A 72089-nucleotide genomic window follows, 5' to 3' on the forward strand; every position below is an offset into this window, starting at 1 on the left:
TAACTACTCAAATATATACGACCTCATCTTTACTTGGAACAGTTTTCATCATAAACTACTGTGCATATCTAATTTTCCACTCATTATGGTAACAGTTAAGTCTCAATACTTAAGCTTACTGATCCCTAACAGCAAATTTCAAATTTACCTAAAAAATGGCAGTCTTGATTCCATACTTCTCTATTAGGCATCTGAATGTTATAACCTTCACCAGCACCACAGAATGAAGACAAACTGCAGTTGTCCACCTAGTTCAGACTTATTTTATTTGCATGATTATGAAAAAATAAGTATCAAAAGAACAAAGAATGCTTACACCTGCATAGATAGTAAAAAACCCCCAACATTTCACAGATCAATGACGTTTTGGGGGCACATTAGCCTATACAACCCATCGTTTTATGAGGTGAAAGGTGTTCACTGTGATTCAGTTAAGTGCTCTACAGGGGTTTTGAGTTAAGAAAGATAATTTATACAGAGCTTTGATGGGCCTGTCATGTAATATTTAAGCTGAGATGCATTTTTTGAGACTATTAACTTACAACTCAAATGTAAAAAAGGTTGCCCAAATTATGCACATCTCACATTTAAAATAATGGTGTGATAATAATAAATATCTTTCCCATCAAGATGCAGAAGTTACATACTGCAACAGAAAATATGTACACGTAGTCTGATGATGGATGATGTGAGTTATAGCAGGTTTGGAGAATTGTACATGCTTGAGTAGAATTTTCTGCTAGATCTGAATGCTGAGGCTTCTTTTCAACTCTGAGAGAATACGTAAGAATGACCTTCCTAACTGGATGCCCATGTCCACTGTAAATGGAAAAAAAACCTGTATCAGTTCAAGCATAACATGTTAACTTACAGGGAAAAAAGCAATCTGAAAAAATATCTTAACATTAAATGAGCAAAATACGGACATTACTTCTGTCCTGAGTGAATACTGATTAAGTGCACCTTGTTTGACAGGTAACAAGCAAGTGTTGGTCATGCACACGAAGATCTAGGATGTGATGGAACGAGAGGGAATGAAAACCAGGGAACCCTCATACATACAATAGGCAGGGAATTATACACACTTATTACATCTATCTAAACATTCTTAATAGAAAAAATATTCCATACACAAAGTCAGCAAAAATTATTTAAGTTTACTATCTGAGGGCAAGGCATATTTCAATGTAAAAATGGAATTTACTTGTTTCTCTCATGTAAGGGAACATCCATTACAGCAGTAGCAGTATGGAAATTTGTAGGATTATTTGAATCCCTCAGTCCAACTAACAAAAGACAGAATTATTTCTCAGATACAGCCTAGCAGAAACCCTCACCCTTATGTTGCCAATTAGCTCCAGCTCAGTTGTTACCATCTACAACCATTGTGCTGCAGGTATTGGCTAATTCTGCCCCCCAACAGCGTAATACTCATTCCTGGCCTCTTACCAGGTACATTTGTGTATACCTCATTTCTCAGGGCTTTTACTCAGAAATCCTGTTCCACCAGTATTCAGACTTTGGCTAAAACTCAAAACTTTATGCTTCTCAGCTGCATTTCGCAAAACTCTCACTGCTTAAACTGCTCCAGATTAAATTATCATTATAAATGTCACCGAGTTGCCTAAGTTGTTTTTATTGCAACAACCACTCCAGACATTCATGTTTTCATATGCAGTAGCCTGAAATCCATAAACACTACACCTTGCCTGATCATTTGTGAATATAAACTTAAGTGTTCCACAAGTGTGACTACCACCCGTTTTCTGATGAGAGATCTCTGGTGTTTCTCATTCCTTTCCTCAGTGGAAAACTGATTAGCCAAGCTGCTGCAAGTCCTGACACCTGTGTACTTTTAATTCTTAAAAAAAACAGGAGCAGTGTGCTTTCCCCATTCTCTGACTCCCCAAATCTCACCGCATTTCTCCAGCCCCCCCCGAAACCAAACATGGGACCTTAGCAAGGTCACTGGAGACCAGGGCTCAGAATGACCCCATTACTTTTAGTCACTTCGGGCCTCCCCGGCCTGCACCGAGGCCCTCGGCTGTCCCGACCTCCACTTGCTCCTGCCTGTTCCCTGCCAGAGCACTTCTTCCTTTCACAAGTTCCTCTCAGCTTGCCCTGCGATCTCTCTTCCCCGTAGTTTTTCGAACTATCTTATCTTCCAGAGCATCAAAGCCCGGAGCCCCTTCTCTCGGAGGCAGCTGCGCCACCTTCTGACTCCCCCTGTGCGAGGCCCTACAGAAAGGGGGGATGTGACGAGACGCCGGCCTGCCCCTTGCCGCTTCTCCTCGGAAAAGGCGAACGCGCCATAAGCTGAGGAGGCCCGGTGAGAGCGGAGCCGTTTCGGCTGGGCGCCGGGTACCTGGCGCACTACTTAAAAACCAGGCCTGAGAAGCAGCGTGTCCTCCTTCACCCTCCGGCCACGCTGCCGCTCCCCGCCCGCGGCCGGCCCGGCCCCCCACCGCGGGGACTCGTTTTCCCTCCTCCGCGGCCCCGGGGAGCCCCGGGCCGGCCCCAGGAAGGGGTTCCCGGCCTGGTGAGGGGAGAGCGCCCGGCCTAGCCCTACAGCGCGCACAGCCATCCCCCCCGGTCCCCAGGCGGCTGGTGACAAGCGCCATGAACGCCGCCCTCCCATTGGCTCTCGGGCTGGCAAAGCACGGCCAATCACGGCTGGGAGCGGAGCGGCTCGCCTCCCCCCGCTCCTCCTGCCAGGCCGCCCCGCGGCGCGGAGGGGGCTGGGCCGCCAGCGGAGGCAGCGTCACGTGACCTTCTGTTTACATCCTCTCAGCTGTTGGGGCCCCTCCCCCCCGCCCTCTCCTACACCAACACAAACGGTGGCGGCGACCCGCGGGCCCCTCGGACGTGGGGGCCGGGGCGGGTAACGCCGAGGACACGCTGCTCTCCGCTTGCGCCGGCTCCCCCTCCCTCGGCGACTGCCCCCGCTGTGCTCCGCCCCAGCGACCGGAGCGCTCTCCCGCTGCCGGCGTACCCCCCAGCCCAGGCAAGTCTCGCCGCCGCTGCCCCGCGCGGGGTCCCGGGCCCGCTGCGGAACGGGTGAGTGTCCCGCGGGGGCCGGGGAGCGGGCAGAGCCGCGCTTCCCGGTTGCGCTGTGCGGCATAAAGGCGCCACCGGCCGGCCGGGGCGGTGGGCCAGCCGGGCGGGGGGGGAGCGCGGCCCGCCGGCCCCTGCCCTTCCCGCGCCGCCCTGGCCGCTGGGGTTCCCATTGTCCGCTGGCCCCGCACGCAGGCGCGCGCCCTTCGGGGGCGCGGGGGGGGGGCTGTTTTCGCGCAGTCGGGACAGGGCGAGGGCTCGCCGCCGCTCCCGTCTGCGGGGGTGGGGGACGGGACCGGGACGAGGAGGGTGTGCGTACACCCTCGGCAGCCAATTCCTCCTGCTACTCCTCCCGCCGCTCCCCAACCTCCCCCCCCCCACCTCCCGCGTCTTTTCGCTGCCTGCGTAATAAATACTCCCTGGCCCGGAGGGGGCTGGGGAAGAGGTGTTCGGTGTGCTGCCGCGGCCGGGGCAGGCGTGAGGGGACGTGGAGGGGAGGGGAGGGGGCTTCAGCCTTGAGATCCGGGCGAGGGGGGTAGAAGCGAGGTGAGGGCAGCGCTCGGCCCCCGCTGCGGCTCTGCGCCCTGCCTCCTCCCCGTGACGGCTGGCGTTTCTGCCTTTGAGGAAATGCAGTGAGAGCAGGAGCTTACTACTTTTTTTTTCTTTTCTTTTCCCTCCCCCCTCCTCTCCCGAATCCCTATAACCTCAGGCTCTTGCCGGGGCTGTGTCTTCCAGGCCAAGGCGTTTTGGGGAGGCAAAAGGGGGGTGCGAGACAACGTTTTGTTTCAGGAGAAACCTACGGGCTAAGGAGGGGTATTTCCCCTTTTGGAGGGGAGGTGTTGCGGCAGCAGGGAGGGGAAAACACTTTGTTTGCATAAATAAAGAACGCAAAGCGCACGGTAAGTTCCTTTCCGCCCCGCAGGCCGCGGTGGGCAGGCGGCGGGCGGGAGGAGGCGGCTGCCTCTGCCCCCCGCTTTGCCATAAACGCACATTTTGCGTCTGTTTACGTTGTGCTCTGTTTTGGCTGGGAGCAGCGTAAGGGGAGGAGCAGGAACTCGCTCCGGGGCAGCCACCTCCTCCCCTCTCCGCTTTCTTTGTTGTTATCCGTTTGGGGGAGGCGTCCTGGGGTCTCGTCTGTCAGTAGCTGAGCTTGCGGTTAATGTCATTCTTCGGGCCGAGACCTCGGGCCGCCGCCTTCGGTCCGTGTGCAGGTCTGGTGTCCCCTCCGTCGTCGCCCTCCAGACCCTGCCGCGGCAGTTGTCAGCGGCTCACGGCGAAGTTGGAGGAAGGGGAAGGGAGGGCAGAGGGGGAAGGAATCTTGGCATTTATTTGATACGCAGTCAGCAAGCAGCCTGGGCCTGCTTTGTACAACTGTGTCGTCTTTGACAGCAAAAGGGGAAAAAGAAAAACCTCCTGCGGTTGAAGAGCAGGGGTGTTCATTTTTCTCGGTGGAAGATGAGGGAAAACATCTTTAGGGTCTGTGTGAGAGAAGAGATGGAAGTACCGAACTACTGCAGTGTGTGAAGAATGCTTGTGTCCTTGCAGTACTTACTAGTGCCCGTGTAGCTACTGTTCTTCCAGTGGGTATTTTTTCACTCCTGTCAAGTAAAGGTCAGGCACAGTTGAACTGCAGACTTTAGGAAGGAGGTAAGGTTTCTTCTGATCATTTAATCTTCCAATCTAATAATGATCAGTAAGGTTTGATACATGCACAATACAACACAAGTAAAGCTAGTCAGCACATGAATGAATTCATGAGGATACCCAATCCCTCTTCACAGTATGCCCTCTGTATTACAGGGTATGTGTTTAATATGCAATACACAAAAAATTGAATGCTTAAAGTTAGTAAATGATGAGATGCATTGTGAGAATGCCTTTGTAACCATAGTTCATTATTCTTACAAATGAATCATAATATGCGTGATACATTCCCCCCCCCTGTTGTCTTACTCTGGGCAGACTGTCCCTGGAAAGAATCAGGCTTGGATAAATGGAGCTGTCTTCTGCAGAACTTGCCTGATTTGTCGGGATTTTTTAAAAAATATTTTGGATGTGTAGGTGGACAAATGTGTGAAAGACCTATTGGTATTTTAACTGCCTTTGGGTGAATAAATATAATGATAGGAATGTAAAAAGTATGCAAGTGAGAGCAGAGGGCCACAGTGAGGGCTTTGGAGATGGACACTTAGCCAGATGTTCTTTACAACAGTCAGTGTTCCTCAGAATGCAAGGAAAAACAATTGGATGTTGTTGAGAGGTCTGCAATGAGGAGAATGTCATGAAATCACAGAAACAGAAAAAAGTATGTAATACTAGACAGGTCTGGACAGCCAAATGTTATCACTAGGTCTGTGTAGGATTAGGTTCCCGCCCTGAATAATCTCTCATCATAGCTTTGGTATTGTTGTAAAAGTCTGCCTCTCCTAATTGGCTTTTTCTCTGGGTTTTCTTAGTCTAATCTCAGACTTTGTGTTGTGACTTGCTTTAGATATTTGACCAGTCAGTTTCGATTTTGAAGTACTCTATTTGTAAATTTAGGAGTCTTGCTGGTTTTTGTCCTGATCTTGGCTGATTGGTGACTGCTATTGCTCAATCTTCTGTTTGTCTGTCAGTGACTGCCCTGAACTGCAGCAGCTTGTTTTGAAGAGGCTTCTGCCTAATAAGAGATTAAGAATAGGACATGACTGTCACACATGTATGTAGTTTCTCATGCCTGTGCTGGACCATACCAGAACTGTCACTTGGCTCTATTTCTGTAAACTTGAAGTGTGGTTGCTTTGAGATAGGTGTATATTCTGAAGCTAAAGGTAGGCTTAGTTGTGATATCAGTGCAGGTGGAAGTCTCTAAAGAGCTTGTTGCCTGTGACATTTTAGTTTTTTTAAACAAACTTGGAAGAAGAAACAATAACAAAGATGAAGTTCCTACTGCAACATGTGGCTAGTAATATGGTCTTCCCCCCCAAAAAAAAAAAGATGCTCCCAAAACAATACAGTAAAGGTAATTTTCCCATGCAGTGTTCCAGGAAGATTTATTTTAAAGAGTTCCCCAAAACATTAAAAGCAATTCTGAAATAGGCAATATTGGAATGCTCATCCCAGTCTTTAGTGCATAGTGAGAAATAACTGAATACAGTAATTGTTTCTGGATGACAAGTGTCTTTACACATACCTGTTCATTTCCTGCGTTGTTCCCATTTTCAGCAGGAATGTTGCGGAGTTCTGCTATTTCACCCTGCTGAAATGAAAGTGATGCACTGTAGCTGATTATTAATTAGCTCTCCATGTAAGAAAAGTGCCTTGAAGTCTACAGCACTTGGCACTCTTGAATGCAAGCATCACTGAATATTATCTCATTTATTTTACCTACTTAAAATGTAAATTCCTCAAAGCAAAAGTGGAAGGAATATATGTGCCGTCTTTTTTTGCAAATGTATAATCAGGTCTGTGACTGGCTTAAGGCATGCCAGGAATCTTCTGGAACAATGAGAAGTTGATATGTATGCTTCATCTTTTCCAACCAACTAATGTGGATTTTTTAGATAGAGGATTCTTTGAGGAAGTGTGATCACACTGTTCCACTTCTTTCTTTTACTGAGTTCTAGGAAGTAAGGTGTAGTAGTTTAATTATACCCATAACATGTAATATACATTAAAACATCAGGCAATAACTACTGCGCTCCAGTTCCTTTGGGACTTCTTTGTGTGTGCTGGGTGTCAATGAAAGCCTTCAGGCCTGCTTCATGCAAGCTCTGAAAGCGGTTGCTGCTGCTAAGTTCAAGAAAATTGCGCTGACTTCTGGGCCTTGAAGAAAGGATAGAATCTGTAGCAACTTGGGATGCTAAGTATAATTTTTGGCAGTACTGAAAGGTTAGCTGGCTGCCATTCCGGACAGTAGTGCTTGATCTCTGTCCTTTTTGTCCTGATACATCATGCCAACTTCATGTTTCAGAATTAGTGTTGCTACTGCAAAGTTGACAGTGATGTTTACTAATCACAAGTAGGTTAAAATCCTGATGAATGTATGTGTGTGGATTCTTGTTAAATGTGCTCCTGATCAGCAGTTTACTGAAAACATTGAAAGTAAGAAGTAAAAGTAAAGGTGTCTTTAAAAATGTCAGTTAGGACCAAGAAACTTATTTCTGAGAACAAAAAGTATTTGAAGTTTTATCTAGAGAGCAACTGTGGGGTCCATCATTGGTACTTTGTGACAGCAGTTGGTATATGGCTTCTCATTAATTTTCAGTCCTTTACATTGAAGCTTAAAAATATAAAATGTCCTTCATTGTGAGGAGAAAACACTGGTTTGGAAGTTATCATAGAGCAATTAAAAAAAAAAATAATAGACAAACCCCTCAAACTCCACAGCCCTTAAAATAGTTTAGATGTGACATCAGGAGTCACCATGGTAACTCCCAGGCTACAGATTCTGGTGTATTCTCGTGTGGGAGAGTTCTAGTGTGGAGGTGACTGTGGAGAAGGAGTAAACTGCTCCTTTGGTTAGAGGGCTGTCTTGTGGTAGAAAAAAGCTTGGAGCCCGCTGCTTAGAAGATGTGTTTAATGAAGGCTGATTTGGGAGTTCTGGCTTTGTTTTGTTCAGTACAAGTGCAGAACATGGAGTTCTAAGAGTTGCGTGGAGTTGGAGATCCAAGATATTAGGAGTGTTGTTAAGGTGACATGAAATACTGAGGCTTAAAATTTCTCTCAAGCATTGCATTTTGCTCCAGATTTTTCTCACAGTAGTATTTGCTCAGCATACAGTTGCAAAACAAATGCTGAATTTGGATTTGCAGTGTTTCTAAGATGTAAAAGGCAGATGGAGTTAATGATCAAAAACTTGTCAAAACCCACTTAAAACTAGGTTTATAAAAATAATTTTAAAAACTAATAGGCTTAGAGCAAGTGGCTTGATAGCGACATGGACGGTTTGGAACCCTGCATGAAGGACATTTATTTGAAGGTACTGTAGGGCATCTGAGTTGTCAGTATGGAGCTGTTAGATGCGAGGTAGTATTTTCTGAAGGCTTACATTTTTCAGAGGTTAAAAAATAAAAGATGAAGCAGGATAAATCGAAGAGGTAGCTGAACAGTTAGAGAAGGGGCAGCCTTTGCCTTTGTTGCTAACATGCATCCTGTACTGTAGATTGTATGTGCTTATATACACACAGAATATGTGCACAACCAACCGGCTGCACAGTAGCATAGTGACCGAACAGGATCTCTGTCCTAAGAGTTTTTAGAACCTGGTGATGACAGACTGCCCATTCACTTCTGGTTACAAGTCAGTGTCTCCACGTTCATTCTTTTGGTTGCTTATGAGTCTTTTGGCTGATGATGCCTTAACTTTTATCTGGTTGCTTTTCCAGTCCCTACTGTTGGTTCTTTCAAAGGACACATCCCTCAGTTTTATGTGGTTTGTGTTCTGTCTGGGAGTCTTAAATCACACAACAGCAGCAGCTGCTCTTGCTTATTTGCAGTGAAGCAAGGACAGGATATGGGCAGGAGAGTTTTCTGTTGTGTTACTTAAATCTAATTGTTGCTGTATCATGGGCCAAGTAGCCTATAGTTTCCGTGTGCACCTAAAATAGCACTAGAGGGTCTGTGTTTATGTACCTGAGTCACATTGCAGGTATCAAAGGCTTGCAGTTACTACAAAAACTTTCCTTTGCATGATTTCTAAATAGATAATGCTTATTAAAGCTGTCAGTAATCATGATTATTTCTTCCTTCTTTAACAATTGGATTGTTAAAGTCTTAAATGATAGGTGCATATTCCTAATAGCAAATTAAGCAATATTGAAAACTAATCTTGAAAGCATTTCAGGATGACTAGCAACAACTTTGTGGTACTGGCTAATGTTCCACCAGGAGGCATCTAACTGTCATTGGGAAGATTCGCTGCTACACCCCCCCCCCCCCCCCCCCGATGTCTACAAATATTTTTATAGTATTAGCAGTAGGAGTTAGAGTTCTTATGCAGTAGTGGTTTAAGGTGTAGTGAAAGGCAGTATGCAGTAATACAGTAGACACAAAACATAGGCATTCCTTAATGTAACTATTCAAAGTATGTTTATTGATACTATCCCTAAAGCAAAACAAACAGCATTTGCTAACAGTTCCTGTTGTCTTCAGGAGCAAAGGGGAGCTAAATTATAGAATTGAGACATTTTATTTATTCATATTAAAAAAAAAAAATATACAGAAAAGCTGCTTCTCCAAAAAGAGATACCTGCATCAATGTATGGCTTCCATAAGCGAAGTGATAAAAGTCTTTGGAATTGTTTACGGTAATAGTCAGCTAGTAAATCATAGCCAGCGACTGATATGTCTGTGGTGTCCCTGTCCCAAATGAAAGGCTTGATTCCTATAAATGGTTGTTTTAATGTTGAAAGAGGAATTGGGACCATGTGGTTGGGAGAAAATAATAACTGGTTACTGTTCTGAGAATTTGTTTTATTTCTGTAGCAGATGTTTTCAGCTGCTATTCAGGAATTACCATGTGGTTTTCTTGACAGATATTTGAAAGAAGGCAACTAATACTCCTCAACCCAGTCAGGACCACTGTGCTATATAATGGTGTATGTATCAAAGTTAAAAAAGAGAGTTGGAGCTACTGTCCTGGCAATCATATTTTTCAGCACAATTGTTACTGCTTGACAGGTATGGCTACAATGTATGCAAATTAGCATTGCTGAAAGAATGAACTGTGAAGTTCACTGAAGTAGATGCTTATTTTCAGCAAACAAAGTAAAAGGTTAATATTCCTGCAGTACTGATAATTTCAGGTTATCAGGAATGCTGTATTTCTTCTTGGACATCAGTTTACCATGAAAGGATTTGATTTCTGTCTGAAAATCTTTGCTTGAGACTCATGAAGTTCTTGTTTACTCTTGTTGTTTGTGTTGGATTCTGGTACATGGGGTTTTGCTGGCTCTTGTTAGGCTGGGGCATGTGGTCCTGCTGTTTATTTGCAAAACTCTTGCCTTTACCCTCTTGAAAATGAACTGTTGTTTTGTTCCCATTCAGTGTAGTCACCTGCTGTCTGGTTTCTTAGCTTTGCTGTGTTCTTACTTCAGGAAGCTCTAAATGACTGTAGTCAGGGTCAGTGAAACTGGAAGGACACAGAAAAGTTGACTTGCTGAGTGTCTTTAACTTCTGCTGAGCTGACAGTTGCATCATTATAAATCCCATAGGCCTTAGTCTCTGCTTATTTACTTCAGTTAATTATGCATTCACTATGACTAAGACTCATTAGTGCTGAACTTCCTGAGATTCTGTGATGTTTTGTGGAGTAATTCAGTTGTCAGAAAAAGTCAGCGTAGGATTTGACTCCTCCATTCTGGGATGCTCTGGGAGTTGTTCATGATATAACTACAGCATGTTATGTGACTGTAGCAGCCTCTTGTGTCACATCAGTAAACTACACTTCTTTCAGGTGAAAACCATTTGCTTTGTGTGGCTGGAATAAAAACACTGCTGGGGTAGGATTATGGGGATGAAGGTACGCTTATGCTGTACAGGTGCATAGTTGCTACATAAGCAATGATAAAAGGTTCTCAGCTTCCATTTCTTGGTGAAATACTTGTACGAATGACTTGACATGGTCACTGAAGCTTTCCCAGCTGCTCCAAATTCCCTCCAGACCACATGTGCTGTTTGTACTGTAAGCAAGCCATAACTTTGGAGCCATATTTGCAGTAGTACCTGATTCATACCTGAAGACAAAGAAAAACAATAGTGCAGAAACATTTTCAGGTTAAAAATGTGCTTGTATTTTAGTTTTGGCTTTTAAAGAAGGCCTATAAAGGGTTTTGTTCAAGTATTTCTGGTTCTTAGTTTAGGTATGCGTGGCCCCAGGTTCAGCCAGTAGTGAGGCTAAGCACGTATTCTCAGTAGCACACACATACATGTATTCACGGATATGAATATGTGGTTGGCTGCCACATCAACACAGAAAACACAGTGGTAATGCAAGCGCCAACAGTGCTAATGGCTTTTCTTGGGTGGTCAAGCAGCATGTCTGCTAGTGGCAGACACATCCATGCATGTATGTATGTAGTATGGATCCTTCCAGTTACTGGGTTTAGACAATCATTCTGCCCTGAAACTGGCCCTTTGATATCCCCCATTGTCTCTTGCACACACAGTCATGCTCAGCCACCAATCCCAAACACCACAGCTTTTCCAGGAGCTCACTTGGACCCTCTTTTGCCCCAGCAGCCAGCTCCTTCCATGGCCTTGCTCAGACAGTCTGCCCTGTCCCTGGTTCCCACGCCATGCTTCCAGTTTGCTGGCTGGTCCAGTTTGGTATCCTTGTGATCACACCCTGACCTGAAAAAAAAAAAAAAAAAAAAAAGGCCTCCTTCGATGGCACCCTGGGCACTGTGGTCTTATTTCACTTGTCACCTAGGTGCACATGTACACTGAACAGAGCCCGAAGAAGAGAGTTACAAAAGGAGGTTAATGGGCAGGCAGGATAGACAATGGTGATTTGGGGAGAGCATAGCTGGATGTGCATACTTATCTGTAGCTAGTTTACAGGTGACCTATCCCTCTTGTCACCATAGCCCTGGTTTTCCCACACTTGTTCCTCCCCAAGCCGATTTGATCCCTCACTTTCCCCACCTTTGGGTCCTCCCCTAAACATCCCATAACAGGACTTACGCCTTTCCCCTGCACCCCATGATAAGTCTGGTACCCCTATAAGCAGCCACACTTGTCAATCTGAAAAGTTCCCTGGAGAGGCCCTGTGGTGGTAGGGATGTGGGGAGAGCTGATGGTTCTCTTGGGATAGCCCTGGGAGCAGCTGGGCCGGGGTATTTAGGTGGATTCCCACACACACAAGTGTGCTGCTTCTCTACTCCTTTGTGTGTAGAATAGCTTTTTATCCTGTAACCTGACAGGGTTAATTTTGATACATGCTGGCAAATAATCTGTTTAATCATTTACAAGCCCAGTTGAAAATTCATGATAGAAGTTACTGGCTGGCCACAGAGGTGTGAATTAAAGTGATACTGTTATGAAAGCAATACTTTGAAATGTTACCTTGAAGTAGGGTATTTTAATAGCAACAGGGAGAATGCTGGAATGGTTGCATAAAACTTTGTGGAGCAGGCTTTGGTAACAGGCTGTGGTAACTGTACTAATGCTGTAACCTTTTAAATTGTAAAATAAGGAGTTGATTCCCCCCCAGCTCCCCCACCGGATGACTTGCATTTGTGGCTGCTTTGGTAGTTCTTTTAAACAGATTTAGTTCATACTTGCTTTGTACATATTAAAAGTTTTGATAAATCATCCTTTCCTTTGGCAAGAACCATGAAAGGATAGTTAATATGTTTTATGTAAAAGTAGGCATTGGACATCTTGAATGATTGGGATTCATGGACAAGGTCATGTCATTTTAGGGTATGCTGTTTATGGATTTATGTCTGGAGAATGAGGCAGATGATGACACGAGCCTTAAAAGTCAAGGCACTTGGAGATATGCAGGATTTGGGGATTAAAAAGAGCAGTTAGGTGCAAGTAGATATCCATTGCTTGCTTTGACAAGGTAAAAGTAACTGTTAGTGTGAATGTGTTTTAGTAAACAAGTTACATTTGAAGAAGTTGGTGAATCTAGTGTGATGCTTCTGGAAGGTTGCATCAGCAAAAGAATTTTCTGCCATGGTTCTGAGGAGAGGAGTAGGTACAGGAGTAGGCTTTACTCGTTCTCCCTCTTGAGGATTGCAGGCCTAAGTAATAAAGTAACTTCAAAACATACTGTGTTAAGGATCTCGTAAACAGGACTTGAATTTTCTTAAAATTTTATTGATTTAGCATCTCATAAGAAGAGGACACATAACAAATAAAATTTGAGATCCTGAGACTGTGGAAGTAAGCATTTTGATAAGACGGTATTAAAAGTTGTTCATGCTGTGATTATAGCATGCTGTTTTGATGCTTTTAGATATATTTCTAAAGATCAGAAGACCAAAAGGTTTTAGTGCACTTGGAGCTTGATAAAGTTGATCGGTATTTTTATGTTTTATTTGGGCCTGGTTTTGGGTGTGTGGTTTTTTTGGTTGTGTTTTTTTTTTTTTTTTTTGTAGAGACTGCAGTAAATGCATAGCTCTAAGATGAGGTTTCAAGTGTCAGGAATGTAACTATCTTCTATTTTTACACTTGACCTCATTTCTATTTTCGTTTGCTAAAGGCAACAGGCATATGTTGTTCTGTTGCTGCTGAAAGTGAGTTACTTAAATAGCTTATTATGTGCAATAAGGTTTTGAATTTTAGCACTGGCTGAAACAGTGAATATTTTGTCACAGGCCACATTCCCCCTACTCACAATTACATGAACTGTGACTTGATCTGCTTAAGAACTATAGCTGCAGAAGCTACATTTGTGGTAAAAGGTTAGGAAAGCCTGTTTCAGTTCCTCTACTACACCAGCTTTGTATTTCACTATAAAAGAGGATTCTCCTGCTCCCCTCCTCCAGCTGTTTCTGGTTGCTCTCTGAAGGTGGTACTGAAAGTAAAGGAGCATCCTATTTTACTGTGGTTTGATACCTTCTGGTTGCCACAAACTAAATTATTAAGCATTTTCTTTCATGAAGAGAAACAACTTTTGTTTTAAAAATTTTGACTGTTTGGCTTGTTTTTCATATCAAGGTGTCTTAGTTGGCTTATGATCAGGGTAATGTTAAAATTTGCAGAAATGTGTATTGTTTGTATGCCTTTCACCTTTTCAGGCTAAAAAGGATTAGATATTCCAGAAGTGTGGTGGGGTTTTTTTTGTTTGGTTTGGTTTTATTTTGTTTTTTAAACACATCTCTCCACAGCTCTTCTAATTGTTACTATTTAACTGTTACGGCCTATATAAACCAGCTTGAAATGAGTATTCTCTGTTAAATACCCCTGTACAAAGCCATGTATTGTGGCAATGGGTTTTGCAGCTGGGTCACACTCTAGCTCACTAATTCCTGTGAAATATGTGCACAGACAGCAGTTTCTCTTCTGAAAAAACAGGTGCATGATACAGACTCAGTGAGTACAGTCATCCGTATGTATTAAGCATCAGTGATTCATATCTGTCATATGAAGTCTTGCTGTTTTAGTCTTGCCAGTGAACAAGTTGCTATTACCTGGTACCTCCTGTTTCTGTAGGTCTGTTAGGCCATCTAAAGAAGCTTCTGATCTTTCTCCTTTCTTACAGCCAGTCCGTGATAAAGCAGTACTCTTTGACTGGTTATACTGGAGAGACTTAAAATAGCTGTAGCATGGGAACAGACAGAGCTGTAGGCATACCTCTCAGGAGCTGAGACCTTTAGAAAGTGTGGTATAAGGGAAAGCCTGGTTCTTTCATGGACGCTGCTGTCAGAGAGAGGATAGGGGGTTCTTCTGTATGTTGGACATTGGGCATTGGGCTAAGCTGACACCCTTTGCTTATCAGATGTTTCAGTGGAACTTCGAGGGGTCACTAAGCCATCTTAAGCTTTTGAGAGATGAAACTATTTTATGCAGTGTCTTACAAACAAACTCCACCAAATGTTTTGGACTGTTGTGGGTAGAGAAGCAATATTGAGCAAAAAGAAACAACTATAGTTGATGGGAACCTATAGGACATGGGTCCTCAAACTATGGCCCGCGGGCTGGATACGGCCCCCCAGGGCCCTCAATCCGGCCCCCGGTATTTACAGACCCCCCCCCCCCCCCCCCCCCCGCCGGGGTTTGGGGGGGAAACCAAGCAGCCGCAGATGACTGCCTGCCACTTCATCTGCACGCCAGCCCCCTGGTTAAAAAGTTTGAGGACCCCTGCTATAGGACATGCAGAATTGGAGCAGAGCCAGTGTTTATTCACTCATAAAGGTATACATATAACCTCTTGAGATGTAATCACCAGTTTGCATATAGCTAACCACTAATGGTAAGCAACAGACAGGCAGCTGTTTTTTTGTTGACATTTTATCACTGTGTCCTGTGGAAAAATCATGCCATGCTGCTCTAATCGAGTATGATTACCAGGAACTGTGTAGTTCCACCACTCAAACTGCATCATACACTGACATACATTTCAGTTATTGTCATTGTCAATCGGGTATTGCAGACTTCTGTTAGTAGCTAACACTGCTCTCTGAAACTATTTAAATAATTCAGAAATTTTTTTTAAATCCTGTAAGCAGTAGCACTGGACTGACACATAGCAAATGGTACTTCCATGGTTCTTCTGATGATACTAGCTAACAGTATCTTGCTGCTTTGGAAAATTATTTTCAGAGCACTAGAGAGGCAGGTTTTTTTATCAGCACTTCTGTTTACCTGCTTCAGAAAATGAGGAGGAGCTGGCTCTGGGGACTGAGCAGCAACTGGTTGTTAACACTGTCCATCAGTAATGGACAACCTCTTTATGCACGACAGACTAACCTCTTCTGCACCAGTAATAATGTCAGGTGCTTAAAATCTCACGAGAGTTATGCAAAGATGGGCTAATCAGAGTATTCAGAGCTGTTTATCATCTCATCAACCTCATCCATGGAGGCTTTCTCATTTTACAAATCAGAGTATTTCTTAACAGAACATTTTTTGGCACATACTGGCTAAATTAAAACTTAATGGAAATTAGATAATAGTAGACTCTTTTAAGAGAGGGGAGTGTTTCTATGCTTGGTCCCAATTTAAAGGTCTTTGTAACATGAAAGTAAACTAGATTAAAAATGTAGGTATGCAAATCTCAAAGATGTCATGTATTTGAGGTGGAAGGTAAGGGGGAAAATAATTTTGTGCAGATGACCAACAGATTTTACCTAGTGATTAATGTCAGAAGACTAGGGCAGTGAGACAGCTTTCCTGTCTCTCAGCAGGGAGTTTTTGCAGGATATAATTAAGAAAGGTCAGTTAGTGGCCCAGAGGACGTTAGGAAGTGAATACTGAAGCTGGGTCTGTGGTGACCATAGTGACAATTACTGGAGAATTACAAGCACAGCTCTAAATAGAGACCACTGCTAAGGACTTGCTCTCTGAGGGTGCAGGGCTGCTTTAATACTTGGTATAGATCTACACCTTTAAGTTCCAGAAATTATCCTGCACTCTAGGTTTCACCCCAGTATGGCAAGCTACACATCTAGCTATCCCCGGGTGGAAATGGTGAGCTGTTATTTCCTTGTTTTGAAGTAAGCATTCAGAACATATTTATGCAGTGTCACAAGTAGGAGACTTTGAAGAATAAACTGCTTCTGAAATTTAGCTCAGCTTTGCAAACATTTTTGGTTGCCCAGATTTTAAGCAGTGAGGAAAACTAAGTCAGGATGTGGTGTTAAGCTACACATTACAAGTTCCATCCAGGAAATACGTAGGATTCTTGGCTTTGCTTTGTAATAAAAGGTAATGAATTTTGAAGTCTTTGTCATCATACCTGAAAACAGGTCTGGCATACAGAACTGGTATATAGAAAATATTATTTTCAGCATTTAGTCCTTGCCATTGTGTGAAGAGAGTAGATAGAATTTCAGATGAGAAAAACAAATCCAGTACAGAAGAAAATAGACTGAGAAAGGAATGTATCCCAGTCCAAAAAAAAGAAAAAAAAAGTGTTTATATTTTCCTCTGGGTATACAACCAACAAAATTCTATGTTGGTTTACTATTTTTTACTTCCCATGAACTGTCTGCATTCGAGAAAAAAAAAAAGTAACATAAAAGTCAAAAGGTTTAGTGGGCATTCAGCAGGGTTGGTCTAGAAATGATGCCCTTGTGTAACTACCAAGGTTAAGATCACTCCATCATGAAGTCTGTGCTGGTGTGCTTGTCACTGCTCACATCTGTGGAGTGCTATAAGCTTCAACGCATCTTCTGAGAGAAATGCAGCACCATGTATGCTGCTTGGTGTGTTCAGAGTGACTGGAGGTGGAAGAAGAGTGAGAACAAGCACGCACCTGGAATCTTGTATAAACAGCTGTTGAAGGCCTAAACAGGAGGATCAGGGCTTAACCTTACATCAGACTTGACAAACATTTTCTACCCAAGTAGGTCAATGCAATTCAGGTTAACTCAGTAGTTGTAGCCGTTTACATTCCTTAACGTTAATCCTGTGGTCTGCTCCTTGTTCAATTGCAGTATTATAAAGAACCCTGGAGTATGCTTTGTGCAGTGCATTACATTGGAGAGCTGACTGTACTTGTTTTTTTACTTGTTTATGTTTGACTTGAAAAGCTTCTTGAGATGATCCACGGAACAGTAGGTTTGGAGTGAATGTTTTTGAGTGAGACAAGTCTAGAGTATAGACTTCAGAAATGTGCAGTGTTTCCCTTTAAGGCACAGAGTAGGATGTTACTGTATCCTGAAAACAAGTTTTCCTCCCATCTAAACTGTTCGATGTGGCAAAACAAATAGCTGTGGAAGAGAAGGCAGTTTGAGTAGCAGCTAATTTTCCAAAGCACTTAGATGTTTTATTGCCTTTAGTAGCAGTTTAGCAGTGAGACATATATGTATGAAAGATTAAAAAAAAGTTTCACAAGGCTTCATTCTGAAATACCTCTGTCCCACACTCTATTCTGATTTTTGTGGTCACCTACAAAAAATTTGTAGTTCACTCCAGCACACAGTTCATATTTTGGTTTTCTCCAGCCTTTACCTGGTGAGGCTAATGTTAAAATTCCTATTTTCCTTTCAGATAGTAATCAAGAGGCCTTGCTGAAATCTTACACTCGGCTCAGCTCTGCAGTTTGGAGTTGAATTTCCTCTTGTGCAGCACAGTTACAGTACCTCGGAGGAAAGGGGAAGCTAAACTAAAAATGGAGTCCTTTTGTTGTAGTAGTCACTGGATGGGGTAAAGACAGGCAAAACATCATCTGGAGCTTATCATGGCTGCAGGAGTGGCATGAATTGAGTCTGAACTGAAGCAGGTCTAACACTTGGTTGGTGCCCAGGAAACTTCAAATTTCTGCTGATCAGAATGGTGTTGCTGACTTTTGCCTTGAGTAAACAGAACTGTGGACTGAAGTGTTTTAGGCCCGTGTATGCCTTTGTGGTTAACTACCTCCTATTGCCAGTCACAGACTATTAGTTCTGGGGGAAACTTATTAACTGACTCCTGTGTCTATATTAATGCCTAGCTCAGTGGCTTATTGGTATCTCTTGCCTCTCCTCCCCTCTGGGGTAAGGTTCACCCAGCAATTTTGTTTGAGTAAACGTCTATGAGTTTAAAGTAATGCATCACATTCTTGATTCAGTGTGGTGTGATGTGCTGCAAGCTGGTACCTTAAGGAAAATAGTTCTGAGAAGAAGACTTGAAATATGTCTGATCCCATTTGTTATATTTTCTCTTCTATTTTTCATCCTTTGAAACAAAAGAAGAGTCAAGTTAGTAGGCATGTATTTTTCAGGAGTCAGCTATGTGGAGTCAGGACATGTCAGCATTAAAAGATGGTAAATTGTAAGATACTTAACATTGTATGTATTTAGCAAAGGTGAGGTTTTGCCTGTAAAATTCACTGGATGCATTGCTAGCATTCTATTTAATCTGTATTTAAGAGTGTACAAGTCATTAGTGACCTAAGGGATTAACTTGAAGTACACATGTGTTTGTAAAAATTCAGCAATGTGCAAAACTTGTGTCCCTTTGAGAGCTGGCAAAAAAACCTTCTCAAACCTTACATCTGATTATTAACATTGGAGTAAGAGTTTTGCATAGCATGTAAAATACACTCAAATTGTCAGTACTTTAGATTCACATAGCACCTATGTGAACCCCTGTGCAATTAATGTGGTGATAATTAAAAAAAAAAACCCAGAAATTATTTATAAGGAATTCTAGTAAAATTAGTTAGAAGTTAGGTCAGAAACAGGTCAGAGGTGTTGTGATACAGTTATGTGGATTTTTACAGAAATTGGGCAGTGTGTTGAATTTAGTTTTTAATGCACGTATAAGAAACTTCAAGATAGTGTTCCAACTTGTAAAAATAAATTCATAAATAGTGTGGAATGAGAAACAGAGGTTTTTAAACTGTACTTGGTTTTAATTAGTGATTTTTTTTTTTATTGAAAACTATATTGAATTTAACACTTAAACTACAATTTCTGTTGGCTTCTGTATTCCAAAGATTCCCAAGGCTAAAGGCAATTGCTGCATTTTGTTAATTTTATGCCCCCTTCCCTTCCTTCCCGAAATTTCTATGCTGCTTGGTGTAATAAGCATCAGGAATGCTGCTTGTGCTTTTTGTGAACTGCGTATGTTTCATTTTACATATTGGTGAGCTTCACAGGATGTGTTCTGTGAGTTTTGCAGCTAAGTAGCAAGTTTTATCATAGTATGCTTTGTTGTCTTTGTCCTGGGTCAGCTGTCACAAGGAAGTTTTGACTAACTTACCTTTTTCTTTTTTTTTTCAAGCTGTACTGAAATAGCTTGTGAGTTGGTTTCTTTTGTGTGTTTAAAATAGTAGAAAATGTGTTTGACTTCACATATCTGTTGCCTTTGTTAGGAGCAAGTAATTGTACTTCAGGTGAAAGCTTACAATTGTAAAAGCATAGGAGAAAAGTAAAATATGAAAAGATACTTCTCTGCAGCACAAGAAGGGATTTTTCAGGAAAAGATCTATTTCTTTAACTTCCTAGGGTGTTTTTTGTTTGACAAATAACTTTCCACTTGAGTAGCATTTTTGCTTACCTTTAGCTGTACAGTCCAGAGTTAGAGCATCATAGTTGCTTTTGGTCTGCTTTCATTAATCAAGATATCTAAAAAGCAAAACAATATCACTGTCTACCTAATGTCACCTTTTCCAGCCAGGGGCAGTACATCGAGTAAGGTGCAACCTTTAACGGCCCTTCCCCACTAACTGCTCAGTTCAGATGTGTCAGAGTCCCATCCTTGAGAGAAGGCTCTCAGTTTTTCTCTCCTACTTCACACGGTGTCATGCTGTGTACCAGACCTTTTCTGGTTTTGCCTTGAGATTCTGCATGATGACTGTTAATAAAGGTGAAACAATTGTTGGGTGTCATCAGTAGAAAATCTTGTGATACTTTAATAACTTTAGCTGTCAGATAATACCAAGGACGTAAAATTACAAAATACCTGAAAAGTTAATTCTGTTTTAGTATAGCAACTGTGTAGAAAATAGCACGTTATTTATGGGAAAGCAATTTCATGTGAAAGTAGTAAAGCCGGTTTTTGATAGGAATTATTCTTGCTTTATTGTATTTATAACTTACAAAAGCTTTATTATAGCCTTTTGCCGTTTGGTTTCTGTTTCTGCCTGCGCTCCAGTGGGGTGCAGAGAGTCGGTCAAGTTCGCCATCTGCTGGTGCAGGGTGGTGCATGCACTCTGCGGGCGGGGCGCGGAGTGCTGTTTCTCTTTCTCAGATGCAGTAGCTGCATTAGTTTTCCAGAAAGTCAGTTCTTACATTTACTTTTTAGTTAAAATTATTTCCAAAGATACCCCAAGACCATCATGAACTGCTTAGGATAAAGGGATGGCAAAAACTATGCTTTAGTCACTATAGATTATTTAACTTACTGTCATTTCATTCAGTAGTTCATTGAACTTTTAGGTGTGATGCAAGTACAGACAAACGAGCAGGGCTGGAATATTTTTACAAATTATATTTTAATTCAAAAATATAAAAGTCCTCCCTCAAGTTCCACACTTTTGTCTAAACTGTCCCTTAATTTTTTTACAAATAGAAAGGGATGTTCCTGTATAATTAAAAACACACACAGGCCTGCTTACTCTGCTGTAGAACATTAGGATGTTGAAGTGTGTTTTCTTTACTTCCATCAAAGGTTTTTTTGCTGGTTGATAATTGTACCTGGTGACTTTCTGCCTCTCCCCACTGCTGCAGAAGGTCAGGGAGAGCTGGTTTTGGCTCAGACAGAAGCACACAGTGAACAGTGGTGAACAGTCATCGCTTCACCCATGATTTTACTAGGGCTGTAGCAGCCCTGAACATTCCCCACCTTCCCCACTTCATTTTGAAGTATGTTTGTAGTTAAGGAGAAGCATTGTGACTATTGTCTGGTAACTTTGAGCTTGCTTGAAATTTTAAACCTAGCTATATAATCTTAGCACTGGTACTATACGGTTATTCATCTTTATTAGTGACTTGGTGTTTTATGTTAATAATGCAAAGCAAGGATAAGGAAACACTTGTGTCAGAATTTTAAATGGCAATGAAGTTTCCTTTTTAAGAAGACTGTTTGATGGCCATCTAGGCAGGGGAGGGATAAGAGTTGTACAGCTTTTGGTGTTGGATACTGTAGAAATTTTTCTTCTAAGGAAGAAGGAAATGGCAGGCCAAAACAGATTTCAAAGATTAATGTTGGCTTTCCTTTATTTAGGATTATGTGCATCTTTATATATGCCCTTTCTGATCAGAACTGATCCTTAACAATTTTAGTACACTTTTGATTCTGAGTTTGGTGTTCAGAAAAGTGAATGTACTCATTGGACTACAGTCCAGTACTGTTGCAGCACAAACTAGTAGACTGCAACAAGGCTTTACCAATGGTCAAATTCTGTCTGTGCTGTGTCTTCTTCCTCCAGAAGTCAAACCATGCTGCTGCTCCTCCAGCTGACCCCCTTTCCCACAATCCTCAGGGCTATTTAACCACATTATACTTTTCATGCCAGTCCCTCTGCTGCCTTCTCAGAGTCTCCTCATCCAGGGCATGCTCTTTCTTCTCTCTGCTTCTTCCTCCTCTCTCTTCCTTGGCTGCCAAACCTCTTAACAGAACCAGCCACACCTGCCCCTTGTCTACATCAGCCAACCCACCGCCCCTGAAGCCAGCCCACAGCTGTATGTTATCAATGTTAATTAACCCAGCTTCATTCCTCTACAGTTCCCCCTTTTTTTTCCTTAACATTTCATGCCTTATGTTTTTAGCAATCATCACAACCTTTATACAAATAAACTTTTCTTACAGTCCGGACAACTTGTCCCTGAACTGTTTTTTTCTTCTTAACATTTCATGCCTTATGTATTTAACATTCATCACAACTTTTTCACAAATAAACTTCTCATACAGTCTAGACAATTTGTCCCTGAACTCATACACGTATCCCTTCTTATACAGCACTAATACATTACTCTGTGTCCCAACAAACTTCTCAACGTCCTTGTGGTCGCTCATTTCGTCTACAACTGGAGACACATTCAACGAGCACATGAACACTGGCAAGAATACCACCAGGCTGAGCAGCAGCAGCAGGAACGGCGGGAGCCATCCGCGGCATCGCACTGCTCCCACGCCTTCCCCCGGCACAGCCATCACCGCTGGCTGGCTGGACCCGCTCTGGACCTGCCACCGCTGCGGGCTGCTGCCATGTCTGGCCATGTACTCTGCTGCTGTCGCCTGTTACCCTCAGTCTCTTAACTCCATGGCTATCAGGCTTCCTTCTCTTTGATCCCAACAGCTCACCTCTGCCGGTGTCTGATCTGGATCCCCAGGCTCTTCCCACCTATCTCAATGTGATCTGGATCACAGGCTGTCCCCCCCGCCTGTCTCTGCTACATTGGGCACCGCTGTCACTGCCCAAAACTTCAAATGTCCCCTGGCACAGCCATTATTGTTGTCACCGCTCGTTACACTGTCTCACAAGCTAAAGGTCCTGAGGTCAAGCCTCACACAGGGCACCAATTGCCTCAGCACTCTCCAACCTAGCCAGCTGCAACAAGGTCTTTTACCATCACATACCAGCACACTCTTCATGCCAGTCCCTCTGCTGCCTTCTCCTAGTCCCTCCTCTTCCAGGGCATATGTTCTTTCTCCTCTCTCTTCATTGGCTCTCAACCACTTAACAGAAGCAGCCACACCTGCCGCTTGCCTACATCAGCCAACCCACCGCCCCTGAAGCCAGCCCACAGCTGTATGTTATCAATGATAATTAACCCAGCTTCATTCTTCTACACAGCACGTGATTGTATTTGCATTCACAAGGATGCTTTTCTTCAGAATCATTGCAGTTTCTAGTTTAATCCTTCAGGAAAATGATTCAAACTCCAGAAGTCTTTGTTTAATGTTGCAATGGGCAAATACAAACACACCAAACCTGAAGTTGCTTGTAGTTTCTGGATGTTTCCATTTATTTTATGGGAAGATTTATTAGTACGGTTTTGATAGAGGCCTGTTAAACATGTGGAAGAGGATTCATTAGTGCTGTAAGAAGGTTCTTCATTTGAAGTATTTAACCATAAAAATTGTGTTGCTGTGATTACCACAATGTAAACTTAGGAACTGCTTCATTCTGATAGCTTAAATGACCTTGGGCATCTGGATTGTGTTTGTGAATTCCTGACACATGAATTTGCACAAAAGCGTATATAAAATAGGCATGTGCTGAGCTGAAGAGGCAGGTGAAATTTTTTTTTGAGAAATGATATTCAGCAATGCAGTTTAGTGTTGAGTGTGTCTTTGGGATTGTTTTTTGGGTTTTGTTTGTTTTCTTTAAGTAGGTTACCTAGGATGTGCAAGATTAATGATAGTCTTTTTCTTATTTTGGCTAAGCTGCCTTTGTAATTTATGTTAATGAGCTCACTGTGGGTACTCTATTCATCTAGAAGTGCTGGATTAAACTTCTGTGTGTTCCTTTCTTCCAGTCTTCTATTGCCATTTTATTGGTAATTCATGCAACATTAATGGTTTTAACATCTGGATTTTATGAGTTTAGTGATTAGTAACTGCAGATAAAGTAAAGATCTGAAGGAATTATTTCAAAGCAAATAGGCTGTGTAGAATTCATGAAACTTGGTAGTCACTTCAGAGCTGGCAAGCTGTTGAAAACTTCTAGATACTTAAGGAATTTATACACCTGCAGTGAATAGGGCAGGCGGCATTAGGAGGAGTTCAGATACTTAGAGGGGTTTGCTGTGCTGGATCTAGAACAGAAGAATGTGTGGTTGCATATGTACTAGTATTCTAGTTCAGCTGCAAAGTGATCATCTGAGAAACATCTCCTGGATATTACCACTTGCCTGACTCCATATCCCACTGCAGGGTGACTTCAGAGCATGTAAATTTCATATGAAGCTAAGTTGGTACATGCCCCAGCTCCTGTAGCGCATTAGTTCTCAGGATGGGACTAGAGCTACTCCAAAGGTAGTTGCTGTCCTGTCTGTGTCCCTGCCCCCCCCCCCCCCCCCCCCCCCCCCCCCGACACATACAATATTGGTGGCAGGTTCTTAGCACTGTAGTGCTTTCAGTGTCTGTGTGAACTCCTGTGCTGCATTGCTTGCAGCCCATGTGGATATACTAAAGCTAAGATGAAAAACATTAGATTGAGTTAAAATCTGAAGAGCAGAATTTTGATTAAATACTAGCTGTCCTGACTCTTTAATAGTTCTACTTTGTAAGTGATCCAATACTAATGATATTTCATCACCCTTTAATTGTTGATTTGTTTCTCTTTTGAAACTCAAGTTATGTAAACATATCTATTTTCTAGGATTCGTTTCTGATGTGCTTCTGAAAGAAGAACTGAGAATCCATTACATACTTACACTTGTGGGAAAATTCTCCTCCTAATGTATTTTGCAAGCTAATTGAATTATCATAGAAATTCAGCATGGGAGGAGCTGTGAGTGCTGGAGAAGACAACGATGACTTAATTGATAACTTGAAAGAAGCTCAGTACATTCGCACTGAGAGTGTGGAGCAAGCCTTCAGAGCAATTGATCGTGGTGATTATTATCTGGAAGGATACAGGGACAATGCTTATAAAGACTTGGCCTGGAAGCATGGAAATATACACTTGTCAGCACCTTGCATTTATTCTGAAGTCATGGAAGCACTGAAGCTTCAGCCTGGATTATCTTTTCTAAATCTGGGTAGTGGAACCGGATACTTGAGTACAATGGTGGGATTAATATTAGGTAACTTGAACAGTTTTATTTTAATACAGTGTTTGTGCATATTTTTAGAAGATTATACAGGCCCTGTAAAACTTTTACTTCTTTAAAAATGACAGTACTATACTTAAAACTGAGTGAGATGTGTTGTTAAAATGTCGTGTGCTATCTACAAGCTTTTCACTGGCACTGTTGTTCAGTAACACTTCATGGAGTGTTCTGGAAGAGGCAGTCGGCCCCGGTTGCCTTTCTGTAATCTAAAGTTCTCATTTGAAAGAAAACAGTCCTTTTATTGCTTAAAAGGAGAAGGCATACAGGAACAGTATTTGAGGGTAAAATTTTAGTCTGTATTGGTACCTTGTTTATGCCCTTACTCTAGGTTACGGTTTTGATTTACAGTTTATGGAAACAAAAATTTAAAATGTAAAGGGTAATGACTCTTGAAGAAACTTATTTGAAAAATATCAGTGTGCAATTGATTATTTAAAAGTAGACTTGGTAATTTTATTAAGGAGAAGGTTTGGAAATGTAGACTGACAAGACTGTTTAAGCGCTGCAGGTCTGTAGGCTTTTTAACAGATTAGCACTGTGGTTTTTCTTCTGTTTTCAAATAATCTACTGTATGAAAAAGATTGGAATGAGTTATTTAAAATTTACATTTTAAAACCTATCTTAGAAAGAGGAATGATTTAATACACACCACCCCCCCCCCCAACACTGAGAGTACAGAGCATGTGTATCAACAGTTCTTTCTTACAAATTAATTTCATTACATGAAATAACTTCATTTATTTTAGTATGTGGTTTTCATAGCTAGAACTTCATTGACTGTATTACAAAGAATTTTCGTATTTCTTTGGTTGCCCAAACCTTGCTGACAGGTAATACACAGATTTGGAATATATATATTTATATACACAACTGAGATGTGAAGAGTTAATTTGTGAATTTTCAGTTAGTTTAGTTACTTTGTCATCTCTAATTTATTGAAGAGTAGAAATTATCCCTAATAGTATATAGTAGGCATCATTTGTTGGCATCTCTGGCAGTGTCTTTTGTTACAGTCAGTACCAATTCAACAGATTCCACTGCTCTCTTGTGGAGACGAGAGCTATGTTCATTCACAGGTAACAAAAATCCCCACAACCTACTCTATTAGAGTATTGCTTTGCCCTTTTCAACAGTGTTTGTTTGAGAGTAGATATTTTTAATTAGGTTGCAATATTTAAAGTTCAGTGTTCTATTTCACTATTAAAACAACTAGTAAATATTGCTGTACTTTTTCCTCTGAAGTGTTTGTTCAGGGTAGTGAGTAATAGTATTCATTTATTTCTCTGACTTTTGGAAAGCTTTATTTCATTATTCTTTAACTATGATGTTTAAAAAAGAAATTGTGGCTTATTGCACTTGCATCAGTGTATTTTTCTAACTGATTCTGAGTGGCTGTTGGTTGGCTGTTGAATGCTCCTGGGTTTGACCTCTCTTTATCAAGCAGAATTCCTGTCCTTCAGATTATTATATGCAGAGTTGAAGAAATGAAATGGGAAAAGGCTTGTTCTTCTACAGAGGGCGAGATCGGCTGACAGTTCCCAAGAAGCACAGTTACACTGGAGGTGTTCCCACAGAGCCACCGCCGGTGCTGATACTTCTCTAGCAGTGCTGAGGTGCCTGGAGCACTGACTGGTCAGCTACTTACAGAAGCAGACTTCCCATGTTTCTGCAGTGCTGTACCCAGTCTCCAAAGCCTGCTTGGTGTTGTAATGTCGTTTGAGTGCTAGGCTGAGGCATGGAAGCAATAAATACAATTTACATGCCTTTATTTTCTTACTCTGCTCCCTTTGATAAAATTACTTGTTACATGAAATCATTCTTCTTTATTGTTTGTTTTAAACCAGGGAACAGCTGCTTTAACAAAGAAAAACAAACAGATGTAAGTTTCTGATAAATAAACCATGTATATTTTTAAAAGCTCACTTTTTAAAAACAGATCTGGTGTGCACTGCAGTTAATAACAGAGTAGTGGTTTCTGACCATAGTTGAATATCTTTGTTTGACAATGTAGTGAGCAGTATTTCTGCTGTGTTGGCAGTGTCAAAATGGCTAGATTAAATCATCAAATAATTTGAAATGGATAAACATTTGTAAGTTTAGCACCATACTAAAAAACCCCCACCAAACAACTGCCACTCCACAGAGGTTAAGTTAACTGTTGCTGGTAACATTAAAATGAAATACAGTTCAGACTAATGGTGGAATTGCTAGCTTATTATGCTGAAAGATGCCAGTTGACTTTAGAGAATAGTAGAAAATGTTTTTAGGAGACTGCTTAAATGTACAGCTGTGACTTCTGATGAAAGAACAGAAGATGTTTCTGTATTTCTGTTCAAATTAAGAATATCACAGTGTATCATGGTGTGATGATGTCTTGCATTCATAGGTATTGAAACAACGGACATTTACATTTTTTTTAATGTTTTTAAAATTGAGTAATGGAATGTATATGTGAATTTTGGGACAGGTGATAATGCATTTTTAATTTAAATTATGAGGTTGAAGAAATGGTGATCAATTTTTAACTAATGAAAACATACCTTGGATGCTGCTGCATGCTGTAGAACTCTTAACTGCACTGGTTAGAACATCGTAACCATGCAAGGGAGCATTGAATAATTAAATAGCTAGGAAGGGATTGCCTGTGCTGGTGCTTTTCTTAATGTGATAGATGATAACCTAAATTTACAGTAGGTATGTCAACAGAAGGTACATGCTTTCACAAGTTCTAAGAACATTCCTTGGATGATCCACCTACTTCTTGCTTGGCATCAGAGAGGTCTTATGAACACTGCCTGTGGTAACCTGCTGGATCGGTTTTATTTCACCTAGTAGAAAATGATCTAAACTATGTTGTGTTAAGAATTGCAATTATTAATCAGCTTAGTGGCATACACTTTTACAGTAAAATGAAACCTTTCCTGGTAATCCTAGGTCTTTTTTATTAATCAGTGTCCTAGAAAAGACAAATTGAATTGTTTCATTGGAGTAACATCTTTGAGTTAAATATTTAGGAAAGATTTAGAATGCAGTAGAGGTTATAAATACAAGTTTTGTCTAATCTTATTGATGTTTACTTCCCTTCCTCCCCTTACCTCTCCCTTTTCCAATTCTATGCTCCAGTGACTAAAGTCCCTGGGCTATAAGTGCATGTTAAATATAGAATCCCCACAGCAAATGTGACTATCCAATTCGGATTCCTTCCTGATGTGGATAATCCTCATAATACTGTCTCATGATTTCTTCGTGTTCCGGAAAAATAGCATTAACTTCTGGCACCCAGATTGACTTGAAAATACACTTAGATTTGGTTGCAGGAAAGCAGTGTTGCAATTGTGGTGCAATTGTGATGAGTGAACATAATGTGGTCAATTTCAGTGTTCTGGATGGAAATTTATTGTAAGTAAATCAGAGCAGACTTCTGGTTTTGGAACCTGCAGAATAAAAGACAGATGTGGCTAAGGGATATAATACCTGGCCTCTGAATTGTCAAAAGCTGACATTTTTGTCATAAGAAAACATCAAACTATAAATACCAAAATACAGACTAAATAATGATTTTAAATTGTTGTAGTCGATCTAAATACTGTATTGAAAAAGAAGCTACTCAAACTGACTTTATGTAGTCATTCATTTTTTTTCCTGCATGCTTAGAAGAAAATTCGTCCTGTAAAATCATTTTACCACAGTTCTGTCCTTGTTCAGTCATTGATCCTCTGGCCTTTTACCTTCCTCATAAGCATTGGCAATGCAGACACAAAAAATAACTGTCTAGCAGTTGTTGGGAGACTTCTCTGTGTTACGTGATCTTAGTGATTTCACATATGAAAGGTATAATGCTGTTCCATGCAGTTGTGCTGTGCTTAAATTAAGAAAAAGCCAAAACCAACCAACCAAAAAACCCCAAACAAACAAAAAACAACACAACCCAAACAAACAACAAAAACCCCCCACCCTACTCTTTTTATTTACAGGACCATTTGGGATAAATCACGGAATAGAGCTTCATTCAGATGTGGTAGAATATGCCAAGGAAAAATTGGAGAGCTTCATAAAATATAGTGATAGCTTTGATAAGTAAGTATCTAATTTGTCTATTTCACTTTGCAGCAGTGTTTTTGTTTTTGAACTGAGTGTGTCATTGCTTACTAGTTTAGGGGAGGGGAAAAGAATGGTGTCACACAACCAAAACATAACATTTCCATTTTGTTACGCTAGTTCATGAGGTAAGGCTTAAGAAAGCACTCTTCAGAAATGTGGGAGTATTCCTGATGTATAATAGAATTAATACAATTGATTTTTCTGCATTTTGGTGATGTATGTACATATATACATGTGTATGGGCATGCACATATACATATGTACTTCAGGAGAATTATGCGATATGCAGGTGTCTTTGCATGTTTAAAGTAATCTGTATCCATTAAGTCAGTTTTTATTTTATAATTGTACATTATCCTCCTGTACAGTATGAACTTTTTTCTAATCTACCACTGTTGATATAGACATGAGTAAATTTATCTGATTGTATTAATGCTTATTGCCTGAAGACATGGACTTAGAATATTAATCAGTGCTCATATACCACTCACTTCTACTGGTGTACTCCTGGGTTACAGGGCTTGAACCTTATTTTTATTGAACTCAAGAATTTTTTATTACTAAAGTTGGCCTATAAGAATCTGCCTGTGTGGAAAGAAAGGCAAGGTTCTGCAAGGGCTGTTCCTTGTAAAGATGCTTTTCCTTACAGGCAGTAAGTTCTCCAAGAATGATTATAAGGTAGCTTCTGGAAAGGCAGTAAAGTTTTTGAATTGTAGGATTAGCTTAAGATTGCATGTCCTTTGCCTCTTTTCTTCCCCAATGGGCAACAGAGAAAAATTCTTTCTCTTTACCTTTGTAATGTGCTTTATGAACTGCTGTGTTCCTGGTTATGTTTGTTGGAGCTCAATCCACTTTTTTCCGTAGCCCAAACTTCAGAAGCTCTGGTCTGACCACAGGCCTTCCTCCTTCATGCTCTGAAGTAACAGAAAGGTATCATCCTAGTGTTACCTGTATCTGAATTAAATTCTGTACTAATGATATTGGCTAGATGGCTTTAGTACTGTGTTCTGACATTACAATAAACATAGTTATCTAAGAGAAAATACATATGGTTCATTACTGCAGTGTTAATTTTAATACAGGCACTTAATGTTAGTTCAGGTAAATACATATAGAAACCAGAAAAAATTGATTCATTCAGGAACTTCATGATGCACTTTATATAATCTGTCTTTAAAAAGTGTGTGAAATGTGGTCACTTGTGAGCATTAATAATTCTGCGTTAGTGGCTCTAAGTTAGATGTACTTGCCAGCTAATGAGCTGATGCACATTCCTGTACTCAGACATACAAAAAGGTGGTTTTGATTGAAATGTTTTTCCAATCTTGTGATAGATTTATGTACAGAAATTGAGTGCAGGGGTAGCAAGAAAACATTATTTTTTAAACAAGATCTGATTAGGATATTTATTTAAAAGAATATCAGAACACTGATAAAAGAATATTCAAAACATGCAAGATCTGGGGGGGGAAAAAAGCACCAAAGTTGCTAAACTGGGCATAAATGAATGTCAGTGTTTTATGTATATTGTTTTTGAAGGAAATAAGTGATTATACTCAGTAAATGATCTAAATGTTCTTAAAGAGGAGAGTTATTTTCCCCTAATTCAGGAGATCGGCTCTGGGGACAGTGTTATAAATGCTGCATGCTGTTTACAATCATAGTTCAAATGATCTTTAATTATACAGTGTTACTCCAATGAGGGGGAAAAAGTCAGCAGGCTGGTAAATATGATCTGAACTTTATCACTAATTTGTACGTTGTATTTTGGCACATGCTGTTTAACAATCCACCTTTTCCTCACAACAGTAAAATACTAAGCAATGGCTACAGAAACACCCTCCTCATCAACCTAACAAAAGCTACGCTTCTGTGAAAATGCTTTCTTAATACAAATCTACTTGGTAAACAGCTGCGCTGCAGCTGACATGGTACTGATGAGCTGGTTGGATTTTGTGTTTTGAGGGGGGATTTGTAATGTGTCTGCATAGCTGATTCTGGCTAACTGCTTTCTTTGTAAGGATTCTGTATTTTAATGTAGTTAATGAAGATGGTATGGTTTTTTTCTTTGATGGGGTCCTTCTGTGTCTTCTTAATTTAAGTGAATTTGTACAGCATGTCTTAAATTTCAATCTGCTTGTTGAAGTAATGTGCTCTAGGTCAGTAAGTTTGGTTTTGATTCTTGTTTCAGTAACTTTTTCCTGCATCTTCATTTATAAGTGAAAGATATTTACCCAAAGTTGCGCGGACTGTGGCATCAGAACTTAACTACTGATTTGGTCAGCTTAGTATTTGGACGAAAGACCACCCAAGAAAAAGGTGTGCGGTGTCTTGTCTACTGTTGAACACTGGTGTATATATATCTAGCAGGCATCCTTACTGTTTGAAAATAGATTTTATGTGGCAAGACTGGTATGAATGAAGCTAATTGCTTGGGCAGGGGTGTGTGTGTGATGGGGAAAAATACCTTACTCTTGCCAGCAGCCTCTAACGAGGCACGCGGGGGACAGGAGGAACACAGAGACTATGATTGATTTTCCTGGCAGTAATGGAGTTAATGCGGATGGGGAATTCTGTAAAACTTCACATTGCCACTTCCCTGTGTTCATTCTTTAGTGTATAATGTTCTTTGGTCTGGTCTGAATATTTTAAGCAATCTCCTTTTTGAAACAAAAGATGGTTTAACCTTATGGGTGGGTACTCGGAGAGCTTCAACCTAGATCCGAAATAAACAGTATCTTAGCTTTGTGGTGTTCCTTTGCTTGGAGCAATAGGCCATTGGCTTTGCACCTGACTTCTTTGTGGAGCTGGGTCATGATAATTCACGTGGGGTTCTGCCTGACAAAGCAGGATGGAATATTTCTATTGAATGACAAGATAACCATTTTTATGGGGGAATGATCCAGTGTTGTGTGGTATAAACTAACTTTTCCCCCTTGATTCCTGAGAAGAATGTTGGTGAAATTAAAAATTTACTTTTCTATGATTGGGATAGATGCTTGACTAAAGACTGGAAGCAATGTGAAAATAGCGTGTCCAGAAGGATTTGAGAGACTCACTCTGCTTAAATAAAGGAAGGGTTGTCTACCTCTGGTAGCTGAGCTTCTCTCAGTTTTGGCCTGTTGAACTGTTGATTAGAGGAAAAGCTTTTCAGGTACCTGTTTCAGAAAGACAAGTAATTCCATAATCACTTGTATCTGTATCCATATCCCACCAATCTAAAAATCTTTTTCCTCTAAACGGAGGTGGAGTTGTTCCTTCTGAGAGTAAAATGCTGCCTTGATTTTATTTGATGGCGCATGTTTGCCAGTAGAAGCACAGGGGAAGTTCCATCTGAAAGCACCTGAAAGTGTTGTTGTGGTTGAGGTGTAAAGATTTTAGGTATAGCAAATTCTCTGACCCTGAAATGCATAAGGCTCTCTTCCATTCTTAAAACCTTCAGGGAATGCATGCCAGTTAAGGGGAAAAAACATTCCATAAGAAGGCTCTATCTAAAACACGTATGTTCAAGTACCAGGCCCCGCTTCACCTGTTTATTGAAGGGGAATGTGTTGTCTTTTCTGCTCCCAGTCAACTTCTAGACCTAGAATATCCAGCTCGGAGAGAGAGCCACAGGGCAAGGCTAGGTTGCCCATCTTCTAGCACCCTATCAAAAACCAAACGTGGGTAAGATGTTGAAGTCCCTGCTGTGAAAGAAAATCACCAACCCTTCTCGGGATCAAAAGAAACCACTTCAATGGTAAGTGACAAGAACCCTAGTACTACTTCTGGGATAACTGTTATGGGTGAAACTTCTTCATGAAGTCCTGTAGTAGGTTGTGTTAGCACTGAAAACTAGTAAAGTTAATCTTCCATAGAACATTTGTCTTCATCAAAATTTAGGGCTCCTGTTAGGCCCCTGAAGGCTCACTGTCTTTTTATTAAAGCAGATTTCAAATGGAAAGTTCCTTGTATACACACAAAGAAAAGAAACCTCCATCCTGCCTGTGCAGCTGATTAATAATTGCAGTAAAAAAATCAAATCAGGAAGAGCAAATGGTCACCAGAACTCACTGATAAACTTTCTCAGTTTAAATCTTACTTATAACTTAGTCTTGGTTTCAAATTGTCTGATGGTTTTGTTAGTGGTGAATAAATTCTTGTTGAGGTTAGTTTAATCAGAATAACACAGGGACTGCAAGAATTCCGGTGGAATTCTTTGATGCCAGAGGTTGTTAAACAAAAAGGAAAGGAAAACAGGCTTTTGAAATATCCCTTTTTTATTTAGAGATATTAAGCATACTACACATCATAAACCAGAAGGCTCCGAAAATTGACAATTGAATCTACTCTTACCTAGGAAGGAACAAACCCTGCTTTCTTCAAGCATTTGATAGTCGAAGAAATACATATTCTTGTCCTCTCAGAACCATACGTGAAATATCTTTCATAAAGAAATTAATAAATCCAACAGTGGATGCTGCTTTGGACAGCTCTCATTGCTGCAAGTTTTAAAGTACTTAGAAAGTTTGTTAAAAGCGATGACAGTGCTCAGTGCATGGTTCCTATAAAATCTGTTGCTTCACAGATATGTGCAATATAAAGTATGACAATTTTAACTTTATTAAACCATTTTTCTGCTTCAGTAAAAAGAGGAAAGCAAATATTTTGCTTTTTTTGTTAATAGATGAGTTGTTCTCCAGACTTCTATCCATAGATATATTAGGGCTCTGACAGTAAACTGAAATGACAGAAATTTTTTTCTTGCCATCCTATTCCTGCCCACTTTCCTTAAAATTCACTATGGAATTGAATAAAAACCTATTCCTTTGGTGTAATTTCTCGTTTTAGCACCACATACAGTTTACATATAGTACATAACAAAATTTAAATTTTGTAAACCAATGCTGAAGGGAGGGTGAGATTACTTGTAAGGGTTTTTTAAGAACCAGTGTTTGATGTTTTCCTCAGAAACAGTTGTGTGATATGTTTTGGCCCACCTCAGTGAAACTGATGAGACTATAAGAAATTGTAAACTAGATGTCATAGTTATTCTATTATATAGCCTCAGCTAAGTTTATCCAAAAAGGATGACAGATACAAGTGAAGTAGACATACAGGTGTCTCACTGTCTCTACAGCATTGCGTGGAAGCTGAAAAAATATTCAAGACAAAATTACTGAATAGAAATTTTACCAGCATCAGTTTTGGCTGTTACTCTATTGCTGATTAAAATTACTGTTATTGTAATTGGATGCAAGGGACTAGAAATGTGTTGTTGTAGATTTTGTTTTCAAAGATTTAATGTTTGTTTCTGTTTAAAATTTGTAGTGTACGTGCAGAAGGTCTCTCAAATAATAATACTAATAGGTAAAATGTGTGTAACTTTTCCACAAAATGTGCTAGCAATCCACAAATACGCATTTATACATGAACCAAAGACTAGTTCAGAATGCTTAAAAAAAAAAATATGCTTAACCAAAGTGGAATGAGCAGTAAATAACAGAAAATAGTAAGGTGGAAAGAACTTGCCATCTTGCTCTGCTGCTGTCCCACTTCACAGGAGAAGAATTGATGCTCTTTAAAAATCATTTTCCCATACTAACTGATGCAGGCTTAAAGTTTCTTAGCTAGTGATTTAATCTTAACTAGACATCAGACAATATAATGTGGGAACCATTCATTGAGAGGCAAATAGGAAGATGTTTTCCTGCAATATACGAAGTACCTTTAAATCTGATTGATACTAGTTCTAATGCACTTCTGCAGTTAGGTAAAATGAGAAAGTCTAATGAGGCATAGCAAACAGAAAGTAATTTCATTATTCTGTTGCGTATTCTTGTGGTGTGTTATATCACACAAAGCCACGTGAGCATTGACCTTCATCTGTGGATTTCAAAGAAAAGTTTTATGTCAGTTTAAAACCTGAAAAATGACTAAATGATCTGAAAGCTGCTTCAAGGTTTCCTTCAGTGAATGCATTGGTGTTTAAACAGAGTCTAGGAGTACTTCGAGTAGGATTACTGTCTGTGAAATTCTTGTTTGACATAGGAGAAGCTTTAGGAGTATTGTCTCTTTAATACAAATGGACAAAGGAGATGGAACTTCCTAGATTAAATTATGTGTAGCTTTTCAGTCTGTCTTAAATAAACACAGGAAACACTTATTTTTCAGCTGCTGTAAATTCTTTTAGGTCAGTTTTTTGTTGGTAAAAAGAATAGGCAACTTCCAAACTATTCTGCCACAACTGCTGTAGGTTTTTTGGTTAGGTTTTTTTTTTCTTCCTTCTTCCCCCATTCTGAGGAGCTCTTCTCTGGAAAATATGGTCAGCAGTATATTAGAATTAGGGCAATGACATATTAGCATAGGACAAAAGTGAGTGTTATTTCCTTGTCATGGTAGCAAAAATAGTTTAATGTTTTATCATGCGTTTTCAGAGTCTGAACATTTTGCAGATTCATTTCAGTGTCTGTTATTAATGTATTTGGTTTAAGGGTAATATGATATAAAGCTAATTTCATGAGTTCTTATGCTGGATTTACCATTGTGTTTTGGAATATGTATTAAAATGTGTTTGGTTTTTGTTTTGTTTTTTTCCCCCATGAAGAGACAGGTGTGAAATTTGCTTTGCAATGGTTTTGAATTCTTTGTTCCAGTGCAGTGTCACTGTAGTTCAAATGGCAAGTGTTAACAACATGCCAACCTTTTCTTACACATCATTGAAGTTGAAGAATAGTCCTTTGTGCCCGAAGTTTAAATAAATTTAAATAAATTTCCTATTAGAAGGGAATTACTTGGAGCAGCTTGATGCTATGAATGAGATTTCAGATGACTTGGAGGGTTTGAGTTGTCTGACTACAGGAAATGAATGTGGATGGGAAAACTATACTAAATTCATACTGAAATGGGTTTCCTGTTTGTAAGAGCAGCAAGCTGAGATACGAGTGACCAAATATAGAGATAGGAACAAGAGTACTGTTAGATATCCTGGTATGACTGAAGTAGTTGAGAGGTGTAAAATGTAGCTGGAGTGATGCTGCTTTTAAGAACTAATTTTTCTCTTAGCAAAAGACAGGTGTAAGTAGTCGGTATTGCTTTTTTTGAAGTATCTTGTGACATACTTTATTATTTCCATCAGAGAAGCCTGTGGGTATTGAAAGTTGGTTTTCCTTCAAATTACTTGACTTTTCTCCCCAATTCTATTGAACTACTTCTTTTCTAAAGGGAAAAAAAAAGGGTGGCGATTCATGCCTACTTGAATGTGGTTTCATCTCCAAGAGAGATCAGGATAACATCCTGCATTCGTGAAGTTTGTATAGGTAGAAGACCTTAGCCCAAGAATGTGCTCATTTTTTTGTTAATGGCTTGCTATGACAGAAATACTAGATTGGTGGATATGGATACAGGAGCAACAAAATTTAATATTAGTTTTTGCTATAAATGTTTTTTAAAATTAATATTCATTTTATCACAATAGTAATACTTAGTGTTGGTATCTATGGGGAATCTTAAAAGAACATGGGCAGTAACAATCTGTTACTTGATGATTTTCTTAAGTTTCTGCAGCAAAGACAGAGATACACCTCAGTTTCTAGAGATTATTTTTTTTTTTACAGTTATCTGGAAGAAAAGTACCATAGCTGTATTGAGGATAAACTTGAAACAGGATAGGTTTAAAATCTGCAAAAGATGGAAGGGCAAAATCAGGTCAACAGTATTTTATGTGCTTGAAACTGCTTTATTATCTTAGGCCATTGCTAAATGTGATCTGCATGTGCTTAGATTTATCCTTTGGCAAGTGCTTGTTTAAACAGAAATTTTCTGTTGCTTTATTATCTATAGTAGGAACTTCCATTTTCTGTTCTGTTGGCTTGGTTCTTTTGTAATCAAGATACCAGTTTAAACACGTAATGTGTATAAAACTCCTCCAGATTGTTCCAGTGCTTTACTTTTTTTGCCTTTTTTTTTGGCATCTGATGTAAGAAATAAGAGGTTTTCTTTGTTACTTACATAATGCTCTGGAAAGCCACCCTGACCCTTTGGTTGAGGTGAACAAATAGTCACGAACACTTGGTATTTCTTAGTTCCATTTCAACTCAGTAACTCAAAAAGCAAAATATTACTTCATCTTGATAGGTAGCTTATGTGATTGTCAGTGCTGCATGTTAAAGCAATAAACTCTTTATTTCCAGCAGTGTCATTAATCTAATTAAAGATAGTTCAGTGTAACACAGAAGGTAAATGAATATCTGATCTGTTTTGATAGCCTAAAGGCAATAGGAATAAAATCAACTTGCCAGATAGTGACAATTAGGACTAAAGTAATATGGGTTTCATTAGCTCAAGTTCCATTGCAAAACAATGTAGTTGATACTACTTTAATACTGTAAGACTTAACAGGCTTGTGATGCTTTTGGTAGTTATTCTTAAAATCACTTATTCCCTTGTGTTTGCAGAACCTTTGTATTTAAGTTATTAGATAATTTCCTGATCAAATGATGGAGTCTTTTATACTTAAGCAAAGTTAAGTTCAGTTTTACTCATTTTGAAAATTATTTGGGAAAGCTAGTGGAACAAATTCTCAAAATTACACTCCAGTCTCTTTTGGAAGGTCATCACAAATTACTGGATTAGATAAATACAAGAAAACGTTACATGCATTTATCAGTTATTTTTGATTCAGAGGCTTGTGTATCTTTTTGTGAAAATGGAATCAGCTGTGAAGATTCAGGGAGTTGGGGAAGAGTCTCCTTGTGTTACTGGTGAGGTTTACATGGGAGTGTGGAGGAGTAAGGTTTGCTATTGTACAATTTACTAGGTTTGGAAAGTCTGTAATCTACCATGAGCTCTGTATGCCTTTATTTCTGGCATTTTGTTACTGCTCATACCGTAACACATGAAACAGTTGGTTCTGTGAGAAGCACGAATGAAAAGGGTTGGCTTTTGAACTTGCATGGTGCTGTGACCAGAGACAGTTTATAACCTTTTCCTTGTATTTGTTCTATCTTTAGCTTTATGGGTGACAGGAAGGTATGTAGGGCAATTTCTAAACTGCCTGTGTTTGAGTGGGCAGCTGGCATACCAGTGCAGGCCAGATGGATGTTACCATTGCATGGCCAGGTGAGCTGAGTAGACCTCCTTGGTTTTCATCTGACATGGACTAAAGAGTTCTTCAGGAATTAAATGTACTTTAGTCCTTACGCTGTTCAGGTTTGCTGTGGGAAATGAGTCTTCAGGAAACTCCAGCTACTGACAAACAGGATTGAAACTAGCTGAAGCTATATGGGGGAAGAAGGTTATTTTTTGAAGTAAATGGACTAATAAATAACTGGCTCACATCTCCACAAAACTGTGCTAATAATGTGGATCACAGTCCAGCCAATTTAAAGGGCCTATAGATAGAGTTAGTCTCTAGTGCTTAACCCATCTCGTAGGTATAATAAGAAGTTGCTTCTGTGCCTTCATTTGCACTTTGTGCCCTTCTGGCTTCAAACTGTGGAGCTAAACAAGAAATTCTCTTCAGCTTTTACTGTATTTGTAAAGACTACTGGATTTTAATCCATAGCTCACGTATAGTGTATTTTGTGTCTGGGGAATGTTTTGTGGGGTTTTTTGTCTTGTATTTTTGACTTAAGAGTTTGGTGCTCCTGCTTGTTCTAAGAGGGTGTGAACAGTGGCTTCATGAGCTTTAAGGTGCTTTCTAGTAGAGGAAGCAGTTTAGACATATCTGGTAATAAGTTTGCCAGCTTTTAGAGGAGCATTTTGAGAAGATCACAAGTGAAAATTGCCAGGTTAGGCAGGCAGGCTGTCTTCATTTTTCTAAAAATAACTAGGGACTGTCTCAAGACCTAAAACTGCATTTTAGAAAAGTACCATATTTTCTCTTTCCCTGCTCCCCCACCCTTGTACTTTTGAAGCCTACAAAAGTACTTTACTCAGACTTTCAAATTAAATTGATGTGGTGCTTGACTTAAACTGTAGCATGAACTGCTTGATTGACCTTCACTGAATACAGAAAAATACGTGATAGTCCAAGTGCTTGTGAAATGAGTTGGCTTCGTCAGCAAAGTGATCAGTGCCTCAAGTTTCAGTTTCTTCCCAGCATTTAACCTTGTCTAATGTATTTCTAGATCTTTCTCTGTTAATCTGAAATTATTTCAACTACAGTTCATGCTGGGCTAGCTGCCCAGTTTGTGCAACAGTCATTCTCTATGCTCCCTCCCTCTCCCTTTTTTTCCTTTGTAATCTACCGGTGTTTGTAGACTTCAATTTTTCCTCTGAACTTGGAAGAGGAAACAACTTTGTGGACTGTTTGCCACATAGCACATGAGCTGTTGAGTAGTTGGTAGAGGATTCTGGAGTCAGTCTATGACTAGACAAAAAAGGAAGCATTTGCATTCTTTTCAAGATCAAACATCCCATCTTGGGGAAAAAATGATATACTTCAAGAAAAAACTTCAGTTTAATAGAATTCTAATTTGTTAATGGCAGTGGTATAGATGGGAAAGTGAGCCAAGCCTTATAGGCAGCATCCCTAAGCAGTGAAAGCTGCCAGGTTTCCTTGTGACTGAAGCAATGTTGATTTGAATGTTGTCAGGTGTTGTACTGGGATTTGCTACTGCTAGCCAAGTAAAAGAAAAAAAAATATATTACTTTCCAATCATGGTCAACTGTAAAGTTTTTAAAATGGCTATATGTATTTGAAGAAGTTTTTAGAAGTCATTCCTTCAGGATGAAGTTTGAGATGTTTTGGATTGTAATACTGCCAGATTAAGTTTATGAACTGTTTCATGCAACAGCGTGTTAGATTTTACTTGGAATTTTTTGTTTTATACACCCCACCCCCCAAGAAAACCATAAAGCCTTTCTATGAGCTACTTTGTAATCTTAAAATATTTGGGGAAAAAATGTAGTTACTCGCTGAAGGAATTTTTTTACAAAAAGGTAAATTACCTTGATGTTAACAGCTGAAGAAGGAGGGTACTTCAGAGATTTGAAAAATGTTCGAAAATATCACTGTAATGGAGAAAATAGGCAGCTTTAGCAATAAGGCTCTGTGCTGTACATGTTTCCTTTGGTATTTTATGCAGTGACAAAGACTATTTACAGTCCTTATGACTTCTGTTACTAACTTCGGTCCACTTGAAAGTGTTTGTATAACTTCGATTTGCTGATGAAAATTAGATGCTTCTGAGAATCTCTTTTTATTGCTTTCTGTCTGGCCAAAAAATGTCAGTCTTTTCCATTAAATTCCTTTCTTTGGGAAAAGTGGATTGGGCTCAAGGTGGAAAATGGGGAGCTAGGGGAAAACAAGTCTTTTAAAAGCCTGATCTTTAAAAAAAATAGAGGGAGGGCTATTAGGAAATTAAATGTTTCAATATTTATCAAACAGCCTGGATATCACATGTTGTTGATGAATTTACTGTTTTATAGGCACTTCTGCTGTATGGCTTGTAAGGTTTCTTTAAACAAATCTAATTACTTGCACTTAGGAAGTCTCTTATTGCTTTGAGGCCTTTTCTGTTTTGCATAATACATAATTATAACTGCTTAAGAATGTTTCTTTGGTCCCTGATGTAGCAGAAAAAAATCCCATTATTTTCAAGTAGTATTGCCTAACTACAGACTTTTAGAGTATGTATGCTAATTTTTCTTCATTACATAAAGGAAGGTATGAAAAATATTTTTCTGTTTCTATCTGGACTGGCTTTTCTTAAAAATCCTCATTTGAAATGTCCCCTCTTTTGTTTTTTCTTCCCCTTAGATTTGAGTTCTGTGAACCTGCCTTTGTGGTTGGTAATTGTTTGGAAATAGCCTCAGACAGTCATCAATATGACCGGATTTACTGTGGAGCTGGAGTCCAGAAAGACCATGAAAACTACATGAAAATTTTATTGAAAGTGGGAGGCATTTTAGTAATGCCTATAGAAGATCAGGTGACTTAGTGACAATTTCCCCTTTTTATCTTTTAGTATGAGAAATATATAATTTAAGGAATGCTTTTAAATGTATATTTGACTAAGTTAACATTCAACTAATACTGTGATTCAGTGTATTGTTGCAGTTAAGCAGATACTAGTCTTTTTTAATGGTCTTGAAAGGTTTTCCCTTAAACTCGTAGGAAAACATCAGTATCCTGCTTCCAACAAAGTCGGTGGCAAAACTGTCTTCACTGAAACTAAACTCCATTCATAGTATTTCAGTTATACTAGTCCCAGATTGCTTTGAAACAAAGAAACCACCCTCTAAACCAGAGAATTTGTGTCAGAAATGGGAAATAACTGTGATTAGTGGAACATTGCTAGGGGAGGAAACAACATGACATTATTTTCAGCAGTTTCCAGTGTTGTTTTACTGTGTTAGATGAAATGTTTTTTTAGACAGGTGTATTATTTTAATAATACGTTCGCACTTTTATCACTTTCAATCCTTAGATGTCAAAAGGCTTTACGAAGGTAAGTAGTACCTCCCTGTTTTACTAATAGGGAAATTAAGACAGATTATGTGACTCAGGCTGATGTCCTCCTAAATATGGATAATTACTAAAATGCTTGTTGCTAAACATGCTAGTTACTCTATCTTCCAGAAATAATTATCACATTATGTATCTGCTTTCTCAAAATACCAAAGTGATTTAAACATAGTTGCATGATTCAGTTCCGTAAGTATTTTTTTAGTATTTATTGGACTAAGATATTGTCAGTCGAAATTTATGGAATCCAACTTAGAGGTAGACACAATTCAAAAGCAAAATCAAAACTGTGAATATTTCTACCTTATATACAGATGGTTAGGGGGATTGAGCATGTAAAGTACAAGGAGCAGCTGAAAGATCTGTGTTACTCTAGCCTGCAGAGAAACAGCTAAGGGAACATTTAATTCCTGACTTGACTTCTGAAAAGGGTGGAGAATTTAGCTGGTAGACTGGAGTCCAGTGCTCCTCACAGGTACATAGCAAACTGAAAGAAGAATGTTACAAATGGCAGCAAGGGGGCATTCTGCCTGCATATGGGAAAAAAAAAAAAACCAACTACAATGGTTATCGCTACAGCAGGCTGCCTAGAGAGGTTGGGGAATCTGTCCTAGAAGATCTTTTTAACTTCATCAGAAAATCTGAGTTGCCTGATTTAACTTTGAAGTTGGTCTTGTTCAAGCAGGAGACTCCAGAGGTTGCTTCCAACTTATTCTGTGATCTTTTGGAAAAATCAGAAAGAGCAAAACTTACCTTGGGCCTTTGTTTTCCTGCTGCGTCTCTTCCCATTGCTAAAGAGCCTTATTTGGTACTCAGGTGAACAATTACAATTTCAAGGAATATGAAAGTCCTTTCTGTTCATAAAGCAGTCTTTATAAATTAGTTGTGAAGCAAATGAAACTAGTAGTGTATTTGAATGCCAGTCTGAATAGTATTGAGAGTGACAAAAATGTAACTACTGATTTTTTTTGTTGTTGTTCTTACGCAGCTAACACAGATCTTGAGAACAGGACAGAACACATGGGAAAGTAAAAATATCCTTGCTGTTTCATTTGCTCCACTAGTGCAACCTAACAGAAATGACAACGGCAAACATGACACTGTGGGACTGCGTAAGTGTCGTTTGTGCTCACTCCCTTTGCCTTGACGGGTTGTTACAGCGCGTGCTGGTGGTGGTCTGGAAGTAGGTAGGCTATGCTATACAGACATAATGTCATAGAACAGAAGCATAACAGTTTAGCAAAGCAGGAGCTTATTGATGCTTTTTTGTGCTCCTGACACATGTTCTGTGTTGCTGAACGATTAATGCCCTGAATTAAAATTATACAGTGTTTCCAGCTTATTTTCCAGACTTCTTTTCCTTTTAGGTTCAGCTTCTCTATTTCTAGTGAGGTACAGATAAAATAGGAAGCTGTCTGTCAGGAGTGCTAACTTCCTGATGCTCTCCATGAGAAAAATATTTCTTCTCTTCCCCCCCAAAATGAAAGGAGCAGGTCTAAACTGTGCAGCAGTGGTGTATGGTAGGATATTAAATAGTTGAGTGTGTTTGTGTCTGTCTGCAACTGATACAATGATGCCTAGCTGTATTTTGTTAGTCATGGGGGTTGGCTTTCTAATTGCAATGCTTTGAATTAGGTGAGTAAAGATACTTAGAAAAGGTCTCTGAAAGTACAACTGTTGCCAAGATAAGGGAAGGGGAAAAAAGTGGCAGAGAAAGGTGCAGGGTTGAAAATTTCTGTCAGAGTAGTTAGGTCTAGGAGTAGGATAATACACAGAGCTTCAGTAGCATGTGGACACCTAAATAAGCCCAGCAAAGACAATAGAAAATAACAGCTTTTCTCTCCTGTGTTGTTCTGTTAACCTTTAACCAAAGGGAAAGAATTCCCCTGTCCTCTTGTCATGTTTCTTGCCTCCATGCACACTTCTCAACTGTAAAACAGGTATAAACCCTTCAGGAGTCCAGGATGTCCTGTCAGGTTGCATTACCTGTAGCTGCTGATCTGGCTATTAATTTTGAGTCTGTATGTGAGCTTGCCAAGGTTAGTTCCTTATTATAGTTACCTTTACGGGTTTTGTTGAAAGTATAGATCCTTTTTTTTCTTTTTTTCTTTTTTTTTTTTTTTTTTTTCAGAAATAATTAATTCTGGTTGTTTCAACACTTGCTTTTTTAGACCTCAGAAATTATTTCCTGAAAATAACTTGTTAATGCAAGATTATTTTTTTTGTCCATTCTTTGCTTTAGATGTAGTCCATAATAGATAGACTGTATAATGACTGACAGTAAAATACAGAGGTAGCTTGTCAAACTTGCTGGTCTTACTATGATTTACTGCAGTCTAATTCCTTACAAGATAAAGAGGATTTTCAAGTGTGTTCTATGACCATTCCTGATTTTTCACAATGAAAATAGTGCAGACCAGTAGCATTCAGAACTGAACTGCAGTACAATAAAGGTGTTTCCTGTAAGTAGTTTAAGAATTTCAAAATTACTTTTTAGTGAGCAGAGAAAAATAACAAACAAATGTGCTATTAAGTTGGCATTACTTAGTAAGATTTAAACCCCCTCAAACTTTAGGGACTTGGAGATGCACAGTAAAATGAAATCAGTAAGATACGCTTCTTTCCACTGCTCAGTGGGGCACTGTAAAAAGTAGTGATATGAAGTGCAAGAAATAAAAATTGTGGCTAATTTCTTTTACAGCAGTGATGTCTACTTATTTCAAATCCACATACCGATAAATTATCTTCAGTTCAGAGTAGTCAGTAAACATTTTCCTTCTGCAAACTGTGGCCAGAAACTGCAGATGTCACTACTAAGTAAACGTGGAGTCTGTGCCATACTCTGGACAACCCTTGAATGCCTTCTGACACATGTGACGTTACATATAGATTGCAGTTACAACTGTCATATTTTCATAGGGTGTAGTAAAATACCTGTCAGCTAGTCATTCTCAGAGTAGAATCTTTTTCCTCATAGAAAACTACAGAGGTGTTGTTAAAGGATCGTTTTACCAACTTAGTTAATTAGGACACAGTTTGCTGCTACTAGACAATTAGAAAGAACCAGACATTATAAACATCAAAAAATTGCATCGTGTTCCTCTCATTTAAAAACAGAATAGTACCTATAATTTGAATAGTTTGACGAATGCTTTTAGGAAAAAAACGTAAGACAGATTGGCAGTAAACAATACTCAGATACTCATGTTTGGTGTAAATGATTTAAGAAGGCTTATTCAACACCAGAATGGTTACAGCTGTGTGGCATATTGCGAGCAAGGATGAACTCTGCCTTTGGGTAGACTGTATGCTATGTGATAAATGTCAAGCACAACTAGCACTGGTAAGGTAAATACTCTTCATCTCAGTTTTACATTTGAGCAGGATGTTAAAATGGTTGCATAGCTTCATGCTTAACTTTGTGTGGGAAGTGAACTTGTGGTGACCCACAGTACTGTATGTACTAAAAACTGATCATGAACCCAAGTACATCACTGGTAATGATAGATTTTATTGAAACCTTGATTTTCTTTTTTATTTAATCATAATGAATGAGAAAAGATGAAATGGCTTAGATCCAATGAAATTTTACTGTGGTTTTAAATATCAAGTTTAAGATCACTAATCAAAACAAAAAATGAGTTGTATTTCTTGGTCAGTTTGGCTTAAATTGATGAGTATCGGCAGAACTTAAGGCTACTTCTGTTATTTGAAGTTCTCTTTAGGTATCTCCTGAATATTTCTGTATTCAAACAGATTTTATATTACTCCAGGACTTCCTGCCTAACTGTCCTTCCTACCTATCAAGTGGGCTTTTTTTGTGGGTTTTTTTTTGTTGTTAATATTTGTTAATAGAGCAAGTCTGAAGCTTTCTAAAACCTCATTTTCTTTATGCTGTCTTCTGTGTGTCTGTTGTGTCTGGCATTTCTGAACAGAAGTTTAGGACTGTTAGGCCTTGACTTCCTTTATGCATTATGACTTGTTGATAGTTACTAATTCTGGCTTATGATCTGGGATATGACTGTGAGGAGCTTTGTCTTTAAACTTTTTAGATGCTGTTGTCTTCAAAATCAAATAGAATATAATCAAGCATAACTAGCACTGAAAATAATGTGATTATTTTATATTATCTTGCAGGATAAAGCTGAGAGCTTACTACTTTCACACCTTTTTCAGGACACAGCATTTCAAAATTTTGTTCCATTCTCTTCTGAAGGAAATTTTTTGTTATTCTGATTTTATGAAGTCTCTCTTACACAGTTCTTTATATTAGACAAATGTCTGTTAGTCCATTAACTTTATATACCTTCTGTTTTCATTTACTATAATTGACATATGATCTGCAATCATGGCTTGTTTAGCCTGGTATTATAAATGTGGTTTTGATGGTTAGATGGGGTTTTGTTCTTGAATTTTGAGTTGGTTTTATATTAAACAAATGGGGCTTTTGAAAAATTTCTGTTGGTGTTAGCTGATATCAGTGTTGTCATTCATAAATGCCCTTTCTGTCTCAGATCTGAGTAACTAGCATGCAGCTAAAATCAGTGTATAAACAGATTTTGTTTGAAATGCATAGTGTTTTTTAAGCTGAATGCAGTATTGGAAGTGTAATTATCAAAAACTATTTCTTCACTAACTTCTTTGTTGCTGTAGTCCCCATTACTTCTATGCTGCTCTGTATAGGAAGAAAAATTACAAGCAAAAAAGTTGAACAGGCTGCACTTTTGGCTGGTGTACTCCTTGAATTTTGTTTTCCTTGAAATTAGCTAGCCATTGCTCATCTGGGGCAGGCATCCACCAGCCCAGAAATACTTGGTCATCAGCTGCTTGTCTGTCATGGGAAAATATGTGGGTTTTGGCTTTTTCTTACCTGCTTTTTGTCTTCAGGACTTCAGTAATTTTGATTCCTTTTCTGCTGCAAAGATATGGGTGACTTACCTGGTTGATCAGCTGTGAAGTCAACATGGTCCTCCCTCATCAGTTGAATTTAGTAGGAAGTAGGGGAAAGTATAGTGAGTAGAATAAGGAAGCAGAAAAAAGGCACTTGCCTAAACAAATGTGACACAGAGGTAGAAATTGTTTCCTAGCAGTAGGTTCTTAAAACATTGCCAGCAGTAGGTCCCAAGACTTGTCAGGTGCTAAAAGATGACAGTATTTGTGGTATGCTTTCTTAAATTTATTCTGATAATCTGTTCATGCTTTCTGTTTGTCCTGCATATCTGTCAAAGACCTCTTAATTTCTTGGACTGTGCCACAAGGTTTGTCAGGGTGGCTCTATCTAGCTTTGTTTCATTTGCATATTGTATCACGTACTAAAATTTCTATTGTTCTTGGACATTACTCTTACTGCCTTGCAGCTAGTTCTTTTCACTAGAGGGAAATTTCACTTAGTATACTAACTTTTTTTTTTTTTTTTAGCTCCATGTGCTGTTAGGAATCTCCAGGACCTAGCTCGAATATATATCAGACGTACCCTTAGAAACTTCATAAATGAGGAGATGAAAGCCAAGGGTATTACTCAGAAGGCTCCTCCAAAAAGAAAACGCAGAAGATGTCGTAGACGCAGGATTAACACCTATGTGTTTGTCGGTAATCAGCTCATTCCTCAGCCTCTAGATAGTGAAGAAGATGAAAGAATGGAAGATGATAACAAAGAGGAGGAGGATAAAGATCACAGTGAGGCCTTGAAGCCAGAAGAGCCACCTCGAAATCTGTTGAGAGAGAAAATTATGAGTCTACCATTACCTGAATCTTTAAAAGCATACTTGACCTATTACAGAGAGAAATAACTTGTTTTAAGTAGAAATAATGCCTACTGATAGTTCCTTTATTCTTGAAAATGTAGCATTTATTAAGAAGTAGGTGGACAAATTATTATTAGTCTTTCGTCGAGACTGAAGTACAGCGATAAATCATAACTTATCTCTATCTTGTCTTTGCTACAAAGAAGACTTGCATTCAACAGTAGAATCCCTTTTTAAAAATCTATTTTCTTTAAATTTTGAAAATGCTGTTTTAACTCTGATAGAAATATATATTCCATTATGCAGCACTAATCAATATTTTGCATGGTAAGTCTTTTTTTGATCCCTAACAGATTTGTATTGATGAAAGGATGAGTGAAATTTTATATATGCTAAATAATTGTTGAACGTGCATCTGACTTGATGAACAATTTGTCTGTATTTATTATTACTAGGGGAACACCTTAAACATGCAGACACTTATCCTCTAATGTCCGAAATCAGACTCTTTTAAAGTTTATTTTACTATGGCTTTGTTGCAATCATTATTACTATGTTGGTATAGATGTATTCCAACAACACAAGTGCAATAAATGTATACAGACACTGAACGAGCTGGCTTTAACGAAATAAGAAAATAGAAGTTTTGAAATGTCAGATGACCCTGCTACTTCTGCATTTATTTCTTTTGCCAAAAGATCTTGAGGAAACTTAACAGCTTCTCTCAGAGCCTTAAACACCATATTGAATAAGAAGCAAAGCAATGCTTACTTCAGCTCTGCTTATATTTTACTCCGTTCTACACTTTCAGTATTTCTAACTAGAGGTACTTCCTCATTTGTGAGAAGTTTAGGACAGTACGTTTTATTTCTACAGTTCACAACATTGAGTCAAAATGTTTGGTAATAAAAGATTGTAATTTAGATTTCAGTCATCTATATTTACTGCTTTTAAGTAGAGGTAGAATTTCAACAAAGTTTAGTTTGTATTGCTTATTGGGATAGCTATAATAGTAGAAGTTAGAATTTGTTAAGCAAATGCACTTTAGTAAGTGAATTTTATACTTAACATGCATCTCCAAGAAGGTAGACTTGTGCTAGCCTATATTTTGTTTCTGAGCATGGCTCTTAGCACACAAATATTTATAAAATATACACATCTTTTGGAAACCTAAAGAGTAGCAGTGCAACTGTGGGGACCCACAATAGTGCTGATTTAAATCTATGATTTTTCCTCTTCTAGTTGTGAAGTTACTTGCAGTTCTCATTTTTAACTTTGTTTGCTTTTACTATCTTGATTTCTTCATTCTGTTGTAACGTAACCATGAGGGAAAACAGTGTTTATTGAGAACTCGGCATGATACGCATTAAAAGCCACAATCATTGGTAACATATGCCTATTGGACCCAGTGAAGAGAATTCCTATTGAAATATCCTGCACAATAGAAACAAAATGATCACATCTTTCTGAAACGGTCAACGTTCCTAGTCCAGGTTGTAACCAGCCAATGTTCATGTGGTCTAACAGTCCAATATTGACTTCAAAACACGTAAGCATTTTGTTGCATCTGAGAAGGAAGATAATATGTAATCCCATGAGACTGACTCTTTATTATGCATTTCATGCTGTAGTCCCTGTTTTTTAAGGTACATCATAGTAATGTTTAAGTGGAACTTCATGAAGGCCTGTTGTACCAGCATGTGGAGTTACTTTCCGCAATATATTTACAGTATAAGTAAAAACTACGTGAAATAAATATTCTGACTTTATTTTAAAAGCAGGAAAAACTACTATGAAAGTTTTCCAAAATAATTATACTAATAAAGTAATTGTGATGCTTCAGCTATAAGAATTGAACATAATCTTGTTTTAAATGGATTATTTTAGATGGAGTTTAAATAATCGGAAGTTTGAGGTTTTGTCTCTCCTCTTCTTGGAATCTACATCTATAAGCTCAAGAGTATGAGATGACTAAATATTACTTAAGTACTTCGAGGACTTTATACAGGATGCTTTTGGAGAATAAATTTCTGCATTCTTTAATGCCTGTATACTTGGAAAAATGAATAGCGGATGACTTGTCATGATTCTTCAGTATGTAAGTTTTTTTTCGGAGTCACTGAAAGAGAATGTTTCTTCTGTGTTTTATATGTGGATTTATTTTACACTCTTGAATTTATATTTGCATAAATAAAAAGATAGAAATTAAAAATTAAATAAAACTTAATTTTTGCCGTATCAGTTGATGATGGGGACATTGTTGCAATAAAATGGGGGGTTGTTTTGGTGGTTTCTGCTTGTTTGAATTTCTCTGGTTTTGTGCAAGTATTTTCGGTTGTTTGGAAATTAAGGTGCCATAGTTCATAGTTAGGTCAGTAACCTCTTAATAAAAGCTATTCTTGAATTTCAGAAGTAGAGTAATACACCTTTTTGCTAAAACTTGAATTTTTTAACAAAGGTTGAAAGTTGAGATGTTATTCATGACACAGGAAAGCTGTTTTGGGCCCAGCACTACTTCTGAAGTACTTGGCTGGAGAATTTGTTTTTTTCTAGCGAGCCTAGAACCTATAGATGAGCTATATGCTCAAGAACAGTTTCATGTGTTTTTGGTTTTTTTGCTAAATACTGAGGGTTGGTTTTTTGGTGGTTTTTTTTTTTTTACCTTCAACAGAGCAACTATCTGGGTCAAAATAAATAAGGAGAACTTTGAGGTAAGAACAGCAAGGGTGGGGAGCAACTACTAGCAAGTATTACTTTCTGCTGAAACTCTGTCTTGGTGGCAGCCTTATTTTTTTTTACCAATTAAAGGAAAAGTACAAGGTGGGCTACGCTGACTATCAATGCTGTAATTGTGGTCACTGTAAGGAAAGATGTGATGAGCTGGAATTTTCAGGGATTTTTCTCCTCTTTAGTATGGAGGAGGACTTGACACCAGTGCAGTCTTTTCACAAGACCTGGTGTTTTTAATCCCATGGTGTTCAGGAAAGACTGAACAGCTACCTCCCAAAAACTGGGGAAACAGTTTTAGTTGAAATGAACCTGAGCATATATGTTCAGCTGAGCACTGTTTCTTGCTTAAGTGCTGGAAACATAGTCTATTTTCTTTTTTGAAAATGCTGTCATTTCTTCTCTAAACTGCTTTTTAAAATGCATTTTACTTGTCAATTTGAAAATAGGGAATATAATGAAATGTGGTATGTTCTGATTAAAGTCGTTTTAACTCATTAAATATTAATCCATATCTACTCAAGAGTGTGTCCTTCCATCATTCATGTAATTGAGTAAAACTGAAGGCTTCTATCTTTGTGATTTACTAATCAATTACAAAAGATAAAGGAACTATGTTCTTCTTGGTGGCGTATACAGAAATCCACCTTAATGAGCTGCTAATTGTTTTGACAACACTTGAATCATGTATGAGGTCCTTTCCATAAACTTGTTTAGAGAAGGTCATTGGAGTGTAACTGGAACAGTAAGGCTTTAAAGTTGTGTGCTTCTTGATATCTTTCAGTAAAAGTCAGTGAAATCTGGATGTCTGGCTTGATAAAACACCTGTCTTTGGCTTCTGTAGCTTCACAGTGCATGTGTCAACTTGTTGAATGACTCTGCTCAGGTAAAGCTGGCTTGTTCAGCAACAAGCTTGCACCATGTTTATGGTCCGTATGGAACCAAGAATTAACACTGATGTATCGATGCTTTCTAACATGATGGTAACACTTCCTTTCTGGAGTCTTCTGATTGTCATCCTTTGTATTCTGTGATGCTTCAATGAGATTTGTCTAGGGAGCTACAGGAATTTGCATCTGCCTATTAAAGCTCTAATCTCTGCGGAGAACTAGGAATCTATGTAACGCCTTTCCAGGGGATTTTGCAAAAAGCTTCAGTGCTGGAGAGAAGTGAAAGCACTGCAGAAAGCACTGAATTTTCTCTCGCTCTTCCTTCATGTAGTCACAAGCAGCCTTGATGACCATAGGCTGGAAGAACAGAGGGCAAAAATGTGTTCGTACATGCTAAATCCTATTTTTTCTTAAATGCTCTTTTTTCTTTTTATGAGTATTTTCTCGCTGTTCTGCTAGCCTCTTTGTCCGGACTGAAAAATAATTCATTAGGGTTTACTACTGCCCAATTTCAAACATCTTCAGTACAAGTGGATGACCTCTACAAACTGAGAAATGTTCCTTGCAGGCAAGTAGACCTGCAGGGTTTCTTGTTGATACACACCTCAGTAGTTTTTTCTCTCAGACATTCTTTTGAGTTCTTCCACCAGTGTGTTGAGTTTGGGGCTTCTGTATACTTTGATGTTTGAAGCCTAGTGGCTTCTATTCATCTCACATCTCTGAAACTCAGGCTCTTTAAGGAAGCGAACTAGTTCAGGAGCCTTGCTTTAGACTCTCCTGAAATTGTGTTGGTGAATGGCAAGATCTTTATTAAAAATCTGACAGCCTGTGTGTCCAAGATAGAGATTGTTTCCATCTTCTGATACAAAGAATCATGACTAAAGTAGTCATTTTTACAGCAGCTGTCATCTAATTCCTAGTCAAGATCTGGAGTGTCACTAATCTCTACTTCCTAGAAAGGGGTAGGTAGTTTTTGTCTTTGGAACATGTTAAACTCAGAATTGTTTTAGGCAGAGGGGATCTGTATATGTACATGCACAATTACAGAGGTCTTAACAGTCTAATTTAAGAATCGTGATTAGATACTTCAGAAAAGAACAGTGCAGTTAGAGTGCTTTCATATAGAGGAAAGAAAAATCACAGTAGTAATCACAGTAATACAGTTAAAATTGTAGTGCATGCAGTTTAAAAGAAGAAACGGAAATTATGCTCAAGCTGTTTCCCCGAAGTGTTAAATCCACAGCTTGTAACTGCTGGAGAGGGTAACGGTTCTGTGCCTCTGCAGTCCTTTGTGGGAAAAATACTTTGATATTGCTGGTTCCTCCTTATTCCCCTAGGATCAGCTTGGGAATTATTTGTCTGTTGGATAATGTGCCTTTGCATCTTCTTTCTTTGTTGTTCTGTAGCTCCTGCTACAGAAAACCTGGATTATATGATGATCTGTTTGTTAGATACAGTAAATTGTTATCCAAAGACCAGTTTGTCTTGTCTTTTTTTTTTTTTTTTTTTTAAACTGCATTACAGAGCTGTGCACAGCTGTGGCATCTGCAGTACCAAATGTGGGCCCATCTCTTGCAACCCCATGCCGGTACACACCTACACTTCCTCATGTGTCCCCACTTCTCAGGGCTTCTGCTCTCATACCAGGGCTGCGTTTTCTATACTACGGCACTATGAGAATAATTACCCTGTTCTGCCAGCAATAACAGTGCTATCGATATAAAACTAGGCCTGTACCACACAAAGATAAACATGAGTAGAATGGATTAGCTGTAGACACAGTCAGCTGGAGAGAGTGCTGTCATGGCTAAACTGAGTAAAACCCATGGGAGGTGAAGGAAAGCTCAGCTATACCCAGTGCAGAGGCCTTGCAAACTCAGTGCAGTGTACGGCTTGCGGTTGGCAATGTCAGTACCATACTGCAAGGTTACACAAGGGTGGGGACAAGCTTTTGTATCTGTTAAGTGATCAGAAAGTTTTCTTTTTTGTTTTATTGGGGTTGGGAAAGGAGCAGGGATACAGGAGTGGGAGGTGAGAAATTTGTATAGGAGGCAGTGACTGATAAGTAAACTGACCTGTTGCTACTGTTTGTATCGTAAAAAAAAATTAGCAAGAAGTTTTGATTCCTGCTTCAAAATCTGTAATTTCTGCCAGTTCCCACGTCTGTACAATCAATAGTCTCTGTACACGTTGGTTTGAAAGGTGATTTTGCTTGTGTTCTAACCACTTCAAATACCTGTTTTTAATCTTTCTAACTATTTTTTTGTCCTGGTCTATGGTCTGTTTCTCTGCTAGAAGGTACAGTACATATTTGTGCTGTAATCTGTAAGGGCAAATGTAGAATGCACTGTTTTTGTAGTACTGTTTGCTCCACCTAATAAATCCTGTAAAGTTGGCAGTAATCTGTTACCGATAGTGACCTTCTTAAATCAACACCCTACAAAACTAAGTCTGTTACTTGTTTGTTTTAGCCTGGTGGGGGTGTTTAGGTTTGTTGGGTTTTTTTCTTTTTCAAACTCAACGCGTTGATTTTTCTACAAAAGGAGAAAAAAAACAGTACATCCCTAAAAAACGCTTTCTAACCTTGCTGAGGAATTGTATCAAGAACATTGTGCATAAGAAATTGCACCAAGAGAGGGCAGCATTGCCTTATGGAAAACTTGAAGGCTGCGTGCTGGTAACTGGTAGGAAAGACAAAATATCTACATTGATGTTTTTGTAATTAAATATTTCTTTGAGTAACTTGCTTAGATAAAGATCCCAATGAAAGATGCAGAATCGTTCTCTGAGTTGTTTTGATTTTTCCAAATAATTCCCTGAAAATTCTGTTTCAGTGGTATAGTATAATAGGGTTATTTTTTTCTGGGGGATACTTTAATGTAATGTGAGACCTTACCAGAGTTGCTGGTGTGGATAAAGTCTTCTACTCAGAAGTTCAAGGTACCACACTGTAAAAGGGTCTGTAAGGACTTGACCAGCTGTGTAATTGGGCATTAGATGCCTTCAGCTGCTAGAGTTGATCTGGATTTTGTACTAATGCTTACTTGAGACCATACGTGAGGACTGGATATTCAGGTGTGGAGGAAACATGGCTGTGCAGAAAATAGCTGTGCGTGGTATCATCCATACCTGTGCATGACTATTACAGACCTATATAATGCAGTATCCAGCTGCTGCTGTGCCTGCTGTACAGTGCTACTGCTAGTCGCCTGAGTTGGAGAGCAGTGTTGTTGCAGAGGCATTTGCTGGAGGGGAGGCTATAGTTGTGAAGGAAATATGCATTAAACATGAAGCATGTGGCGCTAAAGCCTGGCCCTAGCGGGACAGCACCTCTTGGAGAAAGAGGTGTAACCCGAGGGGAAGCATCTCGGAGTACTGCTCTGCTGCCAAGGGCCCCAACAGGAGTTTTGTCTATTCCAGATCCTCTGGCTATGCCACAGACAGATCCCACTCTTACCTTCAGTATTCACAGCAACAACCGAGCTAGCTGTCCAAGCCTCTGGATTATGTAGACTGGCAGCTTTGCAGTCCTGAGAGTTTAGCATCTCTGGCAGTTGCTGATCTACTTCTGAAAATTGGGAAAAATATGAAATAGTGGCCAAAAAAGCAAGCGTCATATTTAAAGCATGAGACAAACAGATCTGTCATACTGTTTGCACAGTGTGGTCTCAGCTTTGCTAATGATGCCAGTGCTGAGATGAGCATTGGCAACAATCATGCTCGGATGCAGTTTCAACTTTACTTGAAAAACAAAATGCATTTCTAAACTATTGTGGTAGCGGAGGGAGGACATGAATGCTAAATGTTAAAAGGCCAGAGCAGGGTTTTGCATGGATGCAAAGGTTGGCAGGCTTGTTAGCTCAAATAGCCCAAGGTACACAAAGTGCTATTAAGCAGCTTTCAAACCACAGTTTGTACATGCTGAGATGTGGGAAAGGGGTAACGAGCCATCTCCTTATGAAACCTCTAGTGCTTTGTTCCACAGCACCTCTTTTCTATTTTCAGATGCTCTCTAAAATAAGGATTGTGTGAATGTGTTGGAAAAAGCTGTTCCAGGATCACCATCCTAAGTACCTGCAGTCAATGACTTCTCCCATATCCAGAAACAGGGATTTTAAGTGTTAATGATTACTAAATCTGTTTAATAATGACATGCATCTCCATGACCTTACCTCACTTCAAGAAATTGGGTTTAAAAGTTAATCAGATTTTCTTTTCTTTTTTTATCCCTTGAGCACAAAAACAGATCTCATTAATTTTGTGGAGAAGCGGAGGTGACTGACGTTTTGGGGAGTGATACTGATGTGATACTAACTTGAGACTGATAATAAATTCTGATGTAACTATTTTCCTGTAAACATCTCCTTTTATTCCTATTAAAATAATCACACTAATATCCTTTTCTCTGCAGTGGTGGTAGCAGGTGGTAGTTCCGTCACAGTAACCTTGCTTTTTTTTATTCACTGCTGATCTTTCGCCTTGTGTGTAATCCATGGACTCCAGTGGTCGCAAGCCACTGTCTGTGTAAGATGATGGGAGGAGAATCTCATCTCTAGGAACTGATCACATGAAATGCTGAATGCCAGTGGATAGTGGAGTTACAAAATACTTTCCAGGCAAATACAAATTAAAAAAAAAAAAAAAAAAAAAGACAGACTTGCAAATCATAAAGGCAAAGGTCTGCAAAAGAGTTCAAGTGTCCAGCTGCCACTTGAGGCACCTGAAATAAAAGTTTGTATGGCCACAGCTACTGAACTCAACTGCTACCTCTAGTTCCCACCTGCCTGCCATGGAATTTAATAAACTTAGTTGTCACCTAAGTCTCAACAAGGATCGCAGAGCAGGTATTCCCCGGTTTAGTTTGTCCTGAAAGATCAAAATTAAATGCAGCTCCTGCTGGATTAGGCCTTGGAGAAGGTGAGTGATGCTGTTGCAAACAGCAAGAGATTCTGATGCAAGTGCTCTCTCAAAACCAGGAAGACAAATGTTTCCAATGAAAGTTCCTCTGTGACAGGTAGGAGATTTAATGGAAGTGAATGAACAGCTGTCTTTTCCTCTCTTGGGCTTCAATAGTTGTGGCTGGTTGAAGTGGTTCCCATCTGATCATGCTGACTGCTGTGAATTCCATGCTGTTTCCCACAAGTTACCTCAGATCTGTGGTGGACAGGTAGCAGGATAACAGGTCTCACATGATCTGTTTAACCCTTCTGGGGAAAAGAAGACCCACCGTGGAGCACCACAGAGCAAAATGTATGTTTATTTGAGTGTGCTTTATGTTAGTTTCAAATCTCATCTCCCCCTGCTTCCCAACCCCTGAGATGATAGCTTTTATACATCAGTTGCCTTTAATGATGTAGCCTTGCTTTGCTGCCAAGTTGCTTTGAGCTTTCACAATCAATATTTTAAAAAAGGGAGATTGAAAAGGCTATTGAAAATGTTTGGTCACAAGAATGGCAAAAACGCCAGCTATGCTGCTTTGACGATTTTTAAAGCTCTGTGTCAAAGCAGTTTTCTAATTAGTGCTTGGGGATATGGCTAAGAACAGACAATAAAATCATTAACGAAAACAGCTGAACAGTGAGTTTCTCACTGTGGTGTTCTCTGACATACTAAAAATAAATATTCTAGAAACTTTAGCTCTTTAAACAGAATGTAAACTTCTGACTTAAATTTCACCTATGCATCAATGTGCTAGCAGTTGCAAATATAATTCTAATGTATTTTGATAGAGAGCAGCGGTCTACTTGAGTAACTGAAAAATACTAAATTCTGATCCCATTCAAGTCAACAGGGGTTGTGCTATCACCTTCAATAAATACTGGATTTTTCCATTCAAAACAAATTTCCTGTCTCTGAAGAGACAAAAAGGAGATGAATTGTGTAGGAAAGCAATACGGTATGCATGTAGTGTGGAACCAGTTTCATGTCACATTAGTTTTTACAATTTTTTTTCCTGAAAGAATTTGTTAAAATTTGAAGCAAGGCCTTTTCTAGTTTGTAGTATAAGCTGAGCCTTCATAGAAGCATGAGGGTTTTGCTAGAATATGAGCTGAGCAAATGAAGCAGGAGGTAAGGAAAGGAAAGTTGGAAGGTGAGGGAGCTGAGTAACGGGCACTAGGGATGGAGGTGGTTTGCTCTAGAATTCTGCTAGTAGGAGAGGGAGTGGGACCAATGAATGGCAATGAAAGGGAAGATGCAAAATGGCATTGATACTGTTGTAGCTTGGAAGAGCCAGCTGCTGACTTGTACCCTGCATGGGAAGCTCCTGAAATTTTGTGAGCTTCCAAAGCCCCAGTGGGACCTGTTGGCTCCGACAGGTGATGTTTGGACTGTTTCGGCACTGCCTTGCTTGACTTCTGACCTAGCCTGACTAAAACAGATAGCAATCAATTCTCCCAGGTTTAGGGAGATCATCCAGATAACTCTGAGAATGGCAAGAAAGTTTATTCTGATGCTTGTAATGTTTTAGTGACACAAGTCCTTACATCTTGAGTGGGTTGGGTCTGTTCACACTGAAACCCCTCAGTTCTGCTGATTTTATTCTCAGTCTCTCTTGCTTTCAGGATCCAATCTAAAATATATGTAAATCCTCAAAGAAAAAAAAAAAAAAGCCAAAACCTAAACAATAGCCCACTGGATGTATACGATATGCCCCTTGCACCCCTGTGCTAGATTAGAGTGTTTGAAAATCTTTTGAATTTGTTAACTTTTGATCTGTAGATTACCCTGTGTGGAAGATATGTGATTTTTCTGAGTCTCTTCAACCAAAATTATTTTCATTTACATGGAATAATTTAGTTAGCATTAGGTCAGAGAACTAAAAAAATGGTTCTGGTGGGTAGGGTCTTCACTGAGGAGAAAAGGGACTTGAATTTCAACCTGCCAATGTAGTTTTGTTTTTATTTTAAGCACCCTCACAAGGAACAAACTAAATCCAGGAAAGTCCAGGTAGGTTTTCTATCCAAAAAGGAGAGAAAAAGTGATGGAGAGACAAGGGTTTGGCTGAGACATCTCTCAGTGCAGTTATCAGCAAGGGAGGGATGGACATGGAGATGGAAGGGAGAGGAGTGGGAACTGGGCAGGGGCAGAGCCATGCAAATGGGACAGTTCTGACTGGGAACAGGTGAAAGGTAGCAGATATGCAGATACAGGGGGTGGGGAAAGGCTGTGACCGCTCCCGAAAAGGGAGTGGGATGACCTCACTGGCAGCCACTAAGTGCTGACTGGGGCACCAGCTCCTCCTTCCTGCAGGGTCTTGCCAGCTGCTTCTCAGCCATGGCTGACTGTGACCACCCCATCTCCTGCCAGCACAGCGTGCTTCCTTCAAGGGAGCAGAGGAAATACTAGAAAACTGTTCTTGTAATAATTAAACTATGGAAGAAAGAACTGATGTTCACACTTCTTTTCATGAGAAAGGAGCAGCACAGGCATCTATCAGGTGAATACTCAGCCCTTTCAGTCTTGATGAAGGTGAATGATAGCACTCAGTGAAATACCCTGCTCCTAAAGCTAAAATTTCAGACTTGCCTTCCAGTCCCACCTTTTCTTCAGCATTTCCTTTTAGCTGAATAGTCTCCCTGGCCTTTGCAGTTCCCCTGTCATCTGGTCCCATCCTTATTCTGGGGCCTCACAGACACAGAGGGGGAGGGAGCGCTTCATGCAGGGTACCATGCGTACCTCTAAATCTACAGTTAAACCAGGGGCTGGCTGGAGGCAGGGACAGGGCTGCTGTGGAATATCGCTTTGGCATGGGGCCCAGCGGGAGGCTCTGATTAAATACAGATGCTCTACACTGTGGTCCAAGGGAACGGTATTAATTTCCTCTGAAGATGCCAATCTATTCCATCAAAATGCAAAGCTGAAAAAAAAGAACCTGTCTTCAAAATTTTCTCCTTAAAGCTTTAAACTGTTGCCTGGCAATAGGAGCACTTATCACGGCAACACATCCAAAAGTTAGGGAATACTATGCAACGCTAATGCTTAAACTGTGAGATCTAAGCTGTTTAGTGGATCTAGCCATAAATTTTGAATTCTGACAGCAGATCTGAAGAAGCAGCCTTTCTTAGTAATAGAAATTTGGAGGGAACTGGAGGCTTCTTCCATGGTGTTTTGGTGACATCATTGGCCCATGCCTCAGTTGACCCACTGGGAAAACACGCTTTGTGTCATTGAACTGCTTTGGCAAATGATTTTACAAGGACGACTACATTAAGAAGCACTTTATTATTTATATAAGACCTTAGGCAGCTAGAACCAGATCCTGGTGCAGGACAGACCAAGTCAGGGAGCTGCATTCCTCCTAGTTCCTTCTTACTGCGAAGGAATGGGGAAAGGCAGAAGAATGAGCAAAAGCAAAAGAGAGGGGGTTTGCCTGACCAGGCCACAGAGAATGTGATGTAGATTTTATGCTCTGCATCTACATAGCTTCTTGCTGGTTTCAGCCTGAGATTGATATTATCTCTGAGGAGTTTCGGAAGCGAGTTGCATTTGGCAGCTCTTCTTTTGCAAGACAATTTGGCATCAGCAACATTTGTCCCCTTTCCCTGTAGGCCTGTGCACAGCTGAGTTGACCAGCCTGGCTTTCATTACTTTTCAGGTGAGGAGAAGCTCTTCCTCTGCCTTCTCTTTCCTTTTGAATAGTATCTGCACCTGCTGGCATGCAGACACCTTTTTCAGGTGTTACCCCAGGCCGTAGGGAAACGGCCTCGCTGTCCTAGGTTTCAGGAGAGCTCCAGAGAAGGCTCAGACAGCAGGTGACTGCCTGGGTTGGAAGAGTTTGAGTGGCAATGAGAGATGGGGTTGGGGGCACGGGGAATAGGGAAACTGTCCCAGTGCCTGAGTGGAACCTCAAAACATTTGAAGTTCTGGAAATACTGAAGGTGAAAGTGCAGCAGCTCCAAATAGCCTAGTGCTGGCAGGACCTCTGAGCAGAAGGACAGAAAATTGTCCGCTTATATGAGAAGTGCTTATTTCCCACACCATGTGGCTGCATCACGTGGTGCTCAGGTGCCCTGGGTGAATAAAAAAGCTGCTGGATACTGTGGTATTATAAATAGAAATGTCTGCATAGACATGGAAGCTGAAGCCTATTGGATGGCAGGCTTGAGGCCACACAGTGCAATTGCTGGTGGAGGAGGCTGATGTACATTTGAAAGTTTGGGCTTTGCTGGTTCTCCTTGCTGTTAAACCAGGGTACGTTTTTCTCTGCTCATGAGAGAAACCTCCCACACTGTAGTTTTTAGAGCAATCTTTATTGCACAGCCAATAGTGGCAGATGTTTTTCAGCTTGATTACTTCTACTGTCATTTAGTTAAGGTTCCCACATGTAGGTTTTGCTCTCCTTATGTTTGTACATCAGAAGGGAATGCTTGGAAATGTTTTGTGGGAGTGTAATATGAATAAGAAACACTGCACAATTATTACAGCAGCATGGGATTATAAAATTTCTATTATTTCAGAGTGTGCATTTGTAAGTGATTAGGTTTTTGAGCCTGTCACGTCCTTGTGGACTGTTTAAAATCAAAATTAGTTTGACTATAACTGATTAAAATTGCTGTGAACAAACACACTCTGTTTGCCTGTTCAGTCCTGTGTGTGTGGATGAGATGATCTGAGTCAGGAGTTGTGCTAGTTTGCTTTCAGGAAAGAGTTATCACAGCGTTGAGAGCTCTGTAGTCATTGTTATTGTCTTTACAGCCTTGATAGTTATCTGCCTGATGCTTTGGTGGAGCCTGGGAAACAAGTGGCTGTTTATTAAATAGGTGAATGATAGATGGCTGGAAATTATGGGGGAATGAAAGAACTTTGGGTTGGATCTGATCACAGTTGAATTAATCTTTTCAAATACAGTATATTACCTGAAGCTGCTAAGCAGGAAATTTTATAGCCACAACACTGTGTATTGTTCCTTCAGATTCTCTTTACTGAAGCTTCTTTTTACTGAAGCTCCAATCAATGAAAATTTCGCCCTACCTCACCCACCTGAAAAAAAAGAGCAATTTACAGTCATAGCACCTACTTACAGCTGAGTCCAGGAGGCCTTAGTTAAGAAGTTATCTGTGAATTATATTGGAGTTTAATTGATAAATTAAAACAAAATTATAAAAACCCATTGCTATTGTTGTTTGTACTGTTTGAGTCGCTAATCATTCATGAAAGGCCCACGTGTCAAGCTCATTGCGCAGTCCGTGCACCAGTTTACAGTCTAAGGTCAGATACTGTCTATCACTCCTCCTTGAGGAAGCCTCCTCTGTGGAAGGCAGTGAGGTCCTATGTAAATGCTGCCGCTTTCCTGGGTGGCATGGCTGGCCCAGTCAGAGCCAGGGACCTTGTGAGATGCTGCCCACAGCTGAAAGAATCACAGATTGGTCAGGGTTGGAAGGGACCTCTGGAGATCATCTAGTCCAATCCCTGCTAAAGCAGGTTCACCTACAGCAGGTCACACAGAGTTGCATCCAGGTGGGTTTTGAATGTCTCCAGAGGAGACTGCACAGCCTCTCTGGGCAGCCTGTGCCAGTGCCCTGTCACCCTCAAGGTAAAGAAATTTTTTCTCATCTTCAGAAGGAACGTCCTGTGCTGTAGTTTGTGCCTGTTGCCCACTGTCCTGTTGCTGGGTGCCACTGAAAAGAGCCTGGCCCCATCATCTTGACACTCGCCCTTGAGATATCTTCAGACATTGATAAGATCCCACCTCAGTCTTCTCCTCTCCAGGCTGAACAGCCCCAGCTCCCTCAGCCTTTCCTCAGAAGGGAGATGCTGCAGCCGCCTCATCATCTTTGTAGCCCTCTGCTGGACCCTCTCCAGTAGTTCCCTGTCTCTCCTGAACTGGGGAGCCCAGAACTGGACACAAAGAAATGTGAAAAGATGTAGTAAAGGGGATGAAATAGCACTGGGAAGACATTGCATATGCAGTGTAGAAAAGAGCAGATGAAAAATCTGTAGAGAAAAAACACTGAAAAGTCACTTTTTATCAGTGGATGGCTATGAGCTTTTTTGCGTTATTTGGAGGGCACCAGTCCCTTCCCGGCTGCTACACTTGAGGAATCTACCATAATAATCATCACACTTGTATACCTTCTACAAGAAGGAGTGTGATTCTATCTTGGTAGTTTTCTTTATCATTGCTGTATAATTAATCAGTGTTTTGCATGGCATTAATATGGGATCTTAAAAGAGAATTAATGCCATGTGTGTTCCATAAAAGGTGGAAGATATATAGAAAATTAAAACCTCTGGGATCAGAGAGATTTATTTTAAAGTATTTAAATTAATTTAATTATAACAAAGGTCTGCAATGTATTATAAGCAATGCCTTGAACTCCCACAATGTACCGTTTTCCTGGCATGTGAACTGAAAAAAGATACAAGTGATAAAGGTTCTTACTGTAAGAAAAAAAAATTGCCCAGCACTGCAAATGTACCCACAAGCAAACTAGAGAAAGGTTTGTATGCATTTAATTGGCCCTGTTTATTTATTAATTCAAGCTATAACCTTATTCTGTCAAAGTGTACAAAACTAGCACTGTTTAAGCATAAGCCAAATAAACTTAAGCTAAACACAGGACTACATCTGCTTGTTATCTTACCCTCTATCTTCAACATTAGCCTGGTTATATAGATATGTGACATACCACTGAAGTCCTTCAAAGAGCATGTATCAACCTAAAAGATACCTAATTTAATGCTTTTTGAAATGGATCAGAACACCGGGAGATTTAAAAAATCCTGGTAATAAATACAGGCTTTTTAGGTGCAAACTAACTGCTTGCTAATAAAGAATGTAACCTTGTTTCAATTGTTCCAGGTGAGCACTCTGCATTGTTGCAATATGTCATGCAATTCTCTAGTGGTTTGTATGGGTATGTGTATGAAAGATAAACAACAACTGAAGAAAAACTAAAATAGGTAAGTGCAATACCTGGTTTTCATCAGAATATAGACAGTGATTTCTCAGACATAAATACCTGTTTAAAAGTTTGTTTGTTTGTTTTTTAATTAATTTTATATATTATAGGATGCATTTCTCTCACTTGGATTGTGTCAAACATTTGATCTATTTATGGCATGTTTGGCTTGGTGTTGAAATGAAGAATTCACCTATTCTTGTGAAGAAGTGAAGCAAACTGTAAAAAGGATAAGGTTGGCCAAAAAGATGCTTTTCCATCTTGAAGAAACCTTTTTGGCTTTGTCAAGGGCAAAATAGGATTTTGTCTGAGATCTGACTATTCTTATTCCAACCTATGTGTTCTATTGGATCAAAAAAGTTCATTTTTCCTTAGAAGGAATGGTTATCAAATACAGCTTTGTATCGTGTCTTGGATGATATGCCTAAAGCTGTCATCAAGTGTGAGGGTGGGCTCTTTATTTTACTGTGTGTTGTTACTGTTTGAGCTGGAAACACTTTCAGAATGGACAATTTTTTTTTTTTTTTTTTTGCAAGTTACTTATGAAAACAGTCAGTTATAGAAAAGTTGTGAGCTTGGATTCAGTTTGATACCTGGTTTCTTGAATAGAGTCTGCATTCTTCATCTGTCTCTCTCCACCTGATGTCTTGGCGAAGCTGCTATTCACCAATAGCCATTCAAGAACTTTTTTTCCCAGTGTATTAATTATGTCTAATTCTGAATCTTCCAGTCACTGAGCAATGTCTTTCACAAGCATATCTGAACTGACTTTAGAAATACAAGAAGCATGGATGGTGTTTATCCAGCCTGAAGTTTTTTGCTTTACAGTTTGCAGTTTGTTATGAATATTCCTGGTGTCTTACCTCTCCAAAATTGAAGGAAGAAGTATGGAAGACGTGAGAATTTTATAACAGGGGTGCCAGATGTTCAGGTTTTGATGTTTCTGAAGGACCTCATTGATGTTTGAATCCCAATATTTATTTTGATGGGGCATACTAACAAAAGCAGCACGCTCTTGTTCTTTAAATGTGTGTTTTGTTGTATGGTATCATGTAGCTGCATAAATTTGCTGTGGTATTGTCAGTGTCCTGGATTGCAGGAGGGCTTGTTCGATATATCTCAGGAGAAGCAGGATGCTTTGGTAAATACATGCAGAAACCAGTCAAATTTATGCTTAAATCTTCTGTATGTACCTGTTTACATCTCATTTTTTAGTTCTTAGCAGTAGGATTTGGCAGAGGGGAGGTTTTCATTCACTTCCAACACCCTACCCCAATTCTAAGTTTCTGAAAGTATTTGAGTTCAGGTTTGAACTTGACAAATTAGTTTTAGAGAACTAATAGAACATTTTGTAAAATACTTCTCTGTACCTTTTAAAAATGTTTTGTCCAGTTTTTTTGGTAAAGGATATCCTACCTTTCAGTGTAAAGATAACTAATCTTCAGAATGGTTCTATGTAAATGAGACCTAAGAGACTCCTGCTGTCATCTTTCTCTGTCTATGCCTACAAAATATTATCATAAAATCACGTAGGTTGGAAAAGACCTTTCAGATTGTCAAGTCCAACTTCAATCTACTGGTTCAATTTCCATTCATGAAAATCTAGTCATGCGGCAAACCATTTGAGGAAATTGAGCTACTGGCAGTGCAATGAACCCACTGAATACATTAATAACCAGATTTACAGAAAGGCTACCTGAATTAGTAATTACAAGTCAAATTAAAGTGTATGATATGAATACATTTAAGGAACTTTCAGGTATACTTCCTGCAAGCAAAGTGTCTCTATGTAGCCTTTCCAGATATTGGATGCTCCTAAGCCTGTGTTAGATTTCCCTAAAAACCTCCTCAAAATATAAAGCAAAGCATCAAAGAAAAGTAGAGGATTGTTTCAGAACAATTACCAGCAAACAATTTCCCACTCTCCATTTTGCCCTGTTTAGAAAAGTTTCTTGTAAAGGTCTCCATGTGTCTTAGAAATGTACTTTTAATTCTTCTTTTTCTTGACTGACAACTTGTTAAAAAAAAAAAAAAAAAAGCCAAAGTTTGTGGCTGTAGGAATCATCTTTTCCTCAGACAGTGAATGCTGGCTACTTATCGCTGCCTTTGAAGACCCCATAAAACACTCATCTGATGTGCTGCCGTTGTAGCACTAATGAATTGCACACAGCTGACGCCTGAGATGTGTAGCCTGTCATTCAGGAAGAGCACAGAAAATACTTCCAACATGCTCAGCAATGTCACTTTGGAAAGCATTTAATGACACATTTCCTTTTGCAATATGGAGCCAGAAAAGTCTCATCTAAAATATGCAAAGAGAGGTGGATAGCAGGGGAATCTCAGGACAAAGAGAGATGCATAGCAGGGGAATCTCAGGACAAAGAGAGGTGGATAGCAGGGGAATCTCAGGACTTCACAAGAAAATGCTTTCAGTAGAGAAAAGAAAGTATTTTAGCAAAACTTTCCAATTTTAACTATTCTTGTAGGACAGTATATTGCATTTTTTACACTCCCTTTCTTTTATGTATGTTTGTGTTCCACAAAATTAAACTGAAAACAGATTGTATAAGGAGGAGTCCAGTTTATTTTCATTTTTATGTAGTTCACTGGAAATTACTAAAAGTGTTGTTTCAGAGCATCGTTCAAAAGTTGTCAGTTACCATGCTAGCTGGTAATGTTCTATAAAACTATAAACTTCTCAGTTTCTGAGTATCAATAGATTCCTTTCAGTACTTTTCTTGATACTGACTTTGTTACTGGGTAGAGGTGGAGAGAGGTTCATGGAGTATATAAATTAAATACATGTTCTTGGAATGATTTGTATAGATTTTTTTGAGATGGGTAGGCTGCTTCTCGGTATAAGAAGGGGGAGAAAACTTTGTGTATCAGTTGTTATCCAGTTTCTAAATATTGATCGATTGGTTATCCCATCCATCTGTTATTAGATTTCTTTCTGTTTGTTTGTTGGTTGTGTTTGTTTGGTGTGTTTTTTAATGATACTGGTCCAGTTGTGTACTGATTGCACGGTCAGTCTGATCATACAGGACTTCCCATTTCACGTTTCTCATCTACCTTCTAGCCTTAACTGACTGGGTAGTCACTGCACGCTACAGCCAATGGTGAATGATTGTATATGCACACCTCTTCCTCTGCAAAACTGAGATAAAGTGGTTTGGTTTATGTTTGTTTTGGTTTGTTTTTTTTTTTTAAATTCATTGCATGGAAGGCACCATGGAGAGTGCAGGTGCAGTCTTGGTGGTTACAAACATGTTGGAGGGTCGTGGTGGGTGGTGCTGTAGATGGGTTCCCCGGGTGGCTGAAGGCATAGGTTCTGGTGGGGATATTCACCAGGAAGGTTACTGGTGTGACTCCATGGTGCAAACCTTCCTCTGAGGCTCAACAAAAGACTAAAAGAGAAGTTATCTCATTATGAAGGGATGGAGTTGGATAGTAGTTGTGAATGGTTCATATTCTTCATTGTTTTTTTTGGTTTTTTTGTTTTTTTTTAAATACAGGCTTTTTATTTTTTTTATGTTTAAAAGTAAGATTTCTGAGCATGTGAAGCAAGTGTCTGTAGAGGTTTTTTAACAGTTTACAGTGTTAATAAGTTCACTGTCAATAGTGGGAAAAGAAAGGACTAGGAAACTACTAGAAGGGCGTGATTTCAAATTTCTAATTGGTTCACTAGCTTGTAAAATATTTCCAGCATTTTTTCTTTTACTTTTTTGAATAATAATAGAAAAAAATGACATGCAAGTTTTCCTAGCTTCTCATCTTTAACGTAATGGGAGGTGATCAAAACAGATTTAGTGTAAGTACAGATCTCATTAGTGCATCTTACTGTAATGGTGTTAATGCCTGATAATTCATTCCAGCTTTGACTAAAAGTGCAACTTACAGCCTGAGGTAATAACTAGCATATTCACAGGCTATAGGCAAGTTTGGATAGGGTTTGTGGCAATTGCCTCTGAATTAAATCTTTTCTTTCTAGAAAATGTGACAATTTTTAAGGCGGTTTCTCCTGATAGGCTGGAATTTCTAATGATTGTCATGCTTACTGTCTTGTATTTGTTCATGTTTTAACCTTTGTAAGTAGGTAAGTTGGGAAGGAAATTCTTCATTCTGAATGAAGTTCATATGGTAAAAAATGGGATTGGAAGGTACAGAAAAAGCAAAGGAAGGACACACAGAGGACACTGCTGGTTCTGTTTCCTTTGATTTCTGTAAAGGAGTAAGCCCCAAGGCTTACCGTATTGGTGCTAGCCTGTGCAAAATTGCCTTGTATTTCAGAGCTTTTTTTTTCAAAATACACAGCCGTATTTAATTTGAAGTGGGGAATCTTTTCTTACTGACTCTGCTATGCTTCTGTTGGCTTTCAAGGCCAAATGCAACATGCCTTTGTTCTTTCTATTTACTCCTTGTAACCTTTTTGACGACTTTTTAGGGTACAGCACAGATTTTGGGACAGTAAATATGACGTCAGACTCCTAAAATCTGCATGCCATGCAATGCAGAGGGCCACATCTCTCTGTCTGCAGCTACATTTACTCTGTCAATCTTTGCAGGTTTACGTTCTTAAAACAGACTCAGCCATCGGTTTTGTAGTGGAGGAGTGTGGAAGCAAAAGAAGATAGACACTGAATTTTACTGTGGAAAATTTTACTTGAAGACTTCTTGGACTGAACTCTGTAATTTCAGTAGCCATGAGTGTACATTGTATTTTGTGTGTTTAGGCTAACAACGGAAAATATCTAATGATAGGAGCATATAAAAATCGAAGGTTCCATTTTCTTGAATATTCATTCACGGGAAAATTGTGTCTTAATAAGCAAGATGAAAAGAATTTATTTCATTATGACTAGAAACACTAAATTTCAGAAAGAAATGGTTGGATATATTAAAAAAAAAAAAAGAAAAAGAGGAAAACTTATCAGTAATTTGGACTGAAGAGAAGAAAGTCAAAGGCTGTGTGTCTTCATGAAAGTAGCACTGACACGATAATTACCTTAACTGTTAATAGCAGTCCATCCAGGAGAATGCACATTAGTGGGCTGAATGGATGAATATGGACAACAAATCAAAAAGATTTGCTGTTTTCCTGGATTATTTAGGAAGCCCTTGTACATAACACACCCCTAGGAACAAATATCTCTGTTGTACTTTTGACAAGAGATATGTTCCAGAGCTATGACAGCACATTTGGCTTCTGTGATACAAGAAATTGTCCTATTTCACATCCTTTTTTTTTTTTTTAAAAAAAAAAAAGTTCTAATTTTAGTGGAGGGGAAAGAATTGCTTTTCCTTTCGACTTGAATTTTAAAAAAAATACGGTTCTGACTTAGAAGCTAGTTTGGTAAATCAGTATTCTTGCATAACCCTATACAAAAGATAGTCTTCTAACGGTGTTTAAAAATGTCTGCCTATTCTTCCAAAAGGAAGAAAAAAAAAGATTAAAAAAGAAAAAAAAAAGCACCACATATAGGATTGTATTGGGTTTGTGTGGCCAGGTTTTATTAGTGAGGAGGCTACAGAGGTGGTTTCTGTGAGAAGCTGCTGGAAGCTTCCCCTATGCCTGATGGAGTCAGCTCCATGATGGACCTGCCGCTGGCCAAGGCCAAGCCCGTCAGTGGTGGTGGTAGCACCTGTTTAACAAGGGGGCATAAGGGGAAAATCTGCACAACAAATTGCAGCAGAAGATAGGAGTGAGAATATGTGAAAGCAACAACTCTTCAGTCACCGAGGTCAGAGAAGATGGAGGGAGAGGAGGTGCCCCAGGCCCCAGAGCAGAGGTTCCCCGGCAGCCCGCGGTGAAGCCCCTGGCGAGGCAGGCTGTGCCCCTCAGCCCGTGGAGGGCCGTGGTGGAGCAGATCCCCACCTGCAGCCCACGGGGACCCCAGGCCGGGGCAGGGCGATGCCCCGAGGAGGCTGTGCCCCGCGGGCAGCCGGCGCTGGAGCAGCTCCTGGCAGGGCCTGTGGCCCCGTGCAGAGGAGCCCAGGCGGGAGCAGGTTTGCTGGCCGGGCCTGTGCCCCCGCGGGGACCCGCGCTGGAGCCGCTGTGCCTGAGGGGCTGCGCCCGGGGGGGGACCCGGCTGGGGCAGCCTGGGAAGGGCTGCTGCCCTGGGAAGGGCTCGCGTTGGTTGGAGAAGTCCATGGAGGGCCGTGTCCGTGGCAGGGACCCCCGGCTGGAGCAGGGCCCGAGTGTGGGCAGAGGCAGCGTGTGATGGACTGACCCAGCCCCATGCCAGTCTCCCTGCACCACTGGGGTCAGGAGGGAGAGAATTCAGGAGTGAAGTTGAGCCTGAGAAAAAGGGAGGGGTGGGGGGAAGGTGTTTTAAGTTTTAGTTTTATTTCTTGTTACCTTACTCTGATTTGAATGGTAGTATGTTAAACTAGTTTCTCCAAGTTGGGTCTGGTTTGCTCAGTAATTGGTTGGTAATCGCTGAGTGATCTCCCTACCCTTATCTCCACCCATGAGCCTTTCCTCATATTTTCTCTTGCCTGTGCAGCTGAGGAGGGGAGTGACAGAGCAGCTTTGGTGGGCACCTGGTGTCCAGCCAGGGTTAACCCACCACAAGGATGCAGCCCTGTTCTGTTGAGTCAAATGGAAATTCTGTCAGACTAGCAGAATTCACTCTAGATCCCAAGTAAAAATATATTATAACATTTACCTGTTCTACATAAAATATAAAATAGTAAACATTATACTTCAAAATAAAATCTTAGTGATCTCTAAGGAACTCTTATATCTTCCTCTTTTTATTTAATCTGTTAAGAACATCCACGATCGACATGTCACATTCTGCTAAAATGCAAGGTCTAGAAGGGAAAAGCGCCACCACAGCAGACACTGTCTCCAGAGATTTGGCCAGCAAAGGTCCAGGTCCCTCACAGACAATGTCTGATTGATTGAGCTAAGGCAGCTTGAACTGACCAGACTGGACATCTCTATAGCTCAGGCTCACCTGCTGATGGGCCAGCAAAGCCCCTTTTTGACTGTTTTCCCTAAATGTCAGTCTAGGAACTGGGGTAGCTGAAATGTAGCTGGTCATTGCTGGCACAAGACAGATGTCTGCCAGGTATCTGGAGAAGACAAAATCTTAAATCACCAGAATAAGAGTCATCAGACTCAGATAGAGCCTGAGTACTTCTGATCAAAAGCTTTCAAGTCAACAAGTAACCCTATTCAGGAATGGAGTGTTCCACTTGCTGGGTCCTGCATGGTATTTGAATGTCAGATGCTGGTACCAGCATAATTCCTATGGAACTACATCTGTCCAACTTTTCTGATAATTAGTTAGAGGCAGTATGCTATCTAATTAAATAGTAGAAAGAATAATTGGATTATTTCAGCAAAATTTGCTTTGCATGTAGCTAGTGATACGGAAGCAGATTGCATTATTTGTTTTTATTTTAAATTATTCAACTGATTTTGGAACTGCATTGAAATTTAAACTGCAAAAAAGCAAGATACACTGCATTTATCCAGTTTAAATACAATTTTTGCCTCTCTCTAGATATACTTTAATATACTTTGTGGCATACACTTTATGCAATTTCAATTGCTTTTCCTTTCTTAGGAGTATTTCTGCTACTTTTACAAAGGCTGGTAATGGTAATTCCTGTTACATTTTATTCATGAAATTCAACATCATACAGAAGATCACAGCTTATCCCCTGGTTTATTTAAATTGTCTCATTATGTTTGTGGTCTAAAGTAGGGTTAGCAGCATTAGTCTATATGGAAGTTCTTTGCAATATTGCAGAGACCTACAAATGCATATTATGCAGATTACCTGACAAACAGAAATTTGATTTTTCAAATTCTTTTTGCTCATCAGGGTGCTAAATGGAAAAATTAACTCAATACCCATACAGAACCTATTTTCATAGGGCAATTTAACATTTGCTAGCTTGTTCTGTTTCTCTACCTACCTGTTACGGTCAGTGTGAGAAATCTAGTGGTTTCCAAGGCTTACACTTATATAACCTGTCAATTCTCTTAAAGAGTGGGCAAATAAAATAGAAATAATAGTCTAGAAACAATACCTAAATACAAGGGTGGTGTTACGTAAGAATATGAAACCGTAGCTTTTATTTATATATTCTGAAATTCTTAATGTAGTGACTAGACTTGGTTTATACTGTTAAAAGAAACTTCCAACTACGGGCTAAAAAAAATGTCATTAACTACATTTTAAAATTCTGCATTTCTGATTACATTGCTGCATGTGGTTTTGTGTAGTAATGGCAAAGGAAGAAGAACTTTATTTGATTGTTGCAGTCTCTCTGAATAGATCTGAAACTGTGGGTGAACCAGCATGCATCATGCTGCTCAGTGCCAAAAAGAAATAAAAGGAAGGAACAACCTGAATGAAAGAAGGTGGTGTTAAAACCAACAACAACAACAAAAGGTTTCCAGTGTTGTTTGATTGCTTTCTTTTTATTTAACTAGGCAAGAGAGATCTGAATAAGATTAAATAAGACTTAAAAACCAACAAAATAACCCACCCCAAACACACTCTGCTCACCACATCCCCCAAACCCCAAAGAACATTAAAGTGAGATTTATAGAGAGTTTTAGAAGGAGGTGCGACACACAGAAGATTTTTAGATTGAGCGGAAGTTGTTGAGAGATAATATTATGATACTGCAAGACAACAACATAAATAGAAGTGTAACAAATCTGCTCTGGTAGATTCCTGTGATAGTCAGAGTTAAGGCTCAACAAAGAAAGTGATTAAATTTTGGTAAGAAAACCAGGTTATGCCAAAATGAAGCATTTGTATAATGGAGACATGGTAGTGAATTTCGGGCTCTAGAGTCCAGAAGCAGAAAGGCATGTGGAGATTATAATCAGAGGCCACAAAAAGAGTGTTTGTGGTTGTATGTGGCAAACTTATTTCAGAAACGACTAGAGCAAAAGAGGAAAAATGCAGTCTGAAGGGTTTATCGGTTGATCAAATAAAGCATGTGTGTCTACATTTGAGTTGGTTTATGCTCATATATTTGTACTTGCTGCGACTGATGCCACTGGTGTATCAACACTAGAACTGTGTCCCAAGTTACTTGCACTTTTCTGTGTCCTTTAAAACACAGGAAGGGAAAATGGCTTTTTTAGAGGTGCAGAAAATATGGTTTTATGTATTCAATGGTAGTCTAGTATTGCTGGATATTAAACAAATAGATAGAAATCTAAGAGAAAAAAGGCTTATGCTTCTGCTGTACTTTCTGTGCTTTCAAATTTTTTAGCCATGCAGAGGAAGTACCATGTTGTTACTGTTCCAGAAGAAAGCATCTTGAACAATATAGTTATTACAAACCATTTGTTGGGTATGACTGAGTCTAGAAAACTTTAA

General features: G+C 39.5%; 1 protein-coding gene across 8 annotated transcripts; it reads left to right on the forward strand.

The window, feature by feature from the left end:
* Positions 1–2789: 2789 nt before the first annotated feature.
* On the forward strand, positions 2790–49440 carry PCMTD1 (protein-L-isoaspartate (D-aspartate) O-methyltransferase domain containing 1). 8 transcript variants are annotated; one of them, XM_055798816.1, is made up of 6 exons: positions 2880–3004; positions 24464–24890; positions 28892–28994; positions 40762–40933; positions 42458–42581; positions 46888–49440. In XM_055798816.1, the coding sequence occupies exons 2-6, from the start codon at positions 24584–24586 to the stop codon at positions 47256–47258; spliced, it is 1077 nt and encodes a 358-aa protein (XP_055654791.1). In that variant the 5' UTR covers positions 2880–3004; positions 24464–24583; the 3' UTR covers positions 47259–49440. The 8 variants fall into 8 exon arrangements, with proteins under 8 accessions (XP_055654796.1, XP_055654791.1, XP_055654797.1 ...); XM_055798815.1 differs by having other exon boundaries at positions 2921–3057; XM_055798814.1 differs by lacking the exon at positions 2880–3004 and adding an exon at positions 3818–3953.
* The last annotated feature ends 22649 nt before the right edge of the window (positions 49441–72089 follow it).

This window comes from Falco peregrinus, chromosome 3 (genome assembly GCF_023634155.1).
Source record: "Falco peregrinus isolate bFalPer1 chromosome 3, bFalPer1.pri, whole genome shotgun sequence".
Taxonomy (NCBI): Eukaryota; Metazoa; Chordata; class Aves; order Falconiformes; family Falconidae; genus Falco; species Falco peregrinus.

What these genes read in the sequence shown, in the direction of transcription:
- PCMTD1 (XM_055798816.1), top strand. Translation starts at nt 24,584, where the DNA reads ATGGGAGGAGCTGTGAGTGCTGGAGAAGACAACGATGACTTAATTGAT. An exon ending in AATGGTGGGATTAATATTAG is followed by an intron (nt 24,891 to 28,891) that starts GTAACTTGAACA and finishes TTTTATTTACAG; the next exon opens with GACCATTTGGGATAAATCAC. An exon ending in ACATGACACTGTGGGACTGC is followed by an intron (nt 42,582 to 46,887) that starts GTAAGTGTCGTT and finishes TTTTTTTTTTAG; the next exon opens with CTCCATGTGCTGTTAGGAAT.